Source organism: Dermacentor andersoni, chromosome 7 (assembly GCF_023375885.2).
Source record: "Dermacentor andersoni chromosome 7, qqDerAnde1_hic_scaffold, whole genome shotgun sequence".
In the NCBI taxonomy this organism is placed as follows: Eukaryota; Metazoa; Arthropoda; class Arachnida; order Ixodida; family Ixodidae; genus Dermacentor; species Dermacentor andersoni.
This window is the reverse complement of record NC_092820.1, coordinates 39982123-40036872: the sequence shown is the minus strand read 5'-3', so window position 1 is coordinate 40036872 and position 54750 is coordinate 39982123. Positions and strand designations below refer to the sequence as shown.

At 47.7% G+C, this 54750-nt stretch overlaps 1 protein-coding gene across 1 annotated transcript; it reads right to left on the bottom strand.

Moving 5' to 3' along the window:
• Positions 1-407: 407 nt before the first annotated feature.
• On the bottom strand, positions 408-33655 carry LOC126535313 (ATP-binding cassette sub-family C member 2-like). The gene is made up of 4 exons (XM_050182211.2): positions 33635-33655; positions 20645-20808; positions 9767-9961; positions 408-1518 (listed from the first exon to the last, which is right to left on the bottom strand). Exons 1-4 carry the CDS (start codon positions 33653-33655, stop codon positions 1353-1355), a joined length of 546 nt encoding a protein of 181 aa, XP_050038168.2. The 3' UTR covers positions 408-1352.
• Between the last annotated feature and the right edge of the window lie 21095 nt (positions 33656-54750).

The window sequence follows — 54750 nt, the reverse complement described above, 5'->3', positions numbered from 1 at the left end:
TTCACACTGCACGAAATAACAAATATATTGTATAGAAGAAGTTTTATATAGTTCAAAGATTGCTGGGATTTAACTTGCCCAATTGAGGCAGTCCAAGTCATGCTGTACTGAACAAAGGTGGATTATTCTCATCCACAGGTTCTCTTTACGTTGCACAGAAATACAGCTACCGAGAGTCTTTCATTCAACCCCATTAAGATCCAGCCACCGAGATTGGGAAACTAAACAGTGACCTCATAGTCAGCTAAACAGCATCGCACCCAGTCAGCCACTATGGCCGGTATCGAGGGTACTGACAGAGCTCACGCTTTATTTGTGATTATCTGTTATTATTTGAAAAGACCTCGCTTTTATTCTGGCTCCCGGATCAGTACTTCGCCAGCCCCAAGAACCACAAATAAAACGCCTTGCAACAACGAAACGTTTATTAAAAAAAAGCCAAAAGAAAATTGACAAACTAAGAAAATGTCAGGACAAGCGTTCCAACACAACCGCAGTTATCCAACCTGTCGGTGCGACAGACCTATCGTGCACGCGCGATTGCTGCGCGGGCGCGCGACAGTGTTCCTCGTAACTGTGGTTGGCGTCGGTTGGTGATGCCACGGCCACGCTCGCGCCAACGTGCGCACAGCATGGGACCAGTCAGCCAGCGCCATGGATGCAGTCTTGTCACCTGGCAGCGGCTGCCGATGCGGCAATATGATGGGCAGTCGAAGGCCCCACCTCGATCGATGATCCCAACACACTGCACTCTCTTATTTTGGAGATTATAACGAGGCGAGGTACCTAAATGTATTAAATAAGCTCAAGCATGTCAAAATGAACAGATGATTTAAAAACGTAATTTATCGTTTATTATTTGCGTTGAGATCAACAACCAACAAAAGTTTTTAGTCGTCGCCCACGAATGATTCGTCGTACTCATCAGTATACGCTTGTGTTGCTTCTCCTCGTACCATTACACCGATATTTTATTTGGCTGTAGTAGCGTGGAGTTTCTGGCTTTCCTAAACCTTCGCGAAGCTGCTGGCCTAGTGTTGTTGAAAACGATATGATTTACGCTTATTGGTAACTTCAATTCAAAATCAAACGGGATCGTCGAGCACTGTGAAAAAAACTAATGCAGCGCTCCTTGAAGACTTTCACCCTTCTGTTTCTCTGTGCTCTGTCTGTGTCGGTAGTACGGTTCCTCCTTAAATGACTCGTTTCTCTGCCTGTCTTCTGGTTGTTGGGCTCGAAATATGAAAGCTTCAAGGGTACACAAAGAACAGTTTACCGCCTATGCCGTTGTCTTGCTAAGGTAAGTTAAAATTGTCCCTGCGAAAGTTCCCGTCTTGTCTCGATGAGTAGAATTACAGGATAGTGCTGACAGCGTCTCTCCGTTCCAATGCTATTCGGACATCTTCCGAAGTCAGTCCTGCTCTATTAAGCATGGCGAGAAAACGTGAAGACCGATTCAATGCGAGCTCAAGAGTAGGGCCAAACTCGGCAACTTGACCTCCGTCCATCACGAGGATCCTGCGAAGAAAAAATAAGAATGTTTAGCTGAGTTCCACAATGCGAGCAATGCAGTTCGCAATGCATGTTCGTATGCTCGAGGGAACAACTTTAGCAATTCTAAGGAAACTCCGTCATGTTGAACAACTTCGCTCTAGGCTATAACTTGCATTCTAGCATGAACGAGAAGGAAGGGGATTAAACGAGGGGCCAGATTTCTTTATTAGTCATATCATAAGAAGCCAACAAACACTGAAACCAAGGAAAACATAGGGGAAAAAACTTGTGCCTAATTAATGGAATAAAAAAACGATAAAAATAATGGAAATGAAAGTGGATGAAAAGATTACTTGCCGCAGGTGGGGACCGAATCCACAACCATCGCATTTCACGTGCGATGCTCTTGTCACCTTGTCACTATCAAAACCACGTCGCATATGTCGCAGACTTGAAAATAAAAAAGCTTTACTCATATTTTCGACCACACCCAAGCCTTTAACGCATCTGTGCTTCCGCGTGCAATCGGATAATATCATGACCTTCGTGATGATTTCGTCCGTATTCATGACCATGTGGCATTTCTAAATAAAATACTAACCATCTTTGACTGCTTATGCTAACGATACGATCACTTGATCACTTCATAAGGATATCATGTAGACCCACTCAAATTTGCATGATACCTACTAAGTGTTTCATTGATTCATTGATACATTTATTGTGTAGACCCCCTCACGTAATACTACGTGGAGCCTCTGAGGTATTGTAAATAAAATGCGTAACTAAAGAAAATGCAGCTACGCCTGATGGTCCTACTGGATTAAGACGGTTTTTGTAGACCAACTCTGTGGTTCACCTACACTTGAGTCTCCAAGCCTCACAATAAATTCATCCTAATTATATTGCTACGGCACAATATGCGCGATCACGAACGGCCAGCAGTGTGAAGACGACGACGATTAGAAGCTAGCGCGGGCTGTTGCCTCTTGGCCAAGCGCAGCGTATTTTCCTTGTAAATATATTTGTACATACCTTTTCGTCTGCGTCTTCCTACGTAACATATCTGGTGGAGGTGGACGTTCCCTGTACCTCGTCACGGAGCTTCGCAGTGGACGGTACGTCGAGCCTTCCTTCATGGCTCCCGGCGACGACAACCCGACTCCGCCGGCTCCGACACCTGCTGCCACTTCGACGACCTACATCACTCTCCCCGCTCCCCGTGATCCTGGCGTATTCTCGGGCCAAGATGGGGAAGACGTCGATGACTGGATCAGCCTGTATGAACACGTCAGCCGCAATAACCGGTGGGACCCTACTATTATGCTCGCCAACGTAGTCTTTTACCTCGGTGGCACACCTCGAGTTTGGTATCGCACGCACGAAGATGAGCTCACCAGTTGGGATTCACTTAAGACACAGCTTCGAGACTTGTTCGGCAACCCCTACGGTCAACAACTTGCCGCGCAGAAGGCGCTTTGCGGCCGTGTGCAGACGTCAACAGAGCCCTATGTCACGTACATTCAGGACGTCTTGGCTCTGTGCCGCAAAGTTGACACCCACATGACTGAGTCAGACAAGGTTTCCCACATCCTCAAAGGCATTGCCGATGACGCCTTCAACTTGCTCGTTTGCAACAACGTAGCGACGGTGGATGCTGTTATAAGAGAGTGCCGCCGCCTGGAACTCGCCAAAAGCCGACGTATTGACCAGCAGTTTGCCCGTCTGCCCAACACCCCAGCGACATCTTCCTGTGCCGACGCTCCTCGTCCCAACAACACTGCCGATGTTACCAGGATCGTCCGGCGTGAGATCGAGGCCGCCTATCCGGCTGCCTTCGACTCCAGTCCCACCAACACATCTGCAGTCACGGTCTCACTGATCCAGGCAGTTGTCCGCCAGGAGTTTGAAAACATGGGTCTTCACACCATCTGCTCGGCCCATCGCCCTAATACCCGCCCGGCTTCTTCGATTTCGCCCCGTCCCGCATCTTCTTACCCACCACGTTTCCGCAACCCATCTGAATGGCGCACTGCTGACGACAAGCCTATTTGTTTCCACTGCCATCGAATCGGGCACATTTCTCGGCACTGTCGTAGTCGCTGGAGTTCCCCGAGCCGGCCTACTTATACTGCCTACTCTCGCCCCTCAGGTGGCCCTTCTCGTCCCTATGCCGCACGCTCCGATAATGCCGCCACTGATTCTCCTGCAACGAACCGCCCCTATTCTCGTTCGCCTTCGGCCCAACGACGACAATCTCGCTCTCCCCAGCCCCGTCGCTCCTATTCGCCGACTCCCTTCGGACGCCGCTCCCAGCCGGAAAACTAGACGATGCAGCGCCTCGAGGTGACGCTGCATTGCTCCCTACGCCGCCAAATCCTCTACTGACTTTGCCCACTCATCTGAACCTTCTTGACGTGCAAGTCGACGGTGTTTCTGTGTCTGCTCTCATAGACACTGGGGCGTATTTGTCCGTAATGAGCGCTGACCTTCGTAACCGGCTCAAGAAAATTATCACGCCCGCCACGACGCCTGTTGTCCGTGTCGCCGATGGCGGAACAGCCCCCGTAATTGGTATGTGTACCGCCCGCGTCTCCTTCGCCGATCGCTCAACAATCGTGCTATTCACAGTCATCGCCCACTGTCCCCACGACATCATCCTCGGCTTAGACTTCCTTTCCGCACATTCTGCTCTCATCGATTGTTCCGCCAGTACTCTCCGCCTTGACCTGCCTGTTCTGGATCCTGCTGAACCACACCCCAGTCGCCTCAGTTCCGCCGACTTCGTTCGCTTGCCACCTTCGGCACTGACCTACGTTGACCTAGTGTCATCCCCACCAGTCCCCGACGGTCACTACATCGCGGCTCCTATGCAAGACGTCCTCCTTACACATGGGATCACAGTACCCCATACAGTTTTATCTATTACGGCGAATTGCGTCTGCCTGCCAGTGGTCAACTTTGGCTTGACGACACAAGTGCTGCCACGTGGGATGTCTTTGGCCCAGCTTTGTTCATTCGAGGATCACTCAGTAGCATCCATTGCAGTAGACGACACTTCATCCGATACTCCTCTACCATCGCAGTCGGCAAATTGTACCATCGCTGACTTACGGAAAATGATTGCCCCCGACTTGCCCTCCGAGCACGCTCGTGAACTCTACCGCGTTCTGTTTTCCTACCACGATATTTTTGACTTTAACGATCGTCCTTTAGCCCAAACTACAGCTGTCAAACATCGCATTAATACCGGCGATGCCCCTCCTATTCATCGCCGCCCGTATCGAGTGTCACCAGCTGAGCGTCAAGTTATTCACGCAGAAGTTCGCAAAATGCTTGCCAAGAACATTATTGAACCATCATATAGTCCATGGGCGTCACCTGTAGTACTGGTCAAAAAGAAGGATGGCTCATGGCGCTTTTGCGTGGATTATCGGCACCTTAACAGGGTTACCAAAAAGGACGTGTATCCCCTACCTCGGATTGATGACGCCCTTGACTGCCTCCACGGTGCTCGCTATTTCTCTTCTATTGACCTTCGCTCCGGCTACTGGCAGATTGCCGTGGACGATCTCGACCGCGAGAAGACTGCTTTTGTCACACCCGACGCTCTTTATCAATTCAAAGTGATGCCGTTTGGTCTATGTAACGCCCCTGCCACTTTTGAACGCATGATGGACTCCCTTCTTCACGGTTTCAAATGGTCCACGTGCCTGTGCTACTTGGACGACGTTATCGTATTCTCCCCAACGTTCGCTACGCACCTCGAGCGCCTCTCAGCAGTCCTGGACGTTTTTCGGCGAGCCGGTCTGCAACTCAACGCATCGAAGTGCCAATTCGGCCGTCGCCAGATTACCGTCCTTGGACATCTCGTTGACGCGAACGGAGTGCAACCGGACCCAGGCAAGATCCATGCTGTTACGCACTTCCCTGTTCCGAAGTGTGTCAAGGATGTGCGCAGCTTCATCGGCCTTTGTTCGTACTTCCGCCGTTTCGTGAGAAATTTCGCCGCCATAGCACGACCACTAACCGACCTTTTGAAAAAAGACGCTCCTTTCCAGTGGGGCGATAACGAGGCCTCTGCATTCTCTCATCTAATCGACATTCTCACAACGCCTCCCGTTTTGGCCCATTTCGATCCTTCTGCGCCTACCGAAGTCCGTACTGATGCCAGCGGTCACGGAATTGGAGCAGTACTGGCACAACGCCAGCGTGGCCACGACCGTGTTATCGCTTACGCCAGCAGGCTCCTCTCACCCGCGGAGCGCAACTATTCCATCACTGAGCGTGAGTGTCTGGCCCTAGTTTGGGCGGTTGCGAAATTCCGCCCATACTTATATGGCCGATCCTTTTCCGTTGTCACAGACCATCACGCGCTTTGCTGGTTATGCTCACTGAAAGATCCTACAGGAAGACTTGGTCGCTGGGCCTTACGCCTCCAAGAATATTCGTATACTGTCACCTATAAATCTGGCCGACTGCACAAGGACGCTGACTGCCTGTCTCGCTACCCGGTCGACGAGCCTGACGACGCCGACAGTAGTAGCGCCAACGGCATTTTCTCTGTCTCTGCCTTCGGTAACATCGCCGATGAGCAGTACCGAGACCTATCGCTGCGAGCACTTATCGAGCGTCTGCGCTCTACACCTACCGACGCATCCGTTCGCCGATATGTCCTCCAGGGTGGCATTCTGTATCGAAGGAACTTCCTCCCTGACGGCTCTGACCTTCTTCTTGTCGTGCCAAAACAGCTACGACAGACTGTGCTCTTTGAGATGCATGACGCACCCACTTCAGGACATCTTGGGGTAACCCGCACGTACGACCGCGTCCGCCGCCGCTTCTATTGGCCTGGTCTCGCTCGCTCCGTTCGACGCTATGTTGCTGCCTGTGATCCCTGCCAGCGTAGGAAGACACCTCAGGTGCTACCTGCCGGTTATCTCCAGCCGATCACCGTCCCTGTGGAACCGTTCTTTCGTGTTGGATTAGACCTGCTCGGTCCCTTTCCCACGTCATCTTCTGGGAACAAATGGGTAGCCGTCGCAACTGATTACGCCACCCGATACGCTATCACTCGGGCTCTCCCTACCAGCTGCGCCACTGACGTCGCGGACTTTCTCTTGCGTGACATTATCTTGCTTCATGGCGCCCCGCGACAGCTGCTTACTGACCGTGGTCGAAACTTCCTCTCGAAAGTTATCGCTGACATTGTGCGTTCCTGCTCCATTCAACACAAACTGACTACTTCATACCATCCTCAAACCAATGGCCTGACAGAGCGGTTAAACCGTACTCTTACCGATATGCTGGCCAAGTACGTTTCCAAGGACCACCACGACTGGGACATTGCCCTTCCTTACGTAACATTTGCGTACAATTCTTCCCGGCACGACACCGCCGGATTTTCTCCCTTTTATCTACTGTACGGTCGCGAACCTACCTTGCCCCTAGACACGGCACTTCCTCCTGCTGCGGTCTCAACAAGCGAGTATGCGCGCGACGCCATCGGCCTCGCTGACCATGCACGCCAGCTTGCCCGTGCTCGACTGACGGCCTCACAGACCACTCAGCAGTGTCAGTACAACGCCCGCCATCGTGACGTACAGTTTTCACCTGGTGCGCTCGTGCTCCTGTGGTCGCCCTCTCGTCACGTCGGACTTTCCGAGAAGCTCCTTTCGCGATACACAGGGCCCTACCGCGTGCTGCGCCAGGTGACGCCTGTGACTTACGAAATTGCTCCTGTGGCCTCAACCTCGACCTCTCCTGTGGCATCTAGTGATGTCGTACACGTCAGTAGGCTCAAGGCCTACTACACTGCTTCCGAGTCCGATCTTTAGTCGCTCCGGGACGGCGCTTTTGCAGCCGGGGGTAGTGCTACGGCACAATATGCGCGATCACGAACGGCCAGCAGTGTGAAGACGACGACGATTAGAAGCTAGCGCGGGCTGTTGCCTCTTGGCCAAGCGCAGCGTATTTTCCTTGTAAATATATTTGTACATAGCTTTTCGTCTGCGTCTTCCTACGTAACAATATGTTGGGAAGCGGAGGTTATATAATTAGGAATAACCTGTGAGGAATCTTTCATGCACAGAAATGATGTTATCGGTAAGAAATTTCGCAATTTTATTTGGTTCGAAGAGATGCTGGTGCCATTTATCTGGAGGTGGTTACTCCTTTTCACTTAGAAAGGCAATCAAGAAACAAATTTACCCGCTGTTAGTACCAGGCTGGTAATTTGTTTCCGGTATAAGTCTATGTATGCTTGAGAATTTCCATTCCAAACTGTCCACACTTTTGATGCAGAAATTCATATAAACTAATTGAAATATTTCTTGTTGTTTTCAGAGGAACATAGGTTACAATGCGGGCTTACTGGTACGGCATCACGAAATACTAGAGCAGCTCAATGAGACAAAGACACGAGTAGGCGTGAGTGTGTGTTCAACGTGCTCTTCTTGGGCTCTGGTGCCATTTGTATCACACGAGTATTTCAAGCTCGTCTTGGGTTCGGCTCCTTGTTTTCGATCACTCCCATTCTACGTCGAACGGTATCTGAGTCCTGTGGCCAGAGCTCTCGTCAGGACTGAGAGCATTTCCGGTTTCTTGATTATAACACCGCGTCGCGACTTCACCGTTGTTGGCAACGGAGGGTAGCAACGGTGCATCGATGTTTATGCTCCTGCCTTCTTACGCACAAATGAACTCTCCAACGTCGTTTAGCCTGGAGGTGCGGGAAGCTTGCGGTATGCACTAAACTTTAAGTTATAGCTCTAGTTTGACTTCGATGCGAAGTTTTACTGGTCTAGCGTGGTTTCGCCTCGGCCATTGCCTCCTCCGAAATCGAGTCGCACTTTGGATTGTGTGCTTGTCCTCTGGAGGCGTGTTCGAGCCACGCTATACCCGTTCGATTCTTCGATGAAGTAGGAAGGCATGCACTCCTTAGCAGTTAAGACGCAGCAAAGTAAATGAAAATATCTAGTTAGATGGACTATTTCTGCAAGTTACAACTACGCTAATATCAGCGCGTAGCGTTCCTTGCGCAGTGTGGGACATTTAATAAACAGGATGGCTGAATTATGCAAAAGTAAACGAAAAATGTCATAGGAATACCGGATCATGCATCACCATTACAGCAAGTGCCAGCACAGAAAGGTGGCAATATCTTAGGCTGGTCCTAAAGCCGCGTATCGCTTTTACTGGCTTCATCACTGGGAATGCGATTGAAACAGTGATCGCCTAGGTACTTCACATGAATACAGTGTCGAATGTTATATTTATGAAGCAACTTAAAAGCTATGCGTTTTGGAAGGTTTAAAGTGACTGTATGAAACAACTAACACACCACTGGTTGCACTTCGTGCTTCTTTTCGACGTTTCCCTATTGCGGCCGCGTTTTTTTATCTATCAAATTTGTGTGCGAATAGTAATTCTGCGTACACTGTGTGTACGTGAAATGACTTGTGTGTACTTTCTCCTTGCAGAAAGGATGAGTGTAACTTATACTAGACCGTACTTCCGTTGCTCTATGACAGTATGTTCTTGCGGCTTGTTTAGGTGTGTGCAGTGCTCATTGATATGTTCTTCTTCATTCTTTTCTAACCTCAGCAGTGTAGTCGACATTTTTGATAGCCGTCTCTAAAAAAATTGTTTCTTCCCCTTTCTTTACATTTCCTAAGTCGAATATAAGTGCTTTCGCTAACATAGCAATTACATCCACTGTGCGTTTCTATCAATTCTCATATCTTCGTAAGCACTTAGTAACTCGTAGAAAGTTTTAGACATTCAAGTAAGTTGTAATGTTTTACTAACTTTTTTTTTAACAGCGAATGTAATTAACCGATGAGGTAGGTCGTACACCGGTCGCATGTCAATGCTGCGTTCTTTTGTTTCGTTGTACCTGCCGTGGTTGCATCACGGCTAGGTTGAAATACTAAGCACAAGGTCGCGTGATCGAATCCAGATCATGGCGACCGTAGTACAATGGGGGTGAAATGCAAAAACACCCGTGTGCTTATATTTAGGTCCACGATAAATATTCCCAGGTGGTCGAAATTCCCGGAGTCTCTCACTACGGCCTGCCTTATAATGAGATCTTGGTTTTAGCACGTAAAACCCCATAGTTAAGATTTTTGTACCTTGGCTCCTTTCATTTACATAGAGAACTTGAGAAGCCTGTGTACATTCTTCATTTATTCGTATTTGCATTACATGTGCGCTCCTATCGAATCAACATAGAGCAGGAAGCGCGGGTAGTAAGCTCGATGCTCCATACCTGTCGTGATCCAGCACGGTGTCCAGCCTGTGTGCGATGGTGAGCATCGTGCTCTCCCTGAAGCCCTCTCGCAATGCCCTCTGTACCAGCCTGTCCGTGTCGCCGTCCATGTGAGACGTGGCTTCGTCGAGGACAACAATCCGCGGTTTTCGCAGCAGAGCCCTTGCGAGACACACAAGCTGTCTCTGTCCGGCACTGGGGCAGATAGAGAGGACACGTTCACGTAGTGAACGCACTGTATGCTGCATCCGATACGACTCATCCTCTAATAAAAACTTAATCTTCAGGTATTCGGGTAATGAAGTGTGTGAGACGTCTGCGCCTTCTTTCGGCAGTCTTCCGCTGGGCGCTTCGTAACTACAAGGACATTAAAGGTAATGAGACTGGAACTCTCGCTGTCTAAACAGAAAGATGTAGTTAACACGATGGATTTACTTCACGTGAAGAACTTATTTGCAAACATCTTTTGCAGATCCAGGCTTGGTGGTAACGAGCTCGGTATTCCTGGGCTGTAGGACAAATGTAATCGGTGACCCATCAAAAAAATTAAAGCAATCAAAGACGTAAAAACGTATTACCACAAAACAAATTTTACAGAATAAGTTTTCAGTTAGGTAGTGTTCAATTAGGGTTAATAAATGGGCGCCAACTCTACGACGGCAGAAGACTAGGTGGGGCGATGAAATTAGGCAATTCGCGGGTGAAAGTTGGAATAGGAGATCGTCCTGCAGTGAACATAAAATAGGCTGCTGCTGCTGCTGATGATGATGATGAGTTTTTGTATGTCGATGAAACACTATCTAATACCACAGTTTTTTTTATTTGATTTCACTTTTTAAAGGTGGTCCTAATTCATTTAGCCGCGCTGAGTGGACAGCCATTGAGAGAAGGCGCTACGCTTGCCTAGTGTTCCGCTTTTCTAGCGAGGAGCGATACGCAAGATGTCTTTAAGCAGCGGGCTTACGTCGAAACAAGCAATGCATGCTCAGTACTGCTGTTACTACTCAACCATTTGTGCTCATATCAATTTTCACTGGCGCAAGGGACAAAGAGCACACTTGAGAGGAGACCCATTTTATGTCCACAAGTTTCGATATGTGCACTTAAGAGGAAGATTAAACTGGGCCTTCGATATAATACGTGGGAATGGGGCAACGGTGTTTCTCGGGAATTACTGCACCACAACTGGTGAAGCCTGCTGCATTTAAAAGAGAAACCATAAATGTAGCAATTGCTTAAAGGGAGTTCTGGATTTATGCTGTCATTTCCCCTTATAAATTTTTTTAACATAACCAAAGTTAGAAAAACCAAAAGTGCCAAGTTTAGGACTGCGTAACTCAGCAGTCAGAAGTTATATCGCAATACTGTCAATTCGATCTGATAGTACATCTAATGCGGACACAATTGATTAATTATACATGGGTCTCAATTTCACCACTCATTCATTAGTAGAATCTTTGCAGAATACCTATAAACATTCCAATAAATGCACTTTTTGAAATATGTAATTTATGCGATTTGATTGCTCCAACAGATGCAATTTACAGAACCACGATATCTCTTCTTAATGCACAGTATCGATTGGGCGCTTCTATTTCTTTATAATTTACACATTTTTGGCAATCTTTCCAAGGAATTCCAAGACGCCTAAATAATAATTCCGCTGCAAACAGTCGCTAGAACTTAATATTTATGTCTAAAGCATTGCAGTTCATCAAAATTGCTCGAGGGGTTATCTCTGGAAAGCATTTCTGGGTTTACATGTATTTGAATAGCAGGTATCGGAGCTAGACCCACGGTAAATCTTCCTCTTAAGCGAGCGCACTGATTTTATTATGCCATTATATAAAACCAGTTTCAGGAAGTTCCATTATTTCAAGTGAGTTTGGGATTGCTGGTATCGCGGTCGGCGCGAAATGACGTTGCACTGCGTACTTCGTACGCTACGAGTACAGGGCAGAAATAATACAGCGCGGTGAAAACTAGTGAATGGGTTGTTTCAGGATGGAGTAAGCTATCCCATCGGAAGGCACCGATTGCATTCCAAAACTAAAAACTTACAATACAAGTAGTTATTCTATATATGTAATTGATCTTCTCTAGTGTGCTGTATAATAAGCACACAAATATACCCTGATCACGGAAGAGGACTGACGATCGATCGCCGTGGCCCTTATAATCGTATTTCGTGCCTGTCTGTTTCGTTTTTTACCAGCTTCACTAAGTTAGCTGGGACACCTCTAGATATCCACATGGTTTCCCAGCCATGTTTTTCAGATGCCAGAGGATCAGCCAGCGCCTGCAGCAAGACGACTGGGTCTAAGCGCCTTCAACAACTAGAGTGGTACAGAGTGGTATGTTTGGACTCAATTAAATGTCTAATTCGAGAAAATGGCGCTTGCAAAGCGAGCTGCGGTTGTTGCGTTGTCGTTGCTCGAGAGGGAAGTAGAGCGCGTAGAGGTGCGAAATGCGTTTGAAACGATGGCTGAATGTGAACTCCGGCGTCGCTTTCGTTTCTCGGTGGTTCGGCCCCAGACGCTACGACGGCAACCGAGAAGGGGGTGATCCTCCATGAAAGAGATGAGGTTGGTTATATGCGGTAACATTCAATTTGTGACATTTTGCAAGGCTTGAAGTTTCTTCTGTCGTGAGTTTTTTCTATGATAAAGTGGTTACTGCGTATTTGTTTAAAACTCCTGATTTCTCTGTTGCGCTGATTGTGGAAGAGAATTTCTTCTGAATTTCACGGTGTTTCATTTCCTCTGAGGAGGCAATCGCCTTTGCAAAAGAATCACTTGATGAACAGAGATGGGGTACTTAGTGTTGGACTTGTCTTCTGCAAAAGAACGCGTTGACTTATTTGTTCCGAATCACCGGAAGAAAGTAGACGCGTTCTTCTCCAGAACACCGCACGAACATCAGAATCCCCATCTCTCTTCATCAGTTCATTCAGTGGAAAGCCATTTGCGTCATCAGAGCAAATGAGACACAGTGAAACGCAAAAGAAGAAACTCTCTCCTCTAATCAACCAAACCAAATGATCAGGAGTGTTAAACAATAACACTGTAACCAACTTATCACCGAGCAGTTACGACAGAAGCGACCTAAATCCTGGCAAAAGGTCGCAAATTCACTGTTACCGCACATAACCCACCCCTCCCGAAGACAATCGCTGCCCTTGAGAGTGGCATCCAGCTACTGTACCCCAAAGTGCGGGAAAGTGCGGAACAGGTCAGACTGAGAGCACTTGAAATAAAACGGTCCAATAACAACTGCAGAAGAGAATGAAACTTGTCTTCCGACGAAATAAGGGCACTGAGAATACCGGAAGAAGATACAAGCATTGTAATCCTACCGACGGACGAGGGCAACCCAACGGTTGTATTGAACGTACAGGAATACGGAGCCACCAGAATTCACGAAATCTCTACCTAAAATGAATGTGTAGGAACGGATCCGCCCCAAGTGTTTGCAGCTTGCCAAAACTCGATAAACCCACAATCTCGTTACGGACAGTCATAGTCTTTTGGGGCTCCACACTGCATTCACTACCCACGTACTTCACCTACATTATATCACCCCTCACCGGAAGGAAACCATCCCACCTGCTCGACTTCGAGAGCTTCATCATAGCCACATCAAAAGTACGTAGCGAAAATGATGAATGCTTGGACCCTTTTGACGTAATCTCTCTGTTCACGAGAGTACCCATTCAGTTGACTATAACCGCAACTAGCGTTACCCTGGAACGCGACGATACAATCACAGAGAGAACCTCCTTGAATGTAAACGAGATGTGCCGCCTTCTCTAGCCGTGCCGGTCAAATATCTACTTCACCTTCCAAGGCAGCTACAACAGGCACATGAGAGGAACTCCCGTGGGGGCTCAATTTCCGTTACCACGGTTAACTTGACTGTGGAGAGTATCGACGAAAGAGCTCTGAGTACTTTTTCACCGAAACGAATGGTTTTCCTCAGGTACATGAATAATTGCGTCTGCACGTGAAGTCGGGACAAGTTCAAAACCTGCAGTTCCACCTAGATTTCATAGACCAGGATATACAGTTCACATATGAGCGCAAAAAGAACTGATCACCCCCATTGCTAGATGTATAAGTTACACGAACAGACGGTATTCTCAAATTTTCTGTCAAGAGCAAACCAGCCCACACAGGCCGCTGCCTTCACTTCCAACCAATCCAACCATCCGGTAAAAAGGAAGGCGTATGTTGTAATTTTATTACCCAAGGAGCCGAAACGCATTGCTCATTGAAATCAGGTCAAAATAAAGAATACAGAACGGTTCTGAACGAACCTAAGAGAATCGCTACAGAATGGACTTCACTCAAAAAGCCGCCCTACAAAAAAAAAAGAAAAAAAAAAGAAACTACGGGACCATCAACCGCTGACTTTCCAGCTATCCTGGAAACGTCAAAGGGAAATTGAAGAAAAGAGGGCCTCAAGGTGGTGTACAAACCGATTAACACATTTAATATCCTCCTCCCTAAACGGAGAGGCCATCCACGAAAAGAAAAAGCTCAAGGCGTCGTCTATCAAGTGATCTGTGCCGACTATCCGCCGGTGTACATCGGGGAAACCAAAAATCTGAAAGAAAGAATCAGAGAACATGAGAATGACGTCAAAGTATTCAACCGAATACTCAGCGCCGCCGTCGCCGAACATTCTGAAGACGTCGGCCACAACATTGTTTTCTAAGAAACCCAAATCTTTCAAATAGAAAGGAACTAGTAAAAAAGACTGCTACTGGACTCTTTCAGAATACGGGGTTAAAATAAACCACGTAAAGGGCAACCTACGCTCTGTGCATATCCTAAAGGACGCTCAGCCAGGTAGATCCCCAGTATAGGTCACCAACGGCAAAAGATATGCTCCCCTCGCCCCTCCCCCTCCCCCTACCCCTGGCGACCCTTTCAACGGTATTCCTGCGGGTCAAGCGCCCCCAGCATGCGTCATCCCAGCCGACGAGGCCTGCCACAGCCATCGCACCCTTTCGCCTATTCCCGCCTGTCATGAAAACGTTCCCGGTCAAGTGTGTCCCCACCTTCCGTGGTCCCCCCTCCTTTTTTCCGTGCTCCCCCCTCCTACGCACCGGCTTCGCCAAAGAATACCTCCTGGAGAAGGAACGGAATGGGCATCGGAACATCGGTCTAATGAAATTAGCTGATTTGGTTGGCGTCTCTCTCAAACTTCTAATAAATTTTCCGAATCAGACAGGTAATTCTGTCGAAATGTTTAGCTTCAAGTTTTTATAGGTGCATGCAGGAGGAAACAGAAAACATATTCTCAAGCCAAGGACAACAGTGCGTGGCACACATGCATCGGAGAAAGAAAACAGTGAAGAAAGTGCTCAAGCAGTAAAACAAAACACACTCAGTGTAATACAGGGAACAGTACAAGCGGCTCAATAAATCCTCACTGTTGCTAAGAGTTCCTGTTTATAGCTAGAATCAAAAGTTCAACGAATTATGAGTGGCACGAAATCAGTAGTGCAGCTACGGGTGTTATATGCAAATTCAACGTGTGCCCAAATTAGGAACAGAGGGCGCCAAAGGCTCACGGACAGCGGGATCTCACAGAAAGAGAAACATTTCGCAGCACGTTCAATCAGCCTGGTACTCGATATTGTAGCCTGTAATGGTGCATTCAACGAACAGAATTTAATTTTTTTTCAAACCAAGGAAACAAAGAGTTCATCACAAACTACTCGCATTGTTCGTAATTTTTTTTTCGGTCGTTTATGGCTCGTGTCGGCTCGTTCATGCGCAGGGTTTACATCCCAGGTCTCGTGCTCTTTCTGTTTCATATGAGCGACTTGACTCCACCCTCCCCTCTCATCGTGCATCCTCAAATATTTTATTATTAGCCGACGGCGGATCAGGTTTCTGCAAAACTGGGGTGGTATAACGTAAATCTATTCCAAACTTTTCTATTGAAATTCTGCAATGAGCCCTCCGCGATTGGTCAAAAACTTTTTTCGACCACCCCCACTTCGCCTGTCTGTGACGTGAAATCAGGAGTACCGCGATAGTTCCCCCTCTGATATGAGGTCTACACATTGATTACGCACGATTGGACCTAACAAAAGAAAGATACTTATTTTTGATTCAACGCCTTTTCGCCATTAGCCCTTGGCTATTAATGAAAAGTTTTTGGGCTGGACCCGCTTCACCTGCCTGTCACGCGACGTCACAAAACCGCAAAAACTCACCGTGTCAAAGTGACGTGTACGTGTTAAAGGTGCATTAACATGCCAAACAAAACTGAATTATCTTCTGAATAGCCGTAGGCTGCCCCGTTCCGAAAGTAATAAAAGATGGCTGCCACCAACCGGTGAGGCACTGGCTACTCGCACCTGCCGGAAGGCAGGGGTTTATTTGCGCATATAATAGTACTTTTACCTTGGCCGCGTAATGTTTTCGAGCACTTTGGGCTCGTTTACGACCTCGTTCTGCCAACACTTTTTTTCAGAGGATCCGTTTTAGCGTCATTCTTAAGCTTCAGTCGCATGCCGCCACGATTTTCGACCAGCCCCTGCAACCTGTGTAAGGGGAAGCGGGCCAATCGCAGACGCCAGCCCCAGCCTCTGCATCCGGTTATCGGTTTTCTGTGCACTGGCTCGGCCCCATTGAACCCCTCTACACTAGAGCGTGCTCTTCGCCTCTTCTCAGCCAATTAGATAATAGAAGCCGCTCAGTGTAGGCGATGTTTTTCGTTTTTCAAGCAAACAAAAGTGACCTCCTATGAACGATAAGAGAGCTTGATTGGTCTGTCAGCTTGCATAAGCAAGCTGTCAGTTTTTCTATTGGAAATATAACCGTGTTTCTTGGAAAGCACTGCAATGCCCGATTGGCAATTGTTATGTATTTTGTTCCCTGCACTTGAAATTTTATTTGTATTCTCTTCATTTGTTTTCTGTAAGGTTCTTTTTTGTTTGGTTTCATGAAGCAACAATTTTTACTTGACTTTCTTGCGATCGTTCTTTTTATAGTTGACTACCAATCGCCGTATCTTCAGAATAAACCTTTGTTGGAAGTTAGCCTTCATCTCTCTCTAGTGCCATCCTGTTGCTAGTGCTTCATGTAATGCGCCGCTGCAATAGCTATGTGTGTGTGTGCTTAGATTTGGATTTGAAATTAGGGCATCGGTGGGGGCATTATTCTTCTCCTGTGCCACTGCATGAATTCGTAAACTACAGCGCAACATAAAGACAATAGACAAGAACGAAGTGAACGCGCATAGTGCTTCGTTCTTGTCCGTTGTCTATTTTTTGCGCTGTAATTAATAATGAATGCGCGCCAACTCGTTCAACTTTCATTTCTTATGTCGGGCTGTTGAGCCCATTTTTGTCCTAGAATGCATGGCTATGCATCCTTTAATTGATTTTCTTGGCCACGTGCTTGTAGGTTATGTGTAAATCTACCGCTTCTTCTAGAATTTTGTGTGATGCGCCAGCCCTGACAGTTTCTGGTGAATCCATGCACGCACGCATGATGTTGTAATCTAGAAATCTGCACTGATAGTGTTGCTTTGATTGCTTTCAGTTCAGCTTTTTGGGGAGTACGATGTCCTGGAATGATCCCCACCTGTATGGTATTTAATTTTATGTAGCATCATACTACTGTTACAGTGTTATCGTCACATCAGTGTGCTATTATATGCGGCTGACGTTTGTTTATGTTTTCATGATTCGCAACCTCCTCTGTATGTTGGGCAGTTGCATAAAGTCTCCAGGCGTAATTGTTTACCCCCATGTTGCACGGTATGGGCCTGTTGTGTTTCAAGTTCAGGTGCTCCTCTGGTTGTGTTTCTGAATGGAGCAGCAGTCATGTTTGCATCTCATATGCTCGCTGGCATAGTATCTTGAGATGAAGTGCCGAGCTCTTGAGGCGAAGAATTTCTGCCGCAGGCTGCAGCTCTACTCTATCAAGGTGCTTGTTCGTTTGCTCTTTCCCGTAGAGGGCTTCTAGCATGGTAAAGTTGGAAAGACCGGTCAGTACCCGACCGACGCAGGTATTCCATGAGTTGTCTTTCTTCTACTTTTAGTAATTCATATCGTACAATGACTTCGACACAAGTGTAGCATCTGCGATCTTTTATTTATCCGCGCGTCCATAGCCCACGATTTCGAGATTATTCTTTGCACAAGATATCGAATTTGTGTTCCGGCATGGCATAAGTGTTTCACCCACGTGCTGGCAATGCCGTATTAGTCTTAAACTAGCTGAGGATTTGGGGATGTTGACTTGCGGGTATAATTCTCTACATATGTGAAGCACAACGTGCAATCTGGGGTAGTTCTTTATTCTAGTCTTATTTACGATGTTGTTGTAAGCTGACTTATCAGAAAGCGAGAGGCCAGACTGGTAAAGAAAGTGTAATATGTTGTCTAGAGCTTGTTGGGCCATCATTGAACTACAGTTTCCTTGCGCACAGACTTGTTTTCTTTTTGCGTGTGTGAAGGTAAAGCATTTAATAGGTGTGTCATTACAAACGAGCAGTTTGGGGCCCACCATTCAATAAACTACATATCATGCATACTTTCTTTAAAAACCCCAGGGTGATATGCTCTTGCAAGTAGCCCAGTACTTTATTACTTCGAAAGGTAGTAATCAAAGGGGATATCGTTATGTGGGTTCACGTGCAAATAAATGGGATGGTGAACGTCTTAGAAACTGTTACTAGAAACATGTAAGGCATGGATGTTTCCGCACAGTTAATTAGCTGTGGGCATGCAAGAAACGTTTATACTTGAAAGATTCAGACTCACAAAACGGGATGCAACTGGCTGACTTCATTACACAGTTTTGATTTTGTTTCATTTGCCTGTTTTTTGCATTGTTGCACGTGTTTTAGACGACAGTGCATTAGGGTGCGTTGCCAATATCTTCTAGCTGTACAGTTAATTACCTTTCAAATACCCGGTTAATACAGGTGCAATAAGGTCCGCAACATATTCAATGTTTACTGGTTCCTGCGAACGGGAAAAGGATGCTCCCTCAGAGAAGAGATGCAACTTAACGTGCATGAAATATTCGAAAAGAAATTGACGGTGCTTTTTATTCAAGCCATGGAGTTTATGCTATCGTAGGAAACGCATCACAATAGCCTACATGTTTGGCACGTCAAATTTAATAAGGGAGGTAAGATAACCTTCAAGAAGCATCGGGAAATTCACGCTTGATAACCTACAAGAAAAGAATGCCACTAAACAGTACCGCATTCAGACAAATTTGAAACTTTCAGTACTTTCCTGTCTTGTCAATTGCCTTTGCGGAGGTTGAAATAATTTCAACTGCTCCGTACGCGATATTTTCATGCTACTCACTAAAACAAAATTGTAACGAACGAAGCAAACGTGACAATGCAGCTAATTTGCGTATCAACGAAGGCATATAAATTGGGCGCTGTTCTTGGTAGGGGCACACATGGAGGTCACAAAGAACGGCTAGCAATTTAATAATCACTGTGTGGTAATGAAGGCAATTGCCGCGTTTATCATAGCACTTGCGCAGAAATCTTTTAATTTAGCTGCCCACAATTTCAGATCCTGTTCGTGTTCGCAAAGGACAAACCGACCAATACCAGATTCCTATATGAGTGAAAGATGAACCGCAGATGCAGACAACGCACGCTCTTAAGCGCAACACATCTTCGAGCAACTTGTTAACTGTAACGAGAACTTGCGGCGATAACGTCATTTATGCAATACTCCTGATGTCTTCCGAGACAGAAAACAATGAATAAAATTTTTTTCCAACTCAGTGACAATTGGTGAAATTTGCGCCAGTCTGTGAACTCGAATACGGAATACACTCCACACCGGCACGCTGTCCGAAACATTCAGCACTATTTGCTTTATTCGGTCCTCCCAACGCTACACGCTTCATTCCATTTCAGTGAGAAGACCATGCAAGATGTTAGGTGCGGCAGGTGTTGAAGCACGACAAATGAACGAAAATATCTTGAATGCTCTGCAGCTAGATGCTTACCTTTTCTGATTATCGCTTATTTAGAAGCGTGCTCTTTGTCATGCGGCAGAAGTTTATGTGGTCAATATTCACGTGGATATTTGTATATGATTTAGGAGGATTCGCTTGATACACTACACGCTATTTCCGCGGAACATATTACATTGATAAAAAAGCCGTGTAGGAAGTCCTTAGAGCAAACCTGCGCAAGGCATGGAAGATAAAAAGCATGCTGCCCCTCTGTGCTTCTAACTGGCGATCTGCCTCTATCGATGATGAGCCCGATTCATTGTCCCGTAGTTCAATCACCAACTGCGTTAAAGCCTATCGTCCCACTTGTTCAACTCTGCACATAACAAATTGCTACAAATAGCAGTAAAGCAATGGAAAAAAAAAATATTTATTTCAATGTAGGGGACATAATCAGTCTTAAAAATAGAAATGGCTCCTATAGAACAGGCTCTTGGTCCTGGCAAGGCCGTTCAGAAAAGGTAAATTAAGTGTAGGGGTTCTACGAGGGAAAAATATGGTTTAATTATGAATAACGTGATATTGTTGGACTCCTGATTAATTTCGACGACCTTGCGTTACTTGACGTACAGCAAATACATGGTATGCGTGCTGTTGTTTTTTCCATTGCGCTCTATGAGCCTGCAGCTGCCACGGACGGGATGAAACCCCTGATGTCGTGCTCAGAAGCACAGCAACATTGCTACCGAGCTACTACAGGTGGTGTCTAAGCTGTCAAGGAAAGTATCATTCATTTCCCAGTCCTGAGATAACAATGAGCATTGGCCTTTGTGTGCCAGAGACACTGTTTTGAGAGTAACCATGAAGGTACCAATACCATATTTGGCGCCCATGAGAAGATATCAAGGTGGCTCAGTACCTGAGGTTGCTGCCACCTTCGCACACTTCCATGAATATGTTCTGGGGCTGCCCGGCGAGGTCCGTGAGGTGAACTCTCTCCAGTGCCCTCCTGACTTCCTCGTCGGAGCAGGTGCACGCGGGATCCAGGACTTCCCGCAAAGGGCCGCGCATCAGGCATGGATCCTAGTGCCACAAACGGTCACACAAGCAGAGTACATGCAACGGTGCGAAGTGAATGAACAGCCAATTCATTTGATTTAATATCTCAAAGTAATACCAGAGCTGTGACAATACTCCGTAACGATCTTGGCCAGCTGAATACTCTACAGAGTATATTCAACTTTGGAGAATATTCTCAGCCCAAAGCTCCGTACGTGTTGTTTCATTAAGTCCCTTCGGAATGAAGCCTGCAGGGTTGCGGTGTACCACGACATGAAGTTCAGCCAAAGACCGGAATATTGAAGCAGCCACCGTAACAAGCCGAGGCCTGAGAACAAATCGCTAGGTGGCATCGATTGTCTTAACCCCTGAGCTCCCTAGGCCAGAGTGCGTAAAAAAGTACACAAAGAAGTTAAAAAAAGGTGATTGTTCAAAACTTCTAAAATACTTCCCGTTAGACAGCTTCTATAAACGAGATGAATGTGGAATCTCTAGGCAATGATGATTTATTGGCATCTCCTTTAAAGGAGTGCTGAACCACCCCTTCAACTTGCTGAAAAAACTGTCCGGATGGCATACGCTGCTGTGAACATCTCAGCCAAGTTTGATAGTCGTGCGCCGCGTGTGGAGCTCGAAAGCGGAGCGCGAAGTCAGCTTTCCCTCAAACGCTGTCTTTTCAACATAAGCCTGCTCCTCACTCTTTTCTCGGCGCTTTATGTCGTAATATCGGGGATCCCATATGAGGCTGCAATTAGCCAACAGCCAGTTCAAGAGAGAAGACTCTGCATCAGTGCGCTTCTTCCTACCGTTACTGTGTATATTTTGACAGAGTTTTATAAACGGTTGGAAATAAGCGAAAACGTGTTTTCGACTTTCGATAATAGTTACCTACTCCCGGAAGAAGCCCACTAACGTATCCTCGCGCGTAAAAATTAGGCTTTGGCCGCCCTGCTTATCGGTGTCGTACCCGATGAGTGCCGCTAACTTCGACTAGGTTTGAACGCTCAACTAGCCTCGAACCACCCGAAATTTGAGGTCGGGCCACAGACACACTTGACAGTGCGCGCTCAGAACTGGGTGCTCCTGGTTAGACGTCTTGGCAGGCTTGTTGACAGCGCATCAAAAATACGCAAGTTGGATGAGGCAACCATCCGTCGGCCAAGCTCGTCAAGGAGAAAGCCGGTCCCCACCACGTAGCACAATCCGACTGGAACGTAGGAGGGCGAGCACGCAGTCAAGCACTGTAGTGCATAAAGCAAGCGCTGCGCATACGTACAACGGTTGCATGAAGCTGCGGTCTTCTAAGTAGCGTCGATACCGCAGCCACTAGAGGGCATCCATTGACTGAGGACGCTGTGGTTGGCTTACCTATGGCGCGTATTCTGTAGGCGAAACATCAAGAGGAAGCCCCGCTCCTCTTCGCAGTAAAAGGTGTTGAAGGAGAGGAAGCACCGCAAACCGCGTGTTTGATTGCAAATAATTCCGCTTCTACTGAATGCATTGGAGTACTTTTTGCGATGAAATATTTCTGACCTAGCGGTTTTACTTTCAAATGCATTTCTGCACCTCGATAAGTGCTGGTTCAGGACCCCTTTAAGATGAGGTGCTGAGGAACAATCACCTTGCCTACTTGAGTTATTCAAATATGTTATACATTCTTCTCGTTCAAGCATTTTGTATACATCGACTTAGTATTTTTTATGCTTTTATTAATCTTTCCTTCTTGCTTAAGCTTCTATAGCTACCTTGCACCGTTACATAGTATCACGGATATAAAACTATTTACACAATGTATTTACAAGGCGTATATAAACACCACCCAAGAATCCCGAGGGGGCTGTTGCCACATACCTAGTCGTCTTCACCGTCGACGACCTTGTCCTCTTTTTCCCACCGTAACACGACTCCCAGCTGAAAAAGCACCATCCCGCTGCTTCAGACGTCGATTAGGGCATAGTAAGGCTTAAGCTGACAGACGTGTACGATGTCCGATGACGTGGAATAGGGTGGCATGATGGAGGTCACAGGGATTATCTCGTAAGTGACATTGGTCCCTTGACGTAGAACACGGTAAGGGCCTTTGTAGCACGGAAGGAGCTTCTCAGAGAGCCGCACTCGGCGGCAAGGGGACCAAAGTAGCACAAGAGAGCCTGGTGAAAACTATGTGTCACAATTGCGACGATTAATAAGTGTGAGGTTGAGATTGCTGCGATGCCAACAGACGAGTACGGGCAAGCTGGCGCGCATGTTCAAAGTGGGTGATAGCGTCGCAGGCATACTCGGTCCTCGAATCCTGTATCAAGGGAAGTGAAGTGTCCAGTGGTAATACAGGGTCACGACCAAAGAGTAAGTAAAAGGGGGAATACCCAGCAGTATCCTGGCCTGGTTAATTATAGGCGAACGCGACATAAAGGAGCGCCATATTCCAGTCCTTGTGGTTGGGTGAAATGTATTTCGATAGCATGTCAGTAATTGTGCGATTAAGTCGCTCAGTAAGGCCATTGGCCTCGGAATGATAGGAGTTAGCCAACTTGTGCTTAGTAGAACATGAGCGTAGGATATCGGCGATGGCTTGGGAGAGGAAAGTGTGGCCGCGGTCAGTAAGGAGCTGTCGTGGAGCGCCATGTACTGAAATTATATCGCGGAGAAGAAAATCTGCGACGTCAGTTGCGCAGCTCGTGGGAAGGGCTCGAGTGATGACATAGCGCGTCGCGTAAGCAGTAGCGATAGCGTCACACCTGTTGGTGGAGCTGGACTCGGGGAAAGGGCCAAGGAGATCCAAACCCAGAGGGCAAGGATGGCTGAGGAGGAATGTAGATCGGCTGTACGTGCCCGGCAGGAAGCGTTGCTGACTTTTAGCGATGTTGACAGAGCTTGCAAGCAGCTACAGAGTGCCGTACGGAGCGCGCAAGGCGGGGCCAGTGGAAGCGGCGGTGCACGAAGTCGTAAGTACGAGCAAACCCAAGGTGTCCCGCATTTAGCGCGTCATGAAACTCTTAAAGTTCGGTTGAGCGGAGGTGTTGAGGAATGACAAGTAGAAGGGGAGGACCGTAAGAAAGAAAACTGCATCTGTACGTTATCCCGTAGTTGAGAACGAACAACCATAACGATGGATCAGTAGGAGCAGATTTTATCCGGTGAATGAGGGTCCGCAAAGTAGAGTCATGACGTTGTTCGTTGGTGATGTCCGAAAGCTGGGAAATGGAAAGACCACTATCGGAAGCTCCCATGTCGGCGTTGGCGGGCGTGTGTACAGGGTAGCGGGACAAGCACTCGGCGTCCTTATGTAGGCGACCAGACCTATACACCACCGAATAGCAATACTATTGCAGCCGCAAAGCCCATCGTCCAAGCCTCCTTGTGGGATCCTTTAAGGACGAAAGCCAACAGAGAGCGTGGGGGTCCGTTACAATAGAAAAGGGTCTCCCGTATAAATAGGGGCTGGATTTCACCACTGCCCACACAACGGCCAAACATTCGTGCTCGGTAATAGAGCAGTACCGCACCGCAGGTGACAAAGGACGGCTAGCGTACGCGATGACACGTTCATGGACGTGTTGAGCTTGTGTCAATACGGCACAGATTCCGTAACCACTGGCATCAGTGTGCACCTCTATAGGGGCTAAAGTGGCCAAGTGTCCTAGAAACGGTGGGATGGTGAGCGTGGTGGTAAGGCGAAAAAAGGCGGTGACCTGAGAGGATATCCATGAAAACTTCACACTTTCTTCAAGAGATATTTGAGAGGGCGTGCTATGGTGGCAAAATTTTTAACAAAGCCGCGGAAGTAAGAGCAAAGGCCCACGAAACATCGGACATCTGTTGAGGACCCTGGAACAGGGAACCCTTTCACGGCGCGAATTTTCAATGGGTCCAGTAGGATGCAAGTCGCATTGACATGTACGAGAACAGTAACCTCAGGATAGCGGAAGTTACATTGCTTAAAGTTGAGCTGTAGACCGGCCTTGCGAAAAACGGCAAGTACAGAAGAAAGGCGCTCAATACATGCTGAATAATGGCGAGCACACAATAACATCATCGAAGTAGCAGAAACAAGTCGACCCCTTGAATACTTGGAGTAATGAGTCCATCATGCGCTCAAAGGCTGCCGGAGCATTGCATAGCCGGAAAGGCATAATTTTGAAGTCGTAAAGACCATCAGGCGTTATAAAGGTGGTATGTATACCATCTCGATCATTGACAATGATTTGCCAATATCCGGACCATAGGTTGATGGAAGAAAAATACTTTGTCATCAAACTGCGTCATCGATACGAGGTAGTGGGTAGATGTTCTTCGTGATACGGTTGCGGGGGCGGTAATTTACGCAGAATCTCCATGAACCGCACTTCTTTTTGATCAATACGACAGGGGACGCCAGGGACATGAGAATGGCCTCAGTGAGGTCTTTCGCTAGCGTCTTGTCTACTTCCGTTTTGATGACGTGATGCTCCGAAGCTGGAACTCGGTAGGGTCGTCGATGGATGGGTGGATTATCGCATGTATGTATACAATGTTTGGCAGGTGACGTCTGGCCTAAGGGTCGGTTGTTCAGGCCGAATATATCCTTGTAGGAAAGCAATAGACTGCAGAGTTATTCAGTCTCTGCTGGAGTGAGATTCGGGGCGATCATTTTCCTAATGTCGTTTTCAGTAGATTTGGCAAACCGGTAGGCTCACAGGAAGCGTCGAAACCATAAGTTTCAACCGAACTAACTTCTAAAGCAGTGATTGTAGCCAGGGTGATATCTTTAGGCAGAATATGCTTTGCGAGCCCGAAATTCACCACGGGGAGGTAGGTGCGATTGCCTTAGACCCTCAGTATTGTAGGCAGGACAGTGACGCTGTGGGTGAGAACGATTGCAGTTATAGGAGCGGAGGTGTAATCAGCATCGGCAACTGGCGTAGTAGGCGACATTTATATGTATGTCAAGACCTGTGATGGAACGTGAACAAAATCAGTCGGTCGTAGGCGAATTTCGTGTGGTGTTGGAGGTGTAAGATTTCACCGTCTTAGCTGTAGGGAGGACCTTGGGAGGAACTTAGGCGAACAGGGTTTATTATGGAGCACGCAAGACGAACATACAGCCCACAGCTTACGAGCACACAGCTCACGAGTACGATCACAGAGCAGGATGACGAGCACCCTGTAGCAGCGAGAAACAGCTGCTTATAAACACTCCGTTCGATGTCATCGTTCGACGTCATCGTAGACTACCCGCCTTTTTGTAGGAGGAGGGCTCACACACACGTACGCACTTTCACGGCCCCCCTCTGAGGGCAGACGACCTTCGCAGCACTCGGAGCTGACCTTCGCAACGTGGCCGTCGTGGTGTCCGTTGTCTTGCTTCCCGTAGCCAGGTGGTCACGCCCTACCCCAGCCAGTGCCTACAAATTCCAGAGCTGCATTTCTCCTGTTGTCGCCACGACTGTCGGCAGACTGTGAGGAATCCTGCGGCCCCCGCACTGCAAAGCACCCCTTTTTTTTGGGGGGGGGGAGCTCTTCTTGCTGCCGTAGTCCGCAGTTCTCTGAAGTAAGTTCATGGTTGGTTAGCGCTGTCCTCGCTGGTTCTCTGGAGGCCGCCCCCACCGCGGGTCGATCGAAACACGTGCAGCGGGCTGAAATAGCTTTGCAGAGCAGTACCCCTGCAGGCCGATCTTAACAGCACCTCCATGGCCCGGAAAGCTCGCCTGGCCAGTGCTCACTACCGCTGGGAGGGAAGAGAATGGCTGGCGAGCAAGAAGATGGCTTTGCTCTCTGCAACCACTGCGCACTTGAAATGTCTTAAACCATCTCACAACAACTGGCACAGAAGAGTCGATCCCGGCAACATAATACCACTCAGCGTGCAAACGCCCGGAATCAGCTGTTAACCCGCCAGACTTCCTATCAAAATTTCAATGCAAGCAACTCAACTGGGTACCGCGAATTTTGCCCCAAAATTTCGTGCCGCCAAAGCGAGTGTTCACGTTCCCCCTGAGTTTAACCAGACCTGACCGCTGTGCTGCACAAGATTAAAGGTTTACAGAGAACTAAACCGAAGGCTCTCAACTACCAATACGCAAACATTACTTAAGCAGCCCAGCTTCACGAACAGCCTGTTCTTACCCTATCGCAGTGGCGTACTTATCTCACGTACTGTTGCCACTGAACAGTGTGATCAACTCCACAGGTACGTAATCACAATCGCGCTAGCTTTGTGGTCACTTTTCAGAAAGCGCTCTTGCGTCATACTCAAAGTTTTTATCACGCTTACTCACATTTGTTACTTTAGTCCACGCAGGACACGTACCTTAAACGAACTACTAAACTTGCGTAACTCACGAACACCACAGAACCTTTTTTAAAAAATGCATCTGCTAATACCTCGTTCCACGCACGCTCACTAAAGAAGTCAGAATACGACCGCCCTCAACACACGAGCAACCCAGTCATAAATCTGCTTCCTTCCGACCACACAGGACACGCGCTAATGGAACTAAGAGTTCTTCTCAGTGTCAACTGAAAAGTGCGCATTACTTGGTTTTACGGAAAAAACAAATGTCATTGTATCCTGTTTCCATCAATAGTCAAGCTGTATCCTATGTTAAGACGCATCGCTTTCTGGGCGTCATCATTGAACGCAACCTCTCGTGGAGCCCTCACTGCGTCTATCTGAAGAAGTTCGTCGCAATTGCTCAGGTCTTCAAGTTTCTCTGCTGGAAAAACTGGGGTACACCAGTCCATTCTATGTTGCAGCTGCACAGGGTTTTGTTTCACGGACTCCTACGTTACAGCCTACCAGTGTTGTCGAATGCATGCAAGACGAACTTTTGCGCCTTGGAGAGCACACAAGGTAAGGCCATACGCACGTGTTTAGGGCTGCCTCGGTGCACCTCAACAGCTGCAACAATTGCCATCGCGGGAGATCATATAAAGCAGACACATGCGGCTGTCGACTCTCTCAGTGTGCACATTCGCCATCTGTCAAGGATCCCCGACCATCATTTGGCCTCCCTACCAGCTGAGAGACCTCAAGCGACCTTTTCACGAGTGATTAGCGCTTATCAAGAGTGCATACCGGCCAATTTTACACCGGCGGCGAAGCATCCTCTCCCTTGTGGTGCCTGCGACAGCTTCAAGTGAATTTTGCTATTCCTGGAATTACAAAAAAAGTCCAGTCATCCAGCGCCGGCTCTGAAGCAACTTACGCTCCTATTACTGCACCAGACGTATCATGACCACATTCATATATATACCGGGGGTTCAACATCACCTACCAGCTCAACAGCCGCATTCGTCGTTCCAGCCAAGAACGTTACAGTTAAATTCAAATTGTCGCACACGACTTCATCTACATCGGCAGAACTTGCTGCTCTCCAAGCCGCTATGATGTACATCATCGAAGAGCCATCAGAGAAATGGGTCGTATTTTGTGTCTCTAAGGCAGCCCTTCACAGCATCAAGTCTGCATTACGTCACAGAACTTACGAGCAGATGATATCTGACATCAGGGAAGTTCACTACCATACTCTGGAAAGAGGACACCACATTATATTTCAATGGATCCCTGCTCACTGTGGCATCGTCGGCAACAACCTAGCTCACAAGGCTGCCCGATGTGCCCACGAAGATACCAAGACGCGTCCAACACCTTTGGTGAGGTCGGACGCTGCCACAGAACATCGCCTACTCGCACGCAAGAAATCACATCTCTGGATTTCGGCTGCCTTCAATTGCAGATTACGTAAACTGGACTCCACGCTACGGCTACAACTGCCATCTAGCCTTTACCGCAGCGAAACAACCTTGTTGTGTCGCTTGTGGCTGGGAGTGGCGTTCACGAACGCATACTCCTACCATATGGCAATGGCCGAGAGCCCGATGTGCGACTCCTGTGGGTGCGAGGAGACCATCGAGCACCTATTGTGTACCTGCCCTCGTTACGATCTCCAACGCCTCTCTCTGCGGGCAACTTTACGCCGACTGGACCCGAGACCGTTCACCGAGTCAAAGATACTCGGACCGTGGCCACACCCGTCACTGGCTCGAAAAGCGATTCGTGCACTAGTGCAGTACTTGAAGTGCACCGGCTTAAGAGAGCGTTTATAGTGTCCTTGTGTATGGTGTCCCTCGCACACTACTCAGTGCTTACTCTCCCTTTCTTCCTCTTTCTATTCCCCTTTCCCCCCAGTTTAGGGTAGTAAACCGGATGCTGTTCTGGTTGACCTCCCTGCCTTCCCTATCCTTGTTTTCTCTCTCTCTCTTTTCTCAGTGCAAATGATGCACTGACTGAAAATCTACGCGCTTAACCTTCGAACGTTCAAAAACACTTATAAAAAAAGAAGGTTAACTAATACACATGAGGGTTACCATAGGCTTCTCATCGACAACCTTGACACTTCAGGTTACTCACAAAAAACGAACGCCTACCTACTCATTAACTAACACTCGCGAGACTAATTGTTTAAATACACCTCTTTCACATCTCGGAGCTTCTCAAACCAAAGCATAAACAAAGCTCATACCTTACATACCGAAAGAAACTCTAGTCTAAAATCGCCAAAAATTTTCAAAAGTTAAAAAATGAAACAATACAACGCGTTTTCCTTCAACGGAAGCTCTCTTGGCCTCCCGTTCCAAACGTTTACGACTGACACATACTCTTGAGCCGTACTCGAGGTGGTGCGGTTCGAAAGCTACTCGTGCTACCGAGGAACAACAAAAGGGCTGACACACTATCAGCTCCTCGAAGACGTTACAGTCCCTTCCCAATTTGCGTCCTGGCGCCCCGCTTTCATCACGAACTCGACTGACCGCGTCGCGACTACTTATCATCTCGTCTCGTCTTGACACCCTGCGCTCCTTCGCACTACATGCTGCATTCCGAAAAGAACGACGGAACGACGAGGAACATAAATGCCCCGTGCCCTTTGTCCGCGTCCGTGCAGAACATGCTTCTCGGTCTCTTTTTGACCGGTGGCTCGAACGTGTTTGATGCGCCAACACCGTCAACGACGACCGCGCCTTTCTTTTCCTCACGCCCTAGCTTTTTGCGTCTTTCGCCGTCTTTGGCTGCGCTACATTAGCGACCGCATTCCGATATTTACGGCACTTCTTTCTGCGGCACTTTTCCTTTGAACTCGCTTTCATGTCGCCTTCTTGTGCCTCGTGCTGAGCGGTACACATTTCGTCGGCCCGGATCGGTCTCATACCCGCCCAGTCTGAGTGATTTTCATTTACATCGACTCTCTATTTGCCTCGACTGGCGGACAGCTCAACCGACTCTGGAACAATGCAGCAGTCTTTACTTGAGCTCTGCAGCTCGCACTCTTGCGAACTGCCCTCTACTGCATTGCCCAGCTCACGCTGTGCATCGACACACAGGCCGTCGGTCTCGATCGCTGTCTCACGCGCACAGTCCGAATGATTCTTAACTGAATCATCCCTCTCTTGGCTACCTAGACTGGCGGAGAGCTGCACCGATCCCTGAACAATGCAGTTGTTTTCCCTTGAGCTACGCAGCTCGCAATCCTGCAAACTGCCCTCAACTACATCGTCCAGCTAGCACTTCACTTCGGCATTCCGATCTGGCTCGACATGGGTGCTCGCGTCTGTCGGGTCAGCAGTACTCTTTACCTCGCTAACAACCTCGTTAACCTTACATGCGACGCACACACGCGGTGACTGTGCCAATTCATTCACAGCTGGCCTAGCTGTCTCTACAGTGCTCTGTTGGCACAGCACCTCATCGCTCTCACTCTGGCCTTTAACGACCTCTTCTGCCACTAAGGCATCGTTAACTGCTAGCACTTCGAGTTCACTTATGAACGTGCTGCTAATCTCGCAGGTGCTGCTACTTTCCTGGGCTTTCAACTGAAATCTGCTATCGACTTCCTTCCACTTTCGCTGCGTCCAGCCTACAGATTTCTGAAGCCGCTGTTGACTTTGCTCGGTTAACCGATCAAAACCTTCGATCTCTTTGTTCAGTGCATCAGTGTACTACCTCGTTACCTCTGGTAGGCCTTCTTCCTGCGAAATACTTTTTAGTTCCTGCCTAGCTTATTCCTGTTTTTGTTTAAATTCATCCTGTTCTTGCCTAATTGCTTCCTGTTCCCGTTTTTTGCTTGGAATTCGTCTGCCCTTTGTTCGATGAATTTCAAATCATTGTTACTTTCTACAATGGTTTTACGAATCTCTGATTCCGTCAAGTCCTCCTTTACGTCTACCTCGACCTCTGCACAAGACTACAGCAGGTCAGCTCTCGTCGAACACAATAGGACCATGGTCGCTACTTTAAGCTTTGGCTCTGCTGTCACACAATACTTGCCGCGAAACCCACGCAAATCAAAATACAAGTAAAAGATCCCAGTGAATCAAATCAACAAACACAGCGAAATGGAAGCCTGGTGATTCTTGCAGCCAAAACCAAACGCTTGCCGACTGAAGCAGCACCATATCACCAGTCCTTCTCCGCCGTATCCAGTCAGTCAACCCCAAGTCGCCTCCAACTTGATCAGGATACCGGTCGGTCACCATGTGCCAAAGTCCGTGAGCTGCCGTTGCTGTCTCCCAGTCGTAGGCTGATCTACGAGCCATAGGCCGATCCCTCCAAGCCGTAGGCCGATTTACAAGCCATAGGCCGATCTCACCGCTGCCGTTCAGTTGCAAGATTTGTCGGACGATCTCGCCGCTGCCACCATTTGTAAGCGTTGTAGGTCGTAGAGATGAACTTGGTAGGAACTAGGTGAACAGGGTTTATTTACAGTATTTAAATTTTAAACAAGAGACATTCGACAGTCTAGCGTGGCCCCCAAATGGAGCACGCAAGACGAACATACAGCACACAGCTTGCGAGCACACAGCTCACGAGTACGATCACAGAGCACGACGACGAGCACCCTGTAGTAGCGACAAACAGCTGCTTATAGACAGTCCGTTCAACGTCATCGTTCGACGTCATCGTAGACTACCCGCCTTTTTGGAGGAGGAGGGCTCACACACACACGTACGTACGTTCACTGCCCCCTACCGAGGGCAGACGGCCTGCGCAGCACTCGGAGCTGACCTTCGCAACGCGGCCGCCGTGGTGTCCGTTGTCTTGCGTCCCCGTAGCCAGGTGGTCACGCCCGACCCCAGCCGGCGCCCCTAAATTCCAGAGCTGCCTTTCTCCTGTAGCCGCCCCGTGTGTCGGCAGACTGTGATGTATCCTGGGACCCACGCACCGCAAAGCACCCTCTTTTTGGGGGGACTCTTCTTGCTGCCGTAGTCCGCAGTTCTCTGAAGTAAGTTTATGGTTGGTTAGCGTTGTCTTCGCTGGTTCTTTGGAGGGCGCCCCCCCCGCGGGTAGATCGAAACACGTGCAGCGGGCTGAAATAGCTTTGCAGAGCAGTACCCCTGCAGGCCGACCCTAACAGAGGAACGTCTAGTAGAGGCAGTTCAAGACGCAGAGTAGTTGAGGAACAATCCATGAGCGCAAAATGGGCGGAGAGGAAATCTAGGCCTAGTATGAGGTCATGGGGATATTGGTCAAGCACAGTGAAAAGGACGACAGTATAGTGGCCAGAAATGCCCACACGTGCAGTACACATTCCGACCACGGTCACCGTGCTACCACCGGCGATTCGTGCGAACCGAGTAGTGGTAGGCGTAAAAAGCTTCTTCAAATGCCGGCGTGGGCGGCTGGTCATAATCGATATGTGTGCTCCGGTATCTATGAGGGCTGTGACGGGTGTCCCATCAACTTGGACGTCAAAAAGGTAATGTCTCGTAAACAGCAACAAAGGAGGATATTGTGGCGAATCCGACATTGCAGCACCATCTCGAGGGGCCGCATTGCCCAGTTTTCCTGCTGGGATGGTCCTGGGTAGGTCGGCGACGGCGAGCGGTGAAGCTGGGGCGGACGTGGCTGGCGACGTTGAGGCGAGGGCGAACGAGCATAGTGGCGAGTCAAGGTAGTGGCGTCGGAAGTGTCGTAGAAGCGATGGGGGGAGGAACTTCGGGGGAAACTTCAATTCCAGAAGGTGTTTCGAGGAAGGGACGGCCAATGGCTCCGGCAGTGATGGGAAACGTGGCCGGCTCGGTGGCAGCTGAAACACGTCAGCCTGTCGTTAGGTGTACGCCAGTCCGATGGATTCCTGGTATTGAAGTTATAACGGACACTGTGAGGTGGACTGCGATACGTCCTAGGCATAGGAGCAGGGCGGCTGTCAGGGCGACTCAACGAGCAGGCGCTGGGAAGACTCATATTAGGGGTTTGCTGGAGAACCACGGAGTGTATCAGCGATATCGTCTCAGCAGTGTTGTTCCAAAATCTCTGTTGCGGCGAGGCAGGAAATGCTGCTTCGAGGTCGCGGCGTACAATTCAGGTCACGTTTTTGCTTGGTGGTGGCGAGTTAGATTGGTCGGTGGGGTCGGTAGAGGAAGAGGTCGCTGCAATATTCGGAAGCCGCGTAAGTTGATTGTATATAAGGTGACTCTTCGCCTGCCCGACACGGTGGCATTCCTTCATGATGGCGTCGACAATCAATAAGTTTTCAAGACCAGAAGGTTGAATGCGTCGTACGCGATGCCTTTGATAATGTGTCAAACCTCATCCGCCTCTGGCATGGACGTGTCAATTTTATGACAGAGGGCTAGGACGTCCTGCATGTAGGAAACGTACGACTCGGTAGCAGTTTGGGCACGCATGGTGAGTTGTTGCTTGGCGGCTAGTTGTTGACCGGTCGGATTGGGTAAAACGTCGGGCAGTTCTTCTTTGAACAAGTCCCAGCTGTTTAGCTCTTCCTCGTGCGTGTAAAACCACGCACGCGGTGTTCCATCGACGTATAACACGACAGTGGCCAAAATTATGGTCGGAAACCCACCTGCTCACCTTGCTGACGCGCTCATACATCTTCAACCATTGTTTTACGTCAACGTCATGGAGTCCGGTGAACATGCAGGGGTCTTGCGGCTGAGGTACAGCAACGTACTGGTATGCGTAGTGGGCATTGCAGCTGCAGATCCAGTACGATCCACTGGACGCATGGTCTAAGGCTGGGTGAGACGACCGCTGCGGAGCTCCGTGGCGAAGACGCGTGCCCCACACCTCCACAAAAATATCATGGATATAAAACTTTTTACACGTTGTATTTACAAGGCGTATATAAGCAGCTTCCGAGAATCCCGATATGGATGGATGGATAAAAAAAAGCTTTATTTTCGTCAAGAAACATGTGCAGATGATCAACTCGTGGCTGACGGCGACTTGGGTAGCCCATACCACGGCCCTGGTCTGGACGACCGGCTCTGATTTGGCCAATATGGCCTCCCACTGCTTGAGAGAAGGATCGCGCATAATAACCGCCGGTTGCGGAGCAATCCTACAGCTCCATAATACGTGGTCATAGGTGGCCAGTTCCTGGCACTATTTGCATTCCGGCCGACCGTCCGGGTAGATTTTGTTTAACGCGTATGGGTTATAGAAAGGTCTCGTCTGCCATCTTTGCCAGAGGCTTTCCTGCGCCTTAACCAATTGCTTGTCCGGGGGCGGGTAAATTCTCCGCTCAAGTTTCTAATGGTTAGTAATGTCGTGAAAGGACACCAGACCATCTCTCGTGGACCTCCCCGGAACATCTGGCTCACTTGCTCGGCTGACGAAACCTCGAACATTCATGTGAGCCGAGAGGCTGTTGCCACGTCATCTTCTTCACTGTCGACGACCTTGTGCTCTTTTTGCCACCGTAACAATGTGACTATAAACCCATCTTGCTTATTATTACCGTTGAGCAGTTGGTGCTTCCATCCACTTTAAATCCAAGGGCTCCTGGAAGAAGTATGTTACTCACGGCTCTAAGAGGTTAAATACATTCGCATGCCATTAGGATGCGCTGTGGAGTCTCCGAATTTTCGCTGCAGCAGACATATGCCTCGTCATGTTGCGAATAGTTGCCTCTGTATATTTCTGATTTTGATATTAGTCTGAACCTCAAACAGCGAAGCACTGTTCTCTGTGTTGTCGTACAAGTTTTGCCTTCTTATTTGCTTCTTCATTTGTATTGCATTAGTCTACCACCTATTCGCTTCACTTTGTTTACATGGGTGGGGTGTCTAATTTCAAGCGATTTATAAAGTATTCTATTCCGGTTTGTTCTTGCTAACGATTACTGAGAACTGTTGCTAGAAATATATTTAATGCTGTCCTCACGTCCCCTGTATCAGTTTTCCGTTTTTGTGGGCTATGGTTACGTTTTGAAACCAGCATTTCTCGTTATCACTCTGCTTCTTTGTTCAATGCTACGACCCTAGCAGGGAAGCATAATAATTAAATGCATAGGCACTGCCTTCGCCACCTATACTTCTGCAGTGAAAAGAAATTCGATCCTTTCACTAGTCTAGTGCAACTGCATGAGTAAAGAACAAAGTGCTGCGGGCGACTGATATTCGGAAAACAAAACGTCAAAACCACTCGGAAATCCCCGTTGACCATTTCTTATATTCTACACCGAGGTAGAGTGCTTCGTTCACATTTTATTTTTCAGCCCAAAAAGACGCACGAGACGCCTGGCGCCCTTTCTCGCTGAGCGTGCGCTCGATCTTGCGTAACGCAATGAGTAAAGCAGTTCAAAAATCCAATCTCTATGAAAAATAGCTTTCAATGTGGATTTATTGATATTGTGAACGCTGTCTCAGCATTTGATCTTCTTCGTCTGGACATACTCATAGTTACCACGCGGGGCCTAGTAGTGGGTGGCTCGCTTGCAGAAATAAAAGGGAAGATTTGTGGCTAAATCCTTGTCTCTCAAGGGGTGGAGGTTGCTTTCCGCCTCCGTAGTATTCGCCTCTATCGAGCATCCCCTCGAGTGCATCCCTGTATCTCCGCTCAGGTCACTGTTTGTTTGAACTGCTGTCGGTGATGTCGCAAGGTCAGCAGCCCCACACGGCAGCTTCCACTATGCCTGCTTCTGTGGGCACAACTTCTTGGTCCATTACTAGCACTCACAAGGATCCCCACATGTTCGTTCGTCTCCACGGCGGCGATGTTGGTGACTGGTGTAAAAATTACGACCGCGTGAGTGCATTTAACCATTCGGCCTATTCCGCGCAGCTTAGTCATGTAGCCTTCTGTCTAACCAACGTCACGAAGACTTGGTTTCTCAACTATGAACGCGACATCATAGACTGGGCCTATTCTAAACAGCAGATGCGACAGATTTTTGCCATCCCCGCTGTCCACTCTGACGTCGCGAATAAGAAGCTTGTCGAGTGTGTTCAGCTCACCGGTGAGTCTTACACTTATTATACAGAATACGCCCTCGCCCTTTGCAGCCGTGTAAACAGCTCCATGGCGTAGAATTTTCGCTTATGCCATTTACAGAAAGGCATTCGAGCCGTTGCGTTTAAAGCCCGTGTCATGAAGAAGCCCACCACTGCAGCCGGCATTATCGCTGTGTGACAGCACGTCGATGAACTCCACTCGATCCGCTTGCAGCCTGACGCGTCTGATCACAGGACAACCAAGGACAACGAGTTTCAGGCACTCATACGTAGCATCATTCGCGAGGCATTGCAGGCACACCCTTCTCTGTGGCCTTTCATTATACATACTGTGTCGTCTGGAGGTGGCCTACTTAACATCGTGAGGGAAGATCTAGCTTCCGTGGCTCGCGCGCAAGACCAAAGCCATCTGCCCATACCAACGCCCACTTAGACTCAGGTTGCTGCTGTGGCGTCATCTCTCCCACAACCCCAGCCACCTGCGGTTGCATCACATGGTGCTCTCACTTTCTCCTCAGTAAATGTACCGGCTCAGCCATACGTAACCACATGGTGCCCACCTCGATCGGTCTGCCATTGCTGCGGCATACGTAGCCTTATTTCAAGGTTCTGCCGGCGCCGCCAACAGGACGAACGAAGTGTTTATGAAGTTTTTGAGCGAGATGTCCTTTCTGCCCCAGGAGAACAGCGCCGCTCTTACCAACGTTACGGATGACACTTACCATCTCCGGACAACATCGGAACAAACGAAGGTTTCCATTACGCTCGTGGTCGTTCATCATCATCATCATCATCAGCCTGGTTACGCCCACTGCAGGGCAAAGGCCTCAACCCCGGTCATGTACTAATTGTGGCCATTTCGTTCCTGCAAACTTCTTAATCTCATCCGCCCACCTAACTTTCTGCCGCCCCCCTGCTACGCTTCCCTTCCCTTGGAATCGTGGTCGTTATCCTTCGCCAATGCGACGCTTCTCGTCTCCTCTTAGTCCAGTCACTTCGTCTCCGCACTATCGCTCGGAAAAGTAGATAGGGCAGCTTCTGTAGGGAGAGCTGCATCTTTCGGACTACACCCAACACCTCAGGAGCGCCCATCTAATATGCTCTTGGTGAGTGTTTAGAGTGCGCACATTGAAGCCTTGGTTGACACGGGTGCTTCGCTTTCATTCATAAGTGTCGATTTGTGTTTTCGTTAGCGAAAAGTCAAGTCACCCTACAATGGCCCATCCGTTCGTTGTGTTAATGCCGTTCCTGATCAGCCCTCAGAACTTTGGACAGTGTGTGTTTTCATTGAAGGCATACGTCACCACATTCAATGTCTCGTCTTGTCATCCTGCACTTACGAAGAACACAATTTAGGATGGCACTTTCTCTTGCGCGCAACAGCTTTGATCTCTTGCCGTCAACGTGTGCTTCACCTGAGCGACACTGAATGTTCGTCTGAACTCTCTGCACACAGGTTGCGTTTCGTCACGGCTCCCGATTGTCTGATTCCACCTAGCCATGAGGGAATTCTAACCTTGACTTCAGATACCACCGTTAACGATGTGTTCCTTGTACCATTCCGTCGCCTCATCTCTAGCGGCCTCACAATCACTCCTAGCCTGGTGAGCTTTCACGATAGAAGTGAGCTAGTCCCGGCATTTAATGCAACTCCTTCGCCGATCGCGATGCCCAAGGCACCGCTGTTCCTTGCTTTACGGACACCGAACCTATTACACTTGTTTCTCTTCACATGGAAACACGACCTTTGCCTTCATCTCCTGATGATGATAGTACGGCAGCTTTACCAGCCACGAAAATGTTGCGCAGGAAGAAGATCGTTTAGTGCTGCTTCAGAAACACAGACCTTTATTTGACGTGAACTGGTAGCTTCACGGCCGCATTTCCATCGAAGTGCACCGCATTGCAACTGGTGGAAGCTTCACTGTACGCCACCGACCATATCGCGTGTCGTCCGCGGAGCGGACAACCATCGAGGAAAATGTGGCCCACATCCTTATGCGCGAGATTATCCGGCACTCATGAAGCTCTTAGTCGTCGCCTGTTGTGCTCGTCCAGAAGAAAGACGGTTCTGTACGATTTTGCCTAGATTATACGTACTCATGATCACTACTTGGGGCAGTAATAGTGGGTCGCTCTCTCACTGAACTAAAAGTCGAAGACCTGCGGCCTAAGCGTTGTATCTAAATATTGGAAAATACGCATTTCAGAGAATCCTAGAAGGTTTAGTAACTGTACTAGCTCGCTTCTACGGTAGTTACAAAATTTCAATCACGTTGCACTTGATAACGTACTTATTATGAACCTACGTCGTTTTACAACTTCAAAGATCTAAAAGGGGCTCTCATATCTAACTTTTCAGAAATAAGTCAAATCATAGTATTTAGGTCTGTTTTGTTTAGAGAGATTTTTTTTTATCTGCTGCGCACTGCGGTTGCGCAGCGCTGAACAGAGGTATATTGAGAAAGGGCGCTGGCGTCTGACACAGCTAAGTTCCTGCATTCTTGTGCATGGCTTGCGACAGCCGTACTTGAAGGTGCTAATTTTCGGTAGGCGTACTTTATCGGAGCTCTAACATTGATTGGCTTCTCGCAGACACACGCGCGTGCAGTTGTTCTTCATTCAGTTCAATTGAGAGATTGGTTGCGTGAATAAGTCCCATGAACACATGAATGTCCGCATCTCTGACACCGTTTAACACTATGCACAAGCACATTTTTACGCAGGTGCATTTCTCAGTGAAGCGCATATGTCTGCTGAAATGCAGATTTCCGGTTCAGTAATCTGGAAAGTTGGCCCAGTTGGTGATTATCATCATACCGTGATGGCCAAGGAGCTCACTGACCAGGACAACGCGGAGAGAGACTAGAATACATGACAATCGCTGCCATTTTCGCAAGCGCTTTATTTCGAAACAAATACTTCATATTTGTACGCCTGCCCACGCTGATCAGGCTTCAAAGATATGCAGAGCATGATTAGAATGACTTTCAAAATAACATTAACGTGCACACTCGGGCGTCAAACATTGGCAACATATCCATCATGGTTTGCAATCCCATCCCAAATGTAGGGATTGTCGTGCATTCTTGTGCCTCTCCATCTTGTCCTAGCCAGTGCGGTGCTTGACCAACATGGTGTAAGAAGGTCTATTGTTTTTTTATAGGGGACAAATTGGGAGTGACGTCTGCCGTAAGTATGCAATCCAGGGTTGCACAAGTCAGTAGTGACATGTGTTCATTATCTTTTCGAAGTGACCGGTTTTCACCACCTAACAAATGTTATCGCGCAACGCTGGACACGCCTGCATGTATCGGAAGTTTCTCGAATGTTATCGATGGTTCTATCTGCTGTCTGTTGTGACACAAGCTTGCAGAATCTGGCAGCATGTACGACATCAATTGTGTAGAACTTTCTGGAAGGCACGCAGGCATCACCGATTACTCTGGAACCTTCGATCACTGATGTGTAAAACCAGACGCGCCTTACCGCAGATCAAATTTTCGATCATTGCCGACTGTGTTAGCTGCTATGGTTGTTGTTTGAGTGTAGCATGTTTTCGAAAGCGCAAGGTTTCTCAATAAAACGCCAGTTTCGTCATTCACAGTTCGCTGCTTTCTTCACCGTCACTACTACGGGACATCTACGCGAAGGTGCTAGTGCGTGCATGTACCCTAACGCACCCGAAAAGCCGCGAACCAAGCCCAAAGCCCGAGGACAACACCAACGTCGCCAAGGACCAGCGAGCTAGCTCTAGGCAGCAAGGTTTCCTACCGGGATGCGGACCTCTTCACGAGAAGACCAGAGGAATCAAGGCCAAGTCAGCAACCTCAATGGGTGCCCCAACGTCGCCCATACTGCTGCAACAACCTCGGGACCCACCAACCTTCCATGGGTCATCGTCTGAAAACTCAGGAACCCGGCTGGAGACCGGTGAACAAACAGCGACCTTCAACAACTGGGACTCCTACGACAAGCTGCGACATGTCTTTTTCGCATTGCACGATGCCGCCATGACGTGGTTCAAGAACATAGAAGCCGCCTTCACAAAGTGGGACCTGTTCCGAAGCGGGTTCCTGCAAACACTGACAAGCGTAGTGCACAGAGAACGAACCCAAGCTCTACTAAAGATCGAAGTGCAGCGGCCCAATGAGACCATCGCAATTTTTACGGAGGAGATGAGCCGCCTATTCCGCCACGCCCACCCGAAAATGTCCGAGGAGTAGAAGGTCCGACTAATCTTGCGTGGTGTGAAGGAGGAACTTTTTGCCGGAATAGTACAAAGCCCACCGAAGACCGTCAACGAGTTTCTTCGCGAGGCCACCAGCATTGAGAAGACACTAGATATGCAGGAACAGCAATTCAACCACCGCACGAACTCAACAAAATACGCCGGAGTTCAGTCACTGGTCACCGGCAACATTCGCGAGACTATCAGAGTGGTCGCGCGGGAAGAGCTTCAGAAGTTGTTTCCTTCATCACAGCATGAAGTGGCTTCGATTGCCGACGTCGACGCGAGGAGCTCCAACAATCACTTGCAGTACCTCAATCACCGAAGCCTCAGCCGGAAGCAATGACGTATGGCGCCGTAGCCCGCCGTCACGTTCCCCCTCCGCGCTTGCGCCAGGGCCCGGTAACGCCACAGTTCTGTCGTCCACCACCGCCGCCGCCAGCACGCCAACCCATCGCGCTGCGCCGCACTTCGAGGAACACTGACGTTTGGCGCGCCCTAGACCACCGCCTACTTTGCTATCATTGCCGCGAAGCCAGCCACATCTGCCGCTGATGTCCTTAACGCGAGATGGGATTTCGAGGGTTCGCCATCAACGTACCGCGCCCACAGCAAGGTGAACGCCCACGTGACATCGCCGACTGCCTCGACGCCATTCAATGGAGCCCTCGACGACCATCCCGTTCACCATCACGAGGCCGCTACCTGTCTCCGCAACGCCGACCGTACACTGGCCATGCCCGGGGCCGTTCTGCAAGCCCATATTGGGAAAAGTAAAAGCAGCAACCGATGGATGTGAAGTTGCTGTTCATCGAACTGACGAAGATCCTCCGCCACCGACGAAGAAGCCGAAAAGACTTTTTCGATGACACATCAGCGAGACGACGCCACTCCGACGAAGGCTGAAAGTCAAGAATGCGCCGACGAAAGATGACCTGACCACGCGACTTTCCAGCTTCGGTTCAACATTGCGCAGCCGCATCCAACGCCAAGACCTAAGTGCAACGCAAGAGAGAGAACCACCGATGTCGACGTGCTTCTCGATGGCCACGCAGTCTCCGCCTTAGAGGAAACACGATCCGTCTACTCCGCGATGAGTGGAGCCGTCGCGGCCCAGTTGAAGAAGGTTAGGGCTGCATGGGAAGGCCCTCAAATTCAGACGCCTGGAGGTCACCGAAGAACGCCGACAGGGATGTGTACCGCAAGAATTACCGTTCATGACCAGACTTACCCTGCCACCTTCGTTATCCTCCACCAGTGTTCACGAGACGTCATTCTCGGCCCGGACTTTCTGAGCCAACACGTTGCAATTGTAGACATGAAGTTGAAGTCCATAACCATGTCGGAAGATCAAGCGATACTGCCGGATAGCTTTAGTAGCGACCGCGCCTTGGGTGCTATAAGGTAAAACTATTCCAAACTTTTCTATTCCAATTCTGCAATCAGCCCTCCGCAATTGGTCAAAAGCTTTTTCAGACCACCGCCGCTTCACCTGTCTGTCACGCGACGTCATGAATACCACCACAGCTCCTCATCTGATATGAACTCTAGACACCGATTATGCACGATTTGACCGAACAAAAGGGAAACATTTATTTCTCATTCGACGCCTTCCTTACATTAGCCCTTAGCTATTGGTCAAAAGTTTTCGGGCTGCACCCACCTCAACTGCATATCACGCGACGTCACAAAACCGCGAAAACTCACGCCATCAAAGTGACGTGTTCGCGTTAAGGATGCATTAATATGCCGAACAAAGCTGAATTTTCTTCTTAATAGCGTCATTCTTAAGCGTCATAATAGCGTCAATCTTAAGCTTCCGGTGTATGCCGCCGCGATTGTCGACCGGTCACCGCAAGCTAAGTAAGGAAAAGCGGACCGATTGCAGACGCTGGCACCATCATTTTCATCCGGTTATCGATTCTCAGTGCAGTGGCTCGGCCCTATCGAATCCCTCTCAACTTGAGCATGCTCCTTGCCTCTTTTCGGCCAATCAGATAAGACACCCTGCTCAGCGTAGGCAATGGTATTGGTTTTTCAAGCAAACAAAAGTGACGTCCTATGAACGAGGAGAGCGTGTGACTGGTCTGTTCAGGCAAATCTACGGGTGACCACCCGATGCTTGCGTTGTTGGTTACGTCAATTTGAGGTCAGGAGATTAGAATAAAAACATATTGGAATAGTTTTACGTTATAGGGCCCCTTGAGTGTGCTCGAAAATCAAATAAGCATCCCGCCTCGCTCCAGCGTTATTATTTCCGTCGGCACCAAAACACACGCACACATAGAACGCGTCATCGAGGGCGATCAACGTCTACTGCTCGATCGCGAGATTTGCGCCGCAAGAGGGATGGCTCGAGTGCATGGAGGAAAGGCGAAAGTGAGTCTAACCAACTTCAGCCAGGAGTTCAAGCGCGTCTACAACGGCACGACAATCGCATACATCGAGGAAATTTCTGAAACCAGCAGTGCGTTTTTCCTCTCAGATTCTGCGGTATCTACCTCGACGGCCACAGTTCCCGAATCAGATTTCGACATAAATTCATGTCTCGCCAACAGTAAGCCGCAACAGCTCAGGAGTCTTCTCCGACGGCACAAATACTGCTTTTAGACGTCATCCTGAATTCTACAAAGACCAGTTGCGAAGCATCGCATAATAACCGAAAAGTGTGCTCGACCACTCCAGTAGAGTCCATACCGAGTTTTGACGCGAGAACATGAAGCTATAGGGCAAAAAGTCGATGAAATGGTGCGCGACCACATCATCCAGCCGTCAAAAATCCCGTGGCAATCTCGCGTAGTCTTGGTAAAGAAAAAGGACCGAACCCTGCGGTTCTTCGTCGCTTATTGTCGATTGAACAAGATTACGAAGAAAGACATATACTCCCTTCCATGGATAGAGAACGCATTGGGTCGGCTTTGCAACGCTAAATACTTCGCGCTGATATGTCTCAAGACTGGGCACTAGAAGTCGACAAGCAGGATCACGAAAAGAGAGCATTCATCACGTCAGACGGCCTTATGAGTTCAGGGTGATGCAATTGGGACTGTGTTCGCACCTGCGACGTTCCACCGCGTGATGGACACGGTGTTAGCAGGATCGCAGTGGCAGACCTGCCTTGTCTACTTGGAGGGCGTCGTCAACTTTTCCGGCAAGTTTGGACGAGCACTTGAGACGCCTTGAAACAGTACTAAAGGCAACAAAATCTTCCGAACTAACTTTGAAACCACGAAAGTGTCACTGCGTACGAAGAGCTACTGTTCCTGGGACACGTTATCAGGAAGTCTGGATTACACCTCGCCTCGCAGAAGATGGCTGTCATCGCGAAGTTCTAGCAGCACGTCGACAAGAAGGCAGTGAGTAGATTCCTTGGCATGTGGGCCTACTGCACGCTCTTTGTCAAGACGTTTCACGCCTCCCTGCGCCGCTGACACATCTAACTAAATGGGCATACAAACAGGTTCCATTTTCATAGAATTCGTTAATGCTTTCGATCGCGTTGCTCATTGCCGTCTCATAGCTAAACTTTCATGCTTAAAGATCGATTCTCTAACAGTATCTTGGATAAGAAATTTGTTGTCATTCCGTAAGCAATTCACCGTCTTCGATAACTTTATTTCCAGTATCAGCGACGTAACATCTGGTGTACCACAAGGAAGCGTACTCGGACCATTACTTTTTCTGATCTATATTAACGACATGCCATCCGAAATAACGTCAGTCATTCGCTTGTTCGCAGAGGATTGTGTGATCTATCGTAAAATCTGCTCATCCTCCGATCACGTCGCTCTCCAACGAGATTTGACCGTATTACTAACTGGTGCTCTTCTTGGCAAAGGACCCTAAACACTGAGAAACGAAAACTAATAACATTCATCCGCAAAAAGAGATTTTCCGCTTTCGATTACTCACTTGATAAGAACCCCGTCACATGCACCAACTCATACAAGTATCTCGGCATTCTCCTTACACCTAACCTGTCATGGTCTGCGCACATCGAAAAAATAACTGCTAAAGCCTCGCGTACGCTCGGTTATCTTAAACGCAACCTGCGTGATGCTCCTGTTCTCACCAGACAAATCGCTTATCAGACTTTCGTAAGGCCACAACTGGAATTCGCAGCCCCTATCTGGTCACCTCACCAAGATTACCTAATAGCGACTCTCGAATCGGTCCAAAACCGCGCCGCCCGCTTCATTGTCAGAGATTATCACCGCGACTCTAGCATGACTAGCATTAACTCACCTTTATCTCTCTCATCTTTTGAATCCCGATGAACCATAGGATTGCTTTGTCTATTTCACAAAATAATCCATAGCACGCGCCCGTCCACTCTGCCGCTAACTCGTCCATCTCGTACATCTCGGCGTCTGCATAATAATCTGTTTCCAACGTATCTTCGGCCGAACAAATGCTTTCAGTTCTTCCGCGCTACCACGTGCCATTCAGCATTGGAATAACGTACTAAACGACATAGTTGACATTCTTGACCCAGTATCCCTCAAAGCACGCTTATGCATATTATTTCCATAATTCATCACAACTAAACCAAACTGCGCACCTAAGTAAATACTTGTAGCGAAGTTGTAAAGTTTTTTGTTTTTGTTTTGTTTGAATGTTTGTTTTGTATTGCTTTAACATTATTGGAAACTTGTTCTTTCTTCTTCACCTGCCACCATTTGTATAATTTCTTGGTACTCCTCTTTTGTTACTTCACACAGTAGTTTTTTTTTCATTTATGACATTACTTATATTGTTAGATATTTGTTCTTTCGCGTTCACTCGCTCACAATGTATAATTTATTTTTACTCCTTTCTCTTTTGCTAATTCCCTGTATCCTCCCCTCACTCAATACTCCTTCGGGAGCCTGTGAGGTAAATAAAAATAAATAAATAAATAAATAAATGAATAAATAAATAAATAAATAAATAAATGATGTCGAGTTCAACTGGGAAACGCGCAGGGCGACGCATTTCAGGAACTCAAACGGCGCATGCAGTCGCCGCTGGTATTTGGGCAATTCGATGAAGACGCCGATACGGAAATCCACACTGACGCCAGTAGCCTAGGCCTCGGCGCCGTCCTAGTCCAGACGAAAGATGGATTTGAGCGGGTGAGAATTTGCGCTAGCCGGTCGCTGTCAAAAGGGGAAGGCAATTATTCCACAACCGAAAAGGAATACCTTGCCCGCGTATGGGGTATAGCAAAATTCCGCCCTTACCTATATGGCAGACCGATCAGAGTCGTATGCGACCATCGTGCCTTGTGATGGCTAGTGACCTTGAACAACCTTTCAGGTCACCTGGCACGGCGGAGCCTCAGATTGCAAGAATATAACTTATCTGTAATTTACAAGTCCGGACGAAAACATTCTGATGCCGACTGCTGGTATCGCGCTCCCGTGGGCCCACCGCTAACAGACGACCAACGACGCCTTTTTAGCAACAATAAGCACAGACGACTTTGCCGAGCAGCAGCGAACGGACCCAGAGCTAAGAGCCTTGCTGAGTTCTTGGAAGGCAAGACCGACTTGGTCCGGAGGATATTCGGGCGCGGACTGTTTTAGTTCTTCTTGCGAAATGACGTCCTGGTAAAGAAGAACTTTCCCCAGCCCGTGCAAACCACCCCCTCGTTGGGCCTGGAGCACTCCGGTCAGAAGTCCTTCACGCCTCGATTGACGATCAGACTGCCGCGACCTCGGGTTTTCGGGCACACTTGCAGGAATACAAGAGAAATATTACTGGCGGCGCCTCACCCCCGACGTAACCCGTTACGTCAAGACTAGCCGTGACTTCCAACGGCGCAAGAGGCCGCCAATGAGGGCAGCGAGATTACAATAGCCGATCGAGCTGCCTTGCCGACCGTTTCAGCAGATCGGGAAGGATTTGTTGGGACCCTTTCCAGTGTCAGCATCTGGAAACAAGGGGATCGTCGTTGCGACACACTACCTCACCTGCTTCGCTGAAACGAAAGCTCTGCCGAAAGGTACTGCAGCCGAAGTGGCGAAATTCTTCGTCGAGAACATCCTGCTGTGACATGGTGCCCCAGAAATTCTCACCACCGACAGATATGGCCTTTACAGCAGAGCTCACCCAAGCCATTCTGCAGTACAGCCAGGCAAGACACAGGAGACCAGCTGCCTACCACCCGCAGACGAATGGTCTTACGGAACGGCTAAAGAAGATTCTCGCCGATATGCTAGCAATGTACGTCGACGTCGCACAAAAGACGTGGGAAGCCGTCCTACCTTATGTAACCTTTTCTTACAACACGGCAGTGCAAGAAACAACACAGATAACGCCATTCATGCTGCTTTACGGCAGAAAGCCGACGACGACTCTCGATGCCATGGTGGCGTACGTCACCGACGAAAAGAATCTTGACGTCGCCACCAATCTCCAGTGCGCCGAGGAAGCTCGACAGTTCGTCTGCCTTCAGATCAAGAACTAGCAGAGGACGGACAGCCGACACTACAATCTTCCACGACGCTATATGGAATGTCAGCCCGGTGACCACGTTTGGGTATGGACCCCGATACGCCGACGATGACTCAGTGAGAAACTGTTACGCTGGTATTTCGGACCCTGCATGATCATACAGCGCATTGGCGCACTCGACTATGAGGTCATGCCATACGGTATTTCGCTATCACAGAGGCGCCGTTCACGACGTGAAATAGTCAATGTTGAGCGACTGAAGCCATTCTACCTGCGCTAACGAACTTTAGGACTTTGCATAGCTGAACATTGGGCTTTATTTTTTCGAATTGTGTTACTTTGGACTTTGCTTTGTTGTTTTGTTACTTCTGTTTAATAAGTGTCTTCTTTGTTTTTGTTGTCCTCTTTGTAGCATCGGGACGATGCTTTTCGAGAGGAGGCATTGTCACATGTTCTTTATCTTTTCTGGGTGACTGTTTTTCCCCACCTAACAAATGTTCATCCACAGCTCAGGACGCTCCTGCATGTATCGAACGTTTCTCGAATGTTATCGATGGTTCTGTCCGCTGTCTATTTTCACCGAACCTTGTGCAATCTGATTTCATGCATGCGCAACGCAAATGGTGTAGCACTTTCTGGAAGACACGCGGGCACCAGCAATTACTCTGCAACCCACGACATACAAATGTATAAAAACCGACGCACCTGAGTGGCTGAGAAGATCTTCGACGATCACCGAGTGTGTTCGCTACTGGCGCCGTTCTTTGAGTGTAGCCTGTCTTTGAGGGCACAAGTTCGCCCAATAAAATGTTAGTTTTGTTATTCCAAGTTTTGCTACTTTCTTCGCCGCCGCTATTACGTGACGATAGCATAGAGGGCCAAGACGAACTTCTGCGAGGCAAGCGCAAACTTCACTTTAGCGCATTTGTTGCATATGTTGCTTGCGGAAAGGCAGTCTGTCAGGCTCTTCACGTCATCGCGCTCGTTTGTGTCCTTAGCACGCGTTGTAATACAACGAGGTTAATTCGAGACCGTACTAGGCTCTCGTACCGATGGACTTATGGCAGAAATAATTTCAGAAGGTGCCATTTTCAGTTTTCAATTAATAGAAGGGCACGAAACATTGCTACTTTCACTGTTATAATGAACAAGACATCTAGGAGGTCGCGTGCCTTTCTCTTCTCTTTCCAACAATAGATGCCACCATGCTGACATATATGAAAAAGAAATCGTAGCATATATATGATATATTGACACATATGGAAAAGGCATTGCGACTCTACTAAACAATGACAGGAAGCTCGAGCATACGAACCTCACAATAACAAGAAATTACTCGTGATATGCGTCGCGAGCTATCGCAGTTCTCGAAGTTGATGAAAAAGGAGGGTGAACGACTTCGCCTTGTCTTGAACAAGCTCTTTGTAAATAATGACGCTTACGTCGGGGACACGGATGCCAACTGCCCAATTCGTTTCAATATAACTGAAAAGTGTGCACCACAAGTAGTAAATCGAGCCTCGGGAAGCCACGATGAATGAATCAATCATCCGCCTGCCTTAGCATAATCAACTAACCCTTCTCTGCCTTCGCTCGATAAACATAATCGTGATAATCCAATCTGTTTCCTTTATGCGAATATAAGAAGAATCCTCTCGAAAATTGTCCCACTTTTCTCACTAATCCACTCGTGTTCTGCATCTGTCATCGCACTCAAGAAAACGTGGCTTACAGACCATGTACCTGACGACATTTTTCTTGCACAGGCTTCGTTTAATATATTTCGCTGCGACAGAGAGAATCCCAGAGGCTGTGGTGTTTTGTTGGAAATAAAAAAAGAATTATCATGTTTGCTCATTATGGTTACTACGTTTCTTGAGTGCGTGTGGATGTTGTTAGAAGGTAGTAGTGCTGACATATTTATTGTTTTTTATCGCGCCCCACACATGGGTAGTATTTTTGCTGAAGAGTTTTTTAGCATTTTGAGTGACGCGTGTAATCGATTTCGAAACTGTTCTTTATTAATATTTGGTGACTTTATTTACCCACATGTTAACTGGGCGACACTATCTGTCGCTGTAAGTAAAAGATAATCTAACTTATTGCTTCAGTCATGTTTAGATTTTTCATTATCTCCACTCACAATGCAACCGACACGCCACACTGCCAGTCGCTCCAGTATTGTCGATCTGATCCTCACTAATATTCCCGATATTTGCAGCAGCAATAGTCATTAAGATGGTTTCTCCGATCATGACGTCATCACTGGTAACATAGTTTATCCACATCTCAATAGAAAAATCATCACTAAAAAAATCAAACGCTATAACACAACTAACTTTTATGGGATAAAAGCCGAATCATCTCTTTTTTCAGATCAATTTCTTTATTATTACCTGTCCCGTACAGTGGACAATAACTGGACCGCGTTCAAAAATGTGTTTACGGTCCTCAATAGTAAGTATATATCGATTATAACAATTAGGACTAACAGTTTTACACCGTGGTTTAACTAGAAACTGCGGCGCCTAAATAAGAAAGAAAACGTTATTACAGGCAAGCCGGAAATTGCATTCTTTCTTCATCATGGTTTAAATACAAGCAGTGTGACAGGGTATACCAGGCTCTGCTTAAAACTACTCGACGCCACTTTTTCAACCACGACCTATGATCTATCCTGACGAACAACCCTCGTAAGCTTTGGCAAGTAATAAACCCAAGCAATCATCCTGATGGAACGTTTAATGATCACACAGGCACCACTATATCAGAGTCAAAGTGTGAACATGTATTAAATGATACATTCTCGTCTGTATTCACCCTCGAGGACGTCACTTCATGCACGAACATAGGTAAAGTTCAAGCTATTGCCATGCCACAGATAATTGTTACCGAATATGGTATCGTATCATTGCTTCATAATCGCAAGGTTTCATCTGCATGTACTTACGTTGGATTAAACAATAAGTTACTCAAAAGTACATCACCAGGCATTTCTGGAATCTTGTGCGCTCCTTTTTCGCAAACTTTGCCATTAGGCCAAATTCCTAATGATTGGAAGAAAGCCAATGCCATAGCAATTTTAAATCTGGCAATCGCTAATCAGTGCCTAACTGCCGGTCCATTTCGTTAGCTAGTACCGTCACAAACTACTTGAACATGTAAACATTCGCAAATCATAACATTAGAAGAACATAACATAATCTTTAAATATCAGCGCGGCTTTTGCAAGAGATGTTCATGTGATGGATGCATACCTGGATTTATAAATGAATTGGTTTCATGGATTGATGCTAGCAACCAAGTTGACGCCATCTTCGTAGATATTTAAAAACCTTTTCACCGTGTTCTTTACCACAGGCTACTACTGAAACTACTATATCTTAACATTCAAGCAGAAGCCATTGCATGGATAAAAGATTTCTTGCCGTGTCGAACTCAATTCACAAATATTATTAACTACAACTCCTCCTTAATTTCAATTAAGGCGGGTGTTCCACAAGGGAGCGTGCTTGTCTCCTTTGCTCTTTCTAGTTCATATTGATTTGCGTAACTGCGTGTTATCGAGAGTAAGACTATACGCGAGTGATTGTGTTATCTACCGTAAAATTTATACTGACACTGACTATGAGGCACTGCAATCAGTCCTAAACACATTGAATACATGGTGTTCAGACAGGGAAAGGACCCTGAATTGTACTCGAACTAAATGCACGTTATTTGCAGGCTTCTCGTTTCGCAATGCGAAGTCCTACCATGTATAGATACCTAGGAGTCAATTATCAATCTACTATACCATGGCAACATCTCATGAAGATCACTCTTACATCTTACAAACACAGACTAGGGCAAGCGCCTTCACACTTAGAAAACTCACGTATATTTCATCAATCATACCTAAAATTGCCATCCTGAATTCAAACCAGGACTACATCGCACGTACCATTGAATCCTTACAAAGCCGTGCTACTCGTTTTATCTTTTCAGCTCATTCCCCGTACTGTAATGTTCCCCGTACAGTAAATTCCCAGACTTCAATTGTGTTACATCTTTAAGAAATGTCCTGAATTGGATCGGCTATTATTACGACGGAAATACGTGCGCCTATCACTTTTCAGAAACTTTTTCATCACGAGCGTTTGCATGATGACTTTTTTCAGTCACCCACTGTCATTTTCCCTCGCCGAGATCACCCTTTTCAAGTCAAACGCCCGGTGTGTCACTCAGCTTTTTACGAGCAATCACTTATACCCACAACGATAAATGACTGAAATAACCTACCAGCAGGTATTGCTGCTGAAGCTCACCCCGATATATTTTAACAAAGGCTGCGTACATATATCAAAACGTGAAGTCTCTGGGCAATGTGAAAATGTACGCTTCCTTTTATTGCTTTCTATGTTGTACTCCTCTGGTAACTTCGCTATCTGTCTGTTATTGTTTCCAATTATTTTCTTTCCGAGTGCCTTTGATGTATACTGCATTCTAGGTGACGTAATAGTTCTGCGGAAACCCGCAAGGTGAAGTAATTGAATAAACGGGTGGATGCTTGGCTTTCTCTTTATTTAATTACTTCTCTCCAGTTTGCGGGTTTCCGCAGAACTATTACATCAAAACAGTTGCCTGTGCTTCGAGTTGTCAACAAATTCAACTTCGCCCTGCCATCTGCTGGCCGCCTGGTTAGCTGAGATGGTGGAGCGGCTGCCCCAGAAAGGCGGTGGTCTCGGGTTCGAGTCCCATACCGGGACGAATCTTTCTTCAACTGCGAGGCTTTTCTTTCGAGGAACCCGTATGGGTTTTTTTTGCAGCAGTTGCTACGAACGGATGGATGCCTGGTTTTCTCTTTATTTATTTTCTTCTCTCCACCTTGCGGCTTTCCGCAGAACTATTATGTGAAAACAGTTGCCTATGGTTCGAGGTGTTGACAAATTCGACTTCGCCCTGCCCTCTGCTGGCCGCCTGGTTAGCTGAGATGGTGGAGCGGCTGCCCCGCAAAGGCGGTGGTCCCGAGTTCGAGTCCTGGACCAAGACGAATTTTTCTTTAACTACGTGGCTTTTATTTCGAGGAACCCGTGTCGGTTTTCTTTGTAGCAGTTGCTACGAACGGGTGGGTGCCTGGTTTTCTCTTTATTTACTTAAATTCTAGGTGCATCAATTTTCTAATTTCTTCTACTTATGCGCTAATTGGTTTTATATGAACTTTGACTTTACTATACGAAGTTGTGTTTGCGTATATTGCCGCGTTTGTTGCTGCCCCAACTGTTGTAAGAATATGTTCGCGTGCCCCCCCCCCCACGCCCGCGCTCACCTATGTAAACTCTCTTCCAGAAGGCCTTTAGGAATATTTTGAATTATTAAGAAATTATATATTGTCACGGGCACCGATTACGATTGCTGTCAAGTATTGTGTAAGGGCACCGAACCGTCTTTTCTTTTTCATCATATGGCAATGTTTCGATTGCCGCATAAGCCCTCCACAGAAGTCGGACTTTGGCCGCGCCCCACATTCTGCATAGACGTGGTATAAGAAAGTGATTTTTTTCCTTGCCTGTGGTATAAACGTGATGACAGACCGCAAAGTCCGAAGCGGCACTGATTCGATATTGACGCCATCAATGCATATTCTTCCAGCAGAGGGTCTCAAGACACGGAGCAGTGCCATCGCAAGTGACGACTTTCCAGCTCCGGTGCGCCCAACAACGCCAACCTGTAAAATGACGCAGCGCCAACTTTATTTGTGTTTACCGGTTGATTTATAGCATGTGAGATCACAAGATTTGGCAGTATTCCTAAAAAGGACGTTTCACCGCAACACTGAAGCAACCTACTAAATCTTTTCCTGGAACTGTGCGAGGAACTCCATGAGCAGGTTTGACTTCAATTGTCACCTCCTCCAACATTTTCATTTTTTTTGTCACTGATATTATCAATGTGCATTTAGTATTTCTTTTTAACTTCATATACCCTAACTACTTGAAGTCATTGCCACAGTTTTTTCGTTCGGCTTGCTAGGCGGCTATGTTACATAAAAACCGTCTCCATGTATGGTGTTCTACGTCAAAGTGTAACCTTGATATCCAACACAAGCTACCGACACGTGACAACTGAAGTATTTAACGGCAATAACGACCTCATGACACCTTGGATCATTTTATTAAAGCGAATGTACTACCCGTAATTGATCTTACACAATTTCACTTGTATAACTGTTGATGAACAAGTTTGTTCAGAGACTGTATCAAATAACAATTGATTTGTAAATTAGGACATAAAACGTTAGACCATCAAATTTTTCTACTCCTGAAGTTAAATCGCAGCATGCACCACAGCTGACACAGTATGTTATCGCAGCATGTCTGAAAAGTTACCGTGAATTTTTCACTTAGCACATGGTGTCAAGAGAGCCCAAGTGTTCAGAAAAATGAGAAAGTGTACATGCTGTTATGTACGCAAAGTTACAAACGTTTTCTGGTGGTATATTTTAATAAATACGTTAACGTTTGTCCCCGCTGCCTTTGGGCTGCGGTGACTTCTGCATCCGGTGTATTTGCACATTTCTTAACAAAACCGTGTTTACTTATTGTTTATGCGATGGCAGTGTGGATCGCTGGTGATTTGTGTAGGATTGGCTATTTATTTTATTGTATCACATCAATATTGACAGGTTCCCGCGACTACGTCCGGCAAAAAAAAAAAAAATATGAATTGTGGGGTTTTCCGTGCGAAAACAAAGGTATGATTATGAGGCACGCCGTAGCAGGATATTACCGAATAGTTGTGACCACCTGTATTTCCTTAACATGCACCCAATGGGCGCTACACCGATGTTTTTGCATTACTCCTTCATCGAAGACTCGATGCCGCAACTTCAGGCTTAGCAGCGCAATGCCAAAGCCTCTACACCACCAGATCGGGCGAGTACGTCAAGCAGATATACTGCCTTTAATACCAGACTGGAAAATTTTAACACCAGTTGGACATTCTTTTGTAATGAATTAGGACTTCTGACACGCCGGCTGAAGTCATCAGGAAGGCCATTACTTCTTCGGTGAGTGGTGGCCTTCATCGGTGACATTCGTACCAGGTACACCGTTTATATTGTTACATTGTAATGGCAGTAAAGAACACAGCAGCAAAACTGTAAATGGCAAAATAACTTTTTTATTGGGCGAACGAGTGCCCACAAAAGCAAGTGACAATCGAAACATAACGATAGCGCCAAGCACAGTCGGTGGTCTGCGAAAGCTTGATCTGCGAGTCAAGTGCATCGATACGTCGAGCGTCCCAATGTAACCTGTTCTCCCTGCGTGCACTGCCTCCCCCCCCCCCCCCCCCAGGAGGTACTAGACAATTCGTATAGCGCATACAGTCAGAATACGAAGGGCTCGGTGACAGTGGACATCGGATAGAACAGAGTTACGAGAAACTTCCGATACATGCAGGCCTGGCTTGCGCCGAGCGATTACGTTTAATATTTGTTAGCCGGTGAAAACCGGTCACTGGAGAAACATAAACGAGTACCCGCGCCAATATTTCAGAAATATGAAAGGACCCACCAGCGGAGAGAGAAAATGTTTACACTGGTTTTAGCCGCCACTGCTGCTGGAGAAATTGAATCCTCAGATTGTGTAATATACATGAATCAGTAGCATGAAAGAGGGCTTTATTCCTATTGTTTGAATGAAGAAACTGGACATGATGACTGTCGTTCAGCACAAAGCGAAAATTATGTGTGGTGTTGCATCGCTCGACGTCAGCGCACCCATTTTATGGTCAGCGGTACCAGTGCTTACGTGCTGGCTAGTACCAGCGCTTACGTGCTATAAATTTGCTGGATATTTATAGTAGTTAAAGTGCAAGCGCATGCTCCGTAGTTCAGAGGTCTTAACGGTGTGACTACTGTACCCGGCTATACAGGGCTATATCTCGAGCGCACCGTTTGGGGTCATTTTTTGCGAATAAGACCTTCCCCATAATGTGTTATGTTCTCGGCATTTATGATTGAAGGGAGCATTTTTTTCTAGAGGGCAAAGCTACAAGGCTCAGGTGCATCTGTGGGCGAA

Excerpts from the sequence above, each read along its gene's own strand:
- LOC126535313 (XM_050182211.2), bottom strand. The coding sequence starts at position 33,655 with ATGTATGAGCGCGTCAGCAAG. Across the intron at positions 20,809-33,634 it reads TGTATGAGCGCGTCAGCAAG|GATCCATGCCTGATGCGCGG; the intron begins GTGAGCAGGTGG and ends TTGTGGCACTAG. Across the intron at positions 1,519-9,766 it reads ACCGTGCTGGATCACGACAG|GATCCTCGTGATGGACGGAG; the intron begins GTATGGAGCATC and ends TTTTCTTCGCAG.